The following is a 72,089-nucleotide window of genomic DNA, read 5'->3' as shown; positions in this document are numbered from 1 at the left end:
AGAAAAATGTCTATTCATGGCTTCTGCCCATTTTAATTGGATTATTAATTTTTTGGGTGTTGATGTTATGAACATGTTTCAAATGAGCAAGGGATTCGTAAAGTTGATTTTCCTAGTATGTGAATGTAGAGTCACTAATAAAATGTTTTCATAGGTTCAGCATAATATGAACTAACATATTAAGACCAAAATAAAGCAAATTAGGGCAGTATTATACAAGTGTTGTTTAATAACGATAATGATACTACTACACATTGTTTGACTTTTATTGAGTGGTTTCATACTCTGTGTTTTACACAGCTTTTTAAATTCAGTATTAATAACAATCATACATTGTAGTCATTCTTATCGACATTTTATAAATGAAGAAAATAAGGCCTAGTTAACTAATTTGAGCAAGATAACCTAGTTAATAAATAATAAGCCAATGTTTTATTCAGACTATCTGAATTTTAAGCTTTACTACTTTCCTTACTGGCTCCAAGTAAATGTCATGTTGCTTACTTATCCTGGTAATTCTGAGATGGTCTGGTAACATCTCCTTATATAGGATAACAATAAAAAACATTATTTCCTAATCAAAGAGATAATAAATACTCATTTTAGAAGCATTAAAATACAAAAATATAGAAATGAGAAAAATCATCCATATTAGCCAATCTAACTTTGAACACTTAAAATTTTGAGGGATAATCCTCAGATATTTGTCTCTGGTGGTATTTGTAATATTTATACATGTGACCACTGATCATATTTGTCTGTAGAGTTGCATTAGTTTGATAGGGCTGCCATACCAAAGTACCACAAACTGAATAGCTTAAAGAATAGATATTTATCATGTTGCAGTTCTGGAGGACAAGTCTGAGATTAAGGTGTTAGCAGGGCCATGCTCCCTCTGAAGGTACTAGGGAAAGATATGTTCAGATCCGCTAGCCTCTGGTAGTCTTTTGGTTTATTATTACATCATAACTCCAATATTCTCATGGTTTTTTTGTGTGCATGTCTATGTGTGTGTATGTGTGCCAAAATTTCTCTCTTTAAAAGGGCACTAGTCATATTACATTAGGGGCCCAACCTACTCCAGTATGACTTCATCTTAACTAATTGCAATGACCCTATTTCCAAATAAGGCCAAAGTCCACATTTAGTCTTTCTAGAATTAATTTCAATATTTTTTTCTCTTGGTGACTATTTTTTGTTTCTCAAGCCAGTTATGGATTTCATACTATGTATGTCATATATATATTTATATGTAGTGTATATATGTAATTGTAACATATAAAGAAGAGTTTTGTGTGTATATGCATATTCATGTGCATATGACATATATGTGCATGCCATTTTTAGGAATTTGAGATAGAAGAAAAATAAACCATGTCTGCTCCCATTGTCTTATTGATCTGTTCTCTCTTATCAGTATTCTGAATTCCCTCACATATGCCTCATTATATCTATTTAACAAATAAGATAACAGGTAAACAAAATGAAATCATTCATGTAGTTATACACCAATGCTAACTACAGAATACAGAAATTCAATAACTTTCAAATGGTTCTTAAATATTCAGAGTTTATCAAAATGATTGACAAACAGAGGACATTTGCAGGTGGTTTTTGAAACATATTCAATCACTTAATCAGGTAATTCTAAATTGGTCCACTATAGTTTAATAAGCATTGAATTGATCTCTACAGCGGAAATCTTAATTTCTTATAGTGAAGGGTCATGGCTTAATTCTCAAACACAGACTACTATAGTCCTATCTAATGTGCATCCAGCAAATCTCAATGTTGATATGGGACAGTTCCATTGACATTAACTGATCAATTAAAGCATTTGAGGAAACAATAGCTTACTCCAAATATACTTTAAAACAATTAGGCACATTTTGCATCTTATAAACTGTAATTTCCTTGTTAAATTATGAATATTGCATATAGTAAGCTTATTTTAATAAACATAAAAACAGTGTTAAGGTGTTACTCCTGTATAATTATTCAATATTAGATTCAGAATATTTTAGCTTTTGCTTGATCCACATATTTAAGGCTGTTTAGAAAAAAGGTAAGGCATCAATTAGCAGAAAGCTACAGAGCCTGTAAAATATTTTTTTTTAAAGATTTTATTTATTTATTTGACAGAGAGAGACACAGTGAGAAAGGGAACATGAACAGGGGTAGTGGGAGTGGGAGAAGCAGGCTTCCCGCCAAGCAGGGAGCCCGATGCGGGACTCGATCCCAGGACCCTGGGATCATGACCTGAGCCGAAGGCAGACGCTTAACCGACTGAGCCACCCAGGCATCCCGCCTGTAAAATATTTTTAAAAGATACTGGGAGCTCCAACCTCCATAAAGAAAGCCAATTCAATGTAAATGGAGCCATTCCTAAGAAAGGCCTAGGGAATGTAAGAGAAAAAAAGCATAGAAAGAAAGAACAAGAATCGCCAAATTAGAGACTTAATCACTTGAGTAGGCAACTAACCCCTCATTGGACCAGAAATACCATGGGGTGGGACAAACCTCAGGTAGAAATAACTTTCTGCAATCTTTTTACTTTCTCCTTAGATGAAAGACAACCAAAGTAAAAGCTTAATAGGAATTCATCTAAGATACTTTATCATCCTTCATGCTGCATTTAATAGCAAATGCTGTCTGTAAAAGCTCTAGGCTGTATCATTAGGGTATACATCTATGTCAAGTCTTGATGCCCAAAGGAAACAACTGAGGCAAATTCAGAGGCTTTTTAGCAAACACAGCTAACCCAGAATAATGCCATGGATCTGAGTCCAAAGAGATGATGCCAGAAATCATCTTAACCAGTTTAAATTTTATATATGATTTTGGAAGGAGTGCAGTGCCTGTTTTCAGACCACAGAGGAAAGAGACAGATTAAAATGATAAAAAAGATTGGCAATAATTATGTCCATTATAGTAACAGATTTGAAACACTGATATCAGTTCATGCTTAATATTTCTTCTGTCTTGCTTTGAAAAGATAACTTGCTGTCTGCTTTCTCATGGTAGTGGTTTTCTATCTGTGCTCCTTTAAGCACTGTTGGGCCACCTACACAAGAAGTAAGATGCTAATGCAGTATCAGTCCCCCACTCCCAATCCACCCCTATTCTACAAGAATTACTTTAAGATTTTAGTTTTACCTATCAAGTGTTTAGGCACTTCAGCTGAAGATACAGAGTTGAGGCTTAAAGAAGTTTGGAAGTTAGCGAGTATATACTCTTATTAATAACTATGATTTATTGAGCAAACACTATGTTTTAGGCCATGGGTTAAGTATTTTCTATGCATTATATATTCTAGTCTTTTGAGTAAAATAGCTTCCAAATTGGGTACATAAAGACAAGAGGAAACTGTGGAAAGTGGAGATATTGAAAATAGGGAAGGAAAATCAAAAATATATTCACAAAACATATACATTATTTTTCTCAATATTTAACATATAAAAACTTTTGCAAATAAAAGTTATTTCCTACAATAACATGATTAAAGCTAGATTCTCAACTTACAAGTATATTTTACTTTTAACTTATAAAATAACATATACTACATTATATATAGAATTATACAGGCATAGGGGTACATGGGTGGCTCAATTGGTTGAGGGTCTGACTCTTGGTTTTGGCTCAGGTCATGATCCCAGGATTGTGAGAATGAGCCCCAGTCAGGCTCCATGCTCCATGGAGTCTGCTTGAGATTCTTTTTCTCCCTCTTCCTCTGCCCCTCCCCCTGTTCATGCTCTCTCACTCTTTCTCTAAATATATTTTTTTAAAAAGAATACATATGTATAGATATATAGATTTATAATAGGTCTCTGTTCTTTCCTTGAGACAAAATAAATTTTATATATTTAATACTTTTCTATTTTCACGATAGGATTTAAATACTAAATTTATGTCAAATTTAGCAAAATAAAATCTGTTTAAATAGATACAAAATCAGTCTAAAAGTTATTTATTAGCTGGAATCCCACCACTGAATGCTTCATTTCCCACTTTTCCCCTTTTCTTTTTATTTAACTTGTTTTGTTTTCCACTTCAGTTGTTTATATTAATTTTAGCATCATTCTTACTTCAGATATTTTATAATTCCATAGTTCATCAACAATGCACAAATTCTGGAGGATACCAATAAAATACTTCAGAAGAAAAGGACACACTACTATGACATGCATCTGAGCACATGATTCAGCTCTTAGATTTCAGCTTGAATATAAAATTATGCTCAATTTATTTTTTCCTACATAACCTGAAAAAGTAATTTTCCATTGCTAATGGTCATGCATAGCCATGCATCAGTGATTGCCTCTTTATCCTAGAGTAAAGGTAGGCTTCTCACTTCTCTTATTTTTTATGGCACAATACTCATAGCTAACACCTTAAACTTAGAATTCCAGAATCATTTTTCATATTGTTGTCAGAATAGGTCTCCCTTCTTTTGTGCCCAAATCTCCAATTTATTCTAAAATAAGCTTGTCCCACCAATTATATGGGTTATATCATGGAAATAACACTTATAGAGAACTATACAGTATGTGGTTGATAATTTCATCAGCTAGCACAGTTTTTGAACTGTTCTAAAGAAATTTTTGTTACTTATTCTAAATCCATTTGTAGTCAAATACATTAAAGATCAAAAACTGGAATGGGGATCATAAGTTTTCCTAAAATTGTACAAGGAAGTAGGAAATCAGAAAAGCCACCTTTGTTGGTTTCTGTGTAAGCTAAAAATCTAGGTGGCACTAATTCATTTATCCTATAATGAAACTGCAAAGTGATGGGATTTACAGATAGATACTAAAGCAAAGACTACAGATAATTCAATATATATATATTTTTAAAATTCCTCTGTGGTAGTTTTGAACAGATCAAATTGAAGTCCCACATTTTTAAAGGGTCTCATTTACTCAAATTCCTGGAAGTCTATCCAGTGATGATAGAACTCACAGGTGCATTCGTTTGGGTTTAAGAATTGCCTTTTAGAGCCCCCTGTTAAGTTTTAACCAACTCCTGGAGAGTTATTATTAGATCATATTTCAGAGTTCTGAGGGATGACATGCAGGAGACCCCAGATGATGGGCTAGATCCAAACTACCCCACCAGCTGAGGATAGGGTATCCCAGAGGAATCAGGCAGGCCACCAGGAGACAGGGACATATGGTTTCTATTGCTTGGCATATACCTGAACACACGAGTCACCTGTAGATTTCAGCTTAAATATAAACTTAAGCTTGATATTTTGAGGACAAACATGTGGCCAAGTGCCAAAAAAGTATATGTGCCTAATAATTCTACTTAAAGGTGGCTCAGCAAGATGCATTCCCACAACTGAGGATGGATGGTAAACAGATTAGAAGCTTTAAAAAAAAAAAAACTGTGGTTTTAAACATGTACATATCTTTCTAATGTTATCACATTTGAGGCAGTATAATATAAGGCTATGTTATACGGGAGAATTTTGTGTAATACAGACCTATATGTTAACACTCTAGTATGAATCATATTATATATGTAATCTTTGCTAAATTACCTTTACTTCTTCCATACACAGTTTCTTAATTGGTAAAAATGAGAATAACAACAACATTGGTTTGTCAAATAAAAATAAACCTGGACTAAATATTTTTGCATGCCAAACAATAAAAATAAAAAAAATAAACCTGGACTTTAGTAAGAAGAAACTTTTTTGAAAAGAGTATCATAAGAGGGAGATGCTCTGACACAAGATCAGAAAAAGCCTTTTTTTTTTTTTTAAATAGGGAGAGGTAAGCAGGTTTAGGAGAAACTTTGTTCTGGAGGGAGCAACTAGTGGGGATGAACAGAAAGGATGATTAGATGTTTAAGAAAATGTTTCTGTGGTCAGCGAATTCTTGGAAAAAGTTGTTAAGGACAGGATGCTATATATCTTACTGCTTATTTAAGCTTAGGAAACAAACCGAAGTTCAAGGCTCTGTGGGGAGGAGATAAGCCTGACTAATATCTGGTAAGGTAAGTAAGTGGGTAAGTAATGGGCAATTGTTAAGTACTTGGTCAAGTAGTTAGGAAGACTAAATGAGGTACTTTGCTACATAACACTGTTTGGCTATTGTTAACTGATACTTACGGATATCATGGGAGTATAGAACTATCATTGACCCATTTTTAAAAAGTAAAAACTTTAAAATAGGATTGAAACTCTATAATTTTTATTATTTATGCCTTTTCTGATATTGATGTGCACAGAATCAAAGTTCCTCTTTTTTTCTTATGGCACAACTTATGAGATTCAGTTGAGCTAATTATAGGATTGGATTTGATAACTTTTTTCCTTTAGGTTATAGTTGAGCTAACATAATCCAAAGGAAAAAAGTTATCAAAATTATTTTAAGTACTTGGTTTAACTGTAGCACAAACTCTGCTTAAGAATGAATTCTACTAGTCTTTTGAAAGCTACTCCATGTTAATTAGTCCATGACAATATCATCCCTTGCTAGTGCAACATCTGAGACATGATTTTAAGTGTGTCCTCTTCAAAATATGTTTTTCTTAACTTTCAGTTATAAACTCTCCATATTTAAAATGAAGCTATTACAACAATTTCCTAATTTGGAGGAAAGTTTGACATTTCCTCTTTTGTATAAATGCTATCCTTCTATACATGCATTCTGCCTCCCTGGTACCTTAAAGAGAAAGCAATTATTGTCTTCTAAATAGAAAATCCTCTGACTACTGTGTTTATGTAATTATAGCCTTCTAAATGAAACATAACAGATGATAGAAGACATCATTTATTTGAAATTTCAAGAACAATAATGAAGGAGAACACAAATATATATGCCAAATATAGTAGAAGAAATGTAGTAGTAAAAAATAAAACAACTTGAAAAATTTTATAGAACCACAACATATGGTTCTAAAATAATACATAAGCATAATATGGCACATCCAATATTTTGACAAAAAGTTCATCTCAAAATGAGTGCCATCATTTCAGCACTACTACTGTTCAAAATATATTCACTATGAACTTATGAGATTATTGAGATTTTATGAATTATGAGATTTATGAAAAGCTTATGAACTCTCCTGGTATCAGAACAAGTCCCTACTGTGTGAAGAGACACCTTTGAGAAGTTATATCTATAGAAGTGTTAAGATGGGATTGTAGAATGTTGAAACTCCAGCTGCTAAGGTAGAGGAGCTCATTTAACTTGCTACTTGTAGTTTCATGGATTCCATAGTTCTATCAGATACAAGAGCAATTTTTAGCAAAAGGCATTCTAGAGGTCACCATTTTATCCAAAATTAGTGAAGGAAAAAATAATCTGCATATTGTTGTAGAATCATCAGGAAAACATCAAGGAGGAAAAACTAAAAAAGACACACCATACAAGATTCTACTAATAGGAAAAGACGTCATTAAAGTAGATAATTTGTGGAAAACAATTTGCTTTGAAGTGGGAGAAGGCAAATATTCCCTGGAGATATTTTGATGAAGACACTGTTACTTAAAATCTAATTTTTGGGCTATTACAGATTGATACCGCAAGTATCTCCTTTTAGTAGTAGTTTGTTCCCTTAAAATTTTAAACAATTATCTGGTTAATTTAGTCAGGCATAGAAGACTGAAATCACAAATGGAGTGAAAAGTAGGAAAGGAAATGTAACACTATTATATAAAAATACAAAATCATTACAGATCACAAAATTAATATTGTTATTCTTGTAAGCTTATATTAAAGTAAAGGTTGAGATGCCAAGATGTTTAATACTATGCTACTAAATAATTCTAAAGCATCTAAACAACTTAATATCCAACCTAGCTGATTGGTTAAGTAAAATATCTCTGGCATAGTTTACAACTTTTAAATTCTTCTCATAGACTTTGAGAGGTATAATTATAACCAATTACTATGATATCTGTAATTTACTTTTAAATAAACAGTGTCAAATTAGATATGTCTTATTTTAGGTTACTTTATGGGGCACTTATACTAATTATTCATATGGATTTTACTAATCCATATGAATAATTAATGCATATTCCAAGAATGGTCATTTAGCATTAATTTGGAAAAGTAATACTCCAAAAGGGCTCATTACAAATTGATTCAGGATCCTTCACCTTCCAAAAATACACAATTACAGTTAAAATAGAAACTGTGTCACTTTGGTGAAAGTTAGACACAAAAGGTATATTAGAAACACATTCTCATTGGTGAAATCACTTATATTCAAGATACGTGCCATGGTTAAAATCTTTAAGATATACTCCTTTTTCTTGATAAACAGGGTGTAAAACTGGTGAGTCTTCCACTATTCCCTTTTTAGAATGTGCCTGAGGCATGATATTATGTCTAGATAAAATTTCAAAAGATTTGTTTTTCCCGATGTGGAACATAAAGTTGATTAAATGCTTTATATCAGTGGTTCTTAACCTTGGGTAATTTTGCCTCCCAGGAGATATTTGGCAATAACAGGAGATTTGTGGTTGTCAAGCTTGGAGGCAAGGAGAAGGCAAGTATTACTGGCATCTAGTAGTAGAGGTCAAGGATGCTGCTAAACACCCTACAATGCCCAGTTCAGCCCCCCACAATGAATAATTATCTATTATAAACTTTATAATAAAAGGTATTACCAGAGTATATACAAGGACAATGATTTGGAACTTATTTTCTGCCTTTAACCATGGATTTTGTCTTTCTTTAAGAGTGTTAATAAATACTTTTCAGTACCATTTTACAACCAACAGAATGCCTATAATTAAATGATTCACAATAACTAATATTAGAATGTTTAGGAACTAGAATTCATATACTAATGTGGGAATATGAACATGTGCTCAGAAGACTTTAAGAAGTTCAAAGAATAACTGATTAGCCACACATCAGAAACACCCATATATCCATTAATAGAACACCCAAATAAATTATGATATATTCATGTAAAGAACACCATACAGCAATGAAAAGGAATGAACTTTTGCTATATGCACGTGAATGGCAGAATCCTGTGGACAAAATATTTAACAAAACTAGATAAAAGAAGATATGATATTTTATCACTGCATAATATCAAACCTAGATGATTGGTTAAGTAAAATACCCCTGGTATAGTTTACAACTTTTAAATTCATCTCATAAACTTTGAAAGGTATAATTTTTTTTTTAAAGATTTTATTTATTTATTTGAGAAGAGAATGAGATAGAGCATGAGAGGGTCAGAGGGAGAAGCAGACTCCCTGCCGAGCAGGGAGCCCGATGCGGGACTCGATCCAGGGACTCCAGGATCATGACCTGAGCCGAAGGCAGTCGCTTAACCAACTGAGCCACCCAGGCGCCCCTGAAAGGTATAATTATGAGCAATTACTATGATATCTATAATTTCCTTCAAGTAAACATACATATATATACCTGTGCTTGTATATATACACAAACAGGTAATAGAAGTCAGACAGACTGTCACTCTTTGGGGGTAATGACTGAGAAGGAACATAAAGGTAGATTCTGCATGTTCATAATAATGTGTATCTTGATCTCAAATGTAGTTATGAAAGTGCGGTCATTTTTCTACCTTTACGTGTTTTGAACTTCATATTGATGTTATGTACCAATGAAATACAGTTTGAAAACACACCTAATTCTTCTTAGTTGCAAAGCTGTCCTAAGAACTCAACTCCATTGACTTTGTTATGTTATAAAAGTTTTTTGTTGATGTTTTATTTTTACAGTGTTTTATCACCTATATTCATGATGAACTCAATGATACTGTGTGGGAAAACACAGGTATCAATTACTGATTTAAAAAGTGATCAGAAGAGTTATACTCTAAACACAAAAACAATTTTAGAAATAAATCAACTAGGGGCACCTGGGTGGCTCAGTCATTAAGCGTCTGCCTTCGGCTCAGGTCATGATCCCAGGGTGCTGGGATCGAGCCCCGCATCCGGCACCCTGCTCAGCAGCGAGCCTGCTTCTCCTTCTCCCTCTGTCTACCACTCTGCCTACTTGTGCTCTCTCTCTGTCAAATAAATAAATAAAATCTTTAAAAAAAAAAAAGAAAGAAATCAACTAATTTGTTTTCTTTATATTTTTATTTTTTGTATGACAAGTATAATATATGTTAAATATTTTCATTAATGTAATAAATATTAAAAAGGAATACAATAAATAGGGATTAAATCATTGTTGGCAAATTTTTTTTCTTAATAGTACACACAGTATCTGTTCACTAGGCAGCTATTTAGGTCAGTATGCCTCTAGAGGCCAAATCTGTAAAATGTCCTCATTGAATATCTAGAAAAGATGGAATGTTAGATATGATAAAATTCTACCTTTAGGAAAGGGAGAGAGCTATGAATGTACCTTTCCTCTATGGCAAGTTAGCTTACATAGAGTTGGAAAACTTGTACATGGATGAACTTATGTCCCAGTTTACTTAGAACAGCATTGGTTCACACTTACTGTCTTCATCTAATTATCAAAAGCACTCTTAAGTCTCAACAGTGGCTCAGCTTAGACAAAAATTATGTAGTCACCCTATCAGGTATGACTTTGAACTAGATGTTCAGGGCATCTTTCTTTGAGTAAGCATAGGAATAACTAAATTCATTGTGAATAGGGAATAGTGCAATAAAATCTCCTCTGAGAAGGAGAAAGGGAAAGAAGACAAGAATTCTACAAGCAAAACTTTAATGTATAGACAGAAACCTAAATGTATAAACCTAAATGTATATATGAAAGATTGTAATCTTAAAGATATGATATTCATTATATCTAGATTTAAATGCATGTTACTGTGTTATACAATCTTTGGAAGAAAATAAAAACCTCCAGGTAAAGAATATCATGCTAAATTTAATGGTAATTTACTATGTTTAAAAACTGAATCACAAACATTTTAATAAAATATTGTACTTACATTTTATAGAGCAAGTTTTAAATTCTCTCATTGTTATTACCTAAAAGGAAGTACTACTATAGTACTTCTAGACTACACTTTAGTAGCATCCAGGCAAAAGGTATTCTTTTTTATTTTTAATTTTTTAAAGTATTCTTTTTTAATTCAAGAAGAATATTATGCTTAAATAGTATTACTGCATTTTACAGCCCAGCAGGGTCCTCTCTGAATAAAATATATTTGTCTCTATAGAGGAAAATCCTCAGAAGATACTCATAATTAGTCTTAGAAATATGCTATTATACGCACACACACACACAAATCAACACTTCAGTTAAAAACAGAAAAGGTGAAAAAACAGCACAAAAAGATTTGAACATACTCAAGTATGTATATATATAGATTTCTAGCTCCGCATTGTGAAACCCTGGAGAAGAGGTATTGTATTTGTATTTTTCATATAAATGTATTTATACAGTCATTGATTTTAATAAATGTAAGCATTTTTTCCACAAATCATTTAAAAGAGACAGTGTTACCTGACTACAATGTGCTAGTAGATATTTCATAATATTGTGGTTAAGAGCATGGACTTTAAATCCAGATACTGGAATTGAAGTCAGGTTTTATAAGAGATACCACCTCATGTGATAGTTATGAGTGTTGTTCATGCTTGTAAAATGCTTCAACAAATGCATGCAACATAGCGTTTATAAGTACTGTTATTATTATTGTTTTTGTTATTATTATTGGCATGAAAGACCTAGGTTTTAATTTGTTCTTTGGATAGTGGAGGCAATAGACAAACAGATAAATCTATTAGGATGAATTAGAAGAATTTCAGAGCTATAAATATGTCTATGTAGAATTTAGCAATAAATGCAGTGACAGTTGCTCAGTAGATGCTACACTGCTAACAATATAAATGACTTAAATCCATGAGTGTGTTTTTCTATTGTTTTCCACATCCAAGTAATTCTATTAAGTAAAACATTTCTTATTAGAACCTCAAGATTTGGAGTTTCATTGGCACTTTGACTTTTTTTTTAACCTCCTGCTAATAAAAAGAGGTCCTTTTAGCTCATTATTTTTATGACCATAGTTTGATGGAAATTTCTAAAGTAGTGGACATCGTGAATTACTCAATTCTTAATAGCATCAAGGAGGCCTGGAGACTTTGCCTACTAATATATTTTGTGACATACATTTAAGAAGAATTACCTTTAAGAAGTTGGTAGATACCACTCTTCTTTTTAAGGGACAATTCTGAATTGGCTCTCAGGTATACAAACTTACTAGTAAATAGCTCTTCTCAACAAATGGCAGCCCCTAATTTTTTACCTATTTCTAAATGTACACTCTCAAATCTTGTAACTTTCTGTCTTCTAATGGAACAAATATAAATATTATTTTTTAATAGAGTGGCAAAACTTCACACAAAGCTTTCTGAAGAAGAAGAAGAAAAAAAAGAAGGAGGAGGAGGAGAGGGAGGAGGAGATGGAGGAGATGGAGGAGGGGAAAGCAATTCATGAAGATGCTTTGCTTAGTATGAATCTTCAGCACCTAGGACAAGTCCTGGCACATATAAGTAAGCAATTGCCACTAGCTGTAATTTTTTTTCCTTTTTCCTTTTAACTTAGAAACTAATTTCATAGGACATTGTCTCACTATTCAGGGATGACAAACTTCTAATTCAGACTGGGTGATAGTAGTCAATCTCATTTATTCATTTACTCAAATTGAAAAATACTTACTGAGCAATAATAGTGTACTTATTATGTACCATGCATAGTATTAGGCAGTGAAAATACAGGAAGAGAATTACTGGAGACTTGGTTACTACATTCATTGGCCTTTGAGTGTAGCATGGATGAGATCACCATGAGTCTTGATCATAAAAGTGGTTTCTACATCAAGTTCTCTAAGATCCAAGCAATACTGCATTACTGCAAAGTTTGAGGAGAGGGGAGAGAGGGAAAGTCTATTTACATTTTTTATATTTTTAGAAAACAACTATTTTGATTAGGGTCTCTTCTCTTTGTCCATAGTACATCAAAAAGTCAGAAGTCTACTTAAATATTATGAAAGTTATATAGTGTTTAAAACTTGTTTCTTTAACTTCTGTCTTCTGAGACATTCATTTTGGTAACACATTTCTGTTTGTGATTCTATAGAATGTTATATAGCCAAAACACTGATAACATTTGCTAACCTCAAACCCAAGGATGTTCTGTGAATTCTATTACTTGGGTTATTTAGCCTCAGTAAGTTGCATTTTAGTGCTTAAAATAATGCTGATCTCACTACTACAAAGTGCTTCCCATTCCTATAAGTACTTGTCCTGATAGAATTATACCACAGGGAGACTCATAATTGTTTGTCTCTTTCATGTAATTGCCATAAGAACTGCCGTGCCTGGAACAATGAGAGAATAGCTTCAGAACATGTTGGCCTCAATGGGTAAAGGGTCTGGATAGTTAGTTATTTAGATACTCTTCACCATCTATATTTTCACTCAGGATTGAAAATATGGAGAGGCTAGTAGAAGATGGGTAAAAAATGCTGGGCAAGAGTTAGGGGAAAAAAAACTAGTTCAAGATACTAACATCAAGTAAGTGTGTATATAAGATAAATTTAGTAAATGATACTAAGAGAGGGTACTATAAAATGACACAAGATGAAATCCACAGTGAGGATTAGAAATGCTATAATCCTTAAAAACTCACCTACTAATATAAAATATAGGAAATACAAAAACAAAGCCTGCAGAAAAACAACAGAAATAAAAAATTAACTTGCCCTGAAAAAACAAACTCCCTATCAAATCCTTATAAACATTTTAAAATGTTGGTTGTTTTATTATTCTGCAGAGAAAATCTCAATAAAATTTCAAAAAGTACCAAATAATATAGGTCATGTACTTTGACCAATACAAATAAATGTAGCAACAATAATGAAAGAAAAAGAAGAAACAAAAATACAAAAAACTAGAAAATCTATTAAAATAATGTTGGTGTCAACTATAGAAGATATAACTAAAATTGCTAAATATCTAAAAAAATGTTTTAATATAATGAATATGTATTTAAGCTTATGGTTATTTAAATTTGTCTTTAGGGAAAAATAATCAGTTTTACTCTATTTCAGTGCTACATGAGAGAATAAAATTGAATTAATCATCTATTTAGATGTAAAAGAAAAAAGTGGGTTAGGAAATGGAAAATGAGTAAAATAATAAATATATATAAGAAATAATCCCATTTAAAAAGAAGAGAGGCAGAAGCCACACATGTACTGAAATAAGAATGATAAAAGTCATAATAAATGCAGAGTAAGTCGAAAGAGTCAGAGACTACTTTGGAAAACTCATGAAAATAATTTGAAGCATCAGAAAAAATATAAAGTATAAATTTTAAAAATATCACTGTGTGATGACAAACCTAAACGGTTAAATACCTCAAAACAATTGGTAAAAAGTCAAAGTCCTATCAATAAAACTAACATTTATAGAATGCCAAACAATGCTAAACTCTGACTAAAGAGATTTATAAAGCTTATGGAATTAGCTTCTGAAAGAGTTTCTATGAGGAATTTGCATGAATTTTTCAAGTTGTAATGAAGGAAATAATATACAATATAATTTTTAAGATGAGAAAAAAAGAAAACTTCTCCATTCATCTTGTTTTTAGCCAATCTAGCATTGATAACAAATCTGAGATAGAACAAAGTGTGAAAATTGCCAATTAATTAATTTAGCTGAAAAGTGCCAATACAAAAAACTGAAAGTATTAGCTCCTTAAATTTAGTGTACTAATATATCTGTATATTTGATTATATATGAGGTTTCTCTCTAGATTGCAGTCTTATCTCAAAAGTTGACTGGGGAAGGATCTTACTGAAAATCACTCGGTGTTGGCAGAATTCAGTTCTTTTGAGGCTGATGGACTAAGTGTTCGGTTTCTTGCTGTCTGTCAGTCAGAGGTTACATTCAGTTCCTTCCATATGGGACTCTACATAGAGTATTGCACGTAACAATGTGTTTTATCAAAACCAACAAGAACGAGGGTCTTCCAACAAGATGGAAATTACAATCTTAAGAAGCATAATCATGAAAGTGACATTCCATCACTTATGAAACTTTCTACTGGTCAGAAGCAAGTGGTAGGTCCTACCCATGCTAAAGAAGAGGGAATTGGAGAAGAATATAAATATGAGAAGATGGAGATCATGGGAGGGACATCTTAATGCCTCCAATTAAATACTGGGTTAAAATACGAATATATGTGCATCAATTCTCCACAAATTACAAATATTTTAGACTTAATCCCAATTAAAATAACCTTTTCTTTTTTTCCTGGAAATTGACAAAAATAAACTAAATTTTGTCTGGAAATTAAGCATGTAAGAAGAATCAGGATATAATCAAGATAAAGAAAAATAGAGTAATAAAGGACCTGCTAGTTACTAAATCATTATTGCTGATAAAAAGTTTGTCACTAGAGAGAAAATAGAGAGTTTATAATCAATCCCAAATATATTGTAGATTTTACTACCTAATTAAGATAACATTTAAATTAAATTCCAGTAACCAAAAGATTTATGTTGGAAATATGACAGAGAAATGAATTGTTAGAAGAAAGTCTGGTTAAATAAGATTATAAATTTGAAGTATAGAAACACTTTTAAGTTGACCTAAAACAAGAAGACCTAAAGTAAAAGACTGAAAAAATAGATTCTATTAATTGTATAAAAATAAATATTTTTTTAAAAATTCCATTAACAAAGCAAAATACTTAACAAACTGGGGCAAATGTTGGTAAGGCAGATGATAAATGAAGCACTCATTTCTTTAAGTATCAATAGTTTCATTAAGAAAAACATGGAACGAACATAACAAGAGAGAACAAAAATTTAAAATGACTCTTTGAAAGATTCTAAAACTCAAACCTAATTCAAGACATGCAAACTAACCAACCCCCCCAAAAACAGCTGTATTTGAATAAGCCATTAAAATAAGCTGACATCCACCATATGCAAAGCAAAGCAAAAGTAAAAACCTTACATTATTCAAAATATACAGTTTGCTATTCCTAACTTATAATTGGATGATTTTTCCGCTGTTCCATACTTATCTCTGTGTAGGGTCCAGAAAGTACCCAGGGAGCTACAAATAGACGTGAAAGCCTATGCTTGGAGCCAGATGGAATCAATAAAAGGCAGGTTCATGGAATCCTTAAACTTGTATAATCTCATAGGAAGAAGTCAACAAAGTTTCTGAAAGGAAAAGCATGCCTCAAGTACTTGAACTGATATGGAATGATGTGTAAAAATTTACAGATTTTTTTTTAAGATTTTATTTATTTATTTGACAGAGAAAGAGAGAGAGAGTTCAAAAGCAGGGGGAGAGGCAGAGGAAGAGGGAGAAGCAGGATCCCGGCTGAGCAGGGAGCCGGATGCGGGGCTCGATCCCAGGACCCTGGGATCATGACCTGAGCCGAAGGCAGCTGCTTAACTGACTGAGCCACCCAGGCGCCCCCAAAAATTTACAGATTTTTAAAAAAATATAAAAGGGTGTATTAAGGATATCATTTTATTTTTGGCAATTTAGATGCTTTGACATTTGAGGTCTTGCTGACACTGGAGGAACTACTTCTCCCAGGGTTAGCTAATTCTTAAGAGTAGAAGACTGCCTGTGAATGTGACTTTCAGATGCCAACCAACCAATCCAGAACCTACACCCCAACTACCTGTTCTACAGGACTCTCACACTCAGGGTCACAATCCCTCTGCCTTAATCACCCCACTTATTCAAACTAGCCAATCCTCAATCTGCTTACTTTACCCTACCCATTCCTTCCTATGGAAACTGTAACAAAGGTTGTTGTCCAAATTTTCCCCTTGACCCCCACTACTTCCTAACTGACCTTAGTGTTTCCCCCGTGTGGCTCCCTATTATGTGGGGTACCCCATTCTCTTGGAATCTGTGAGCATAGCTATTCTCTTCTCAATGGCAGTTGTCTTCTTATGTGATGGCCATGCCATACCTGAATAGCTATAAAACCTACAGTATATATTTTTTCAACTTTTTATTTAAATTCCAGTTAGTTAATATACAGTATAATATTAGTTTCAGGTGTAAGATTTAGTGATTCATCACTTACATACAACACCCAGTGCTTATCACAACTATTTATTTTTAATTGAGTATAGTTAACACACAATGTTAATTAGTTTCAGGTATACAACTAGTGATTCAGCTTCGCTATACATTATGCTATGCTCACCACAAGTGTAACTACCATCTGTCACCACACAATGCTGTTAAAATCTATACTTTATTTATTTATTTTTATTTTTTTATTGAAATATGATGAACATACAGTATATTAGTTTCAGGTGTACAACATAAAGATTCAACAATTCCACACATTACTCCATGCTCATAAGAAGAGTACTCTTAATCCTCCTTATTTCACCCATCCCCCTCTTTACCTCCCCTCTGGCAACCACCATTTTGTTCTCTGTATTTAAGAGTCAAAATCCTACATTTTAAAACAAAGTACTTCAGCAAAAACTACCTAGAGTAGAAAGCAAATCTCTGGGATTGGCATAAAAATTAAATAGATAAGAAATTGAGTTGGAGTCAAGTAAAAAAACTTAGGAAGGTGTGAAAGTGTGAATATAAAGAGGTCTCTTCAGGGATAAGTATGATATTTCTCTTTAAAGATTTGAAAACAAATCACAGGGAGGAAGAATATTTAGTACATGCTTTCAGGAAGAAATGCCAACCCAATTGTATGAATACTAAGAAGACATTGAGGTGAATGAGCAGAAAATTGAAAGAAGAGGTCAGAAATATAATGTGTTTAAGAAATAATATGGTATATTTTAAGCATAACTGTTATTAGAGTTTACATTAACAATGGACAAGAGTAATATTTTAAATAAGATTTTACCAGTGCAGGTTTGAAATATAAGAGTTATGAAGCAATACTTGTAATTGTTAATTGATTTAATCTCTAAATATATATTGAGTGCCCATTTCCTACATTACACCATTCCAAAACTAGGGATTCAAAATTTAAAAATTAAAATATATCTTTAAGGTCCCAGATTCTAATGATAGTGACAAGCAAATAATATAAACATAAAAAATGCATGATAAAGAGGCTATAAAGTCCAGAAATGGGAGATATTGATTTAATTGAAATTGTATCCAAAGACAGATATATATATTTTTTAAATATCTATTTATTTGAGAGAGAGAGAAAGTTCATGCAATAAGGGGGAGGGGGAGAGGGAGAGAATCTTCAAGCAGACTCCCCACTGAGCACAAAGCCCAACGCAAGGCTTGATCTCACCATCCATGAGATCATGACCTAAGCCAAAACCAAGAGTCAGATGCTTAACTGACTGAACCACCCAGGTGCCCCAAAGACAGATATATTTTATGAAGCTATAGGCATACTTATAATAAATTTGATCTCAAGCTTATGTCATTGTTTTCAATGAAAACAAATACATATGTCTAAGTCATGTATTTAAATATTATGTTGGTATTTTAAGCATTTCTATATTTGAATTGGGATCTTTTAGTTTCATATCAACTATTTTTTTACTTATTATTTGTTCATCTTAATACAAAGGCAAATTCACTATTATATTAATTTCACCCATTTGTTCTTTCATTAATTTCACCCAATTTATTCTTTCATCCAAACAAAATTTATATACTGTCTACTTTGTGGTGCTAGGCATTTACAATTAAAAATTATTTAAATAAGCATAGTTATTGGAAAGTGATCTGAAATATTACTAAGCCATACATATCATCATTCTAATCAGGTAAAAATCAGTTTTCTAACAAAGACATCAAAACTACAGTATAAAAAGAATGGAAGGACTACTGATGGAAAAAGAAATAATACACAACAAAGCAGGAAAGAATATCCAGTGGTAAAAGCTGTAAGTATTGCCACAGTTTCTTCAACAAATGATGTTGAGAGAACTGGACAGCAACATGCAAAAGAATGAAACTGGACCACTTTCTTACTACACACACAAAAATAAATTCCAAATGATGAAAGACCTAGATGTGAGAGAGGAAACCATCAAAATCCTATAGGAGAACACAGATAGTAATAGGAACTTCTTACAGATGTCTCCTGAGGCAAAGGAAACAAAAGCAAAAATGAACTTTTGGGACTTCATCAAGATAAAAAGTTTCTGCACATTGAAGGAAACAGTCAATGAAACTAAAAGGCAACCTCTGGAATGGGAGAAGACATTTGCAAATAACAAAACTGATAAAGGGTTAGTATCCAAAAGCTATAAAGAACTTAATCAAACTCAACACCCAAAAAATAAATAGTCCAGTTAAGAAATGGGCAGAAGACATGAGTAGACATTTTCCAAAGAAGACATACAGATGACTAACAGACACATGAAAGTTAACACCACTGATCATCAGGGAGATATAAATCAAAACTACAATGAGATATCACTTCACACCTGTCAGAATACCTAAAATCAACAACACATGAAACAACAGACTTTGACCAGGATATGGAGAAAGGGGAACCCTCTTACACTGTTGATGGGAATGCAAACTGGTGCAGCCACTATGGAAATCAGTATGGAGGTTCTTCAAAAAGTTAAAAATATAACTAGGCTATAATCAGCAATTACACTACTAGGTATTTAGCCAAAGGATACAAAAATACTGATTTGAAGGGATACATCCCCCTAATGTTCAAAGCAGCATTATCAACAATAGCCAAATTATGGAAAGAGCCCAAATGTCCATCAACTGATGAATGGATAAAGAAGTGGTATATATATACACAATGGAATAGTACTCAGCCATTAAAAAAAAGAATAAAATCTCACCATTTGCAACAACATGGATGGAGCCAGAGAGAAAGAGGCAAACCATCAAGTCGACTCTTAACTATAGAGAACAAACTGAGGGTTGCTGGAGGGGAGGTGGGCAGGGGGATGGGTTAAATAGGTGATGGGTATTAAAGAGGGCACTTGCTGTGATGAGCACTGGGTGTTGTATGTAAGTGATGAATCACTAAATCCTACACATAAAACTAATATTACACTGTATGTTAACTAACTGAAATTTAAATAAAAACTTGAAAAAGAAAATAAAAGGTAATAATATATTAGAACTGCCTTTATAAAATGTGTCACTTTAAAATTTATAGGTGAAATTTTTAAATGTGGGTGTGGAAATGGAATATTTGACCAGAAACCATTGTTATAAACAAAAATTCTGATCTGTGCCTTATGGCAAGGGGTCCAGACCAAACTTTGTAAATATATAAAATCAACTGAGTTTCAGAAATGTGATATAATTTTAATTTGAAAAGGAACACTAAAATGCAAGTTAATGCCAAAATTTATTTTGTGAATAGTAAAAAATTATTTTCAAAAGGACAATCACTGAATCAGAGAAACCATAATGTAATGTAAACAATAGGAAAATTATAAATCCCAAGGCAGCACGTTTTCTAAGCAATATTTTTAAATATTTTTTATTTCAGTATAGTTGACACACAATGTTACATGAGTTTCAGGTGTACAAAATAGTGATTCAACTTCCCTATACCTTATGCTCTGCCCACTGCAAGTGTAGCTACCATCTATAATCATACAATAAACACTATCACAATATTATTGACTATATTCTCTATGCTCTGCCTTTAATCCCATGACTCATTCATTCCATAACTGGAAACCTGTGTTTCCCAAACCCCTTCACCCATTTTTCCCATCACCCACCCCCTTTGGCAACCATCAGTTTGTCCTCTATATTTATAAATTCTCTGTATTTATAATCTGATTTTGTTTAATCACTTGTTTGGTTTTTTTGTTTTATTTTGTTTTGTTTTACATTCCACAAATGAGTAAAATAATATGGTATTTGTCTTTCAGGAATATTTTATTTATTTACTTTATTTATTGGAGAGAGGAGGGGAGGGGCAGAGGAAGAGTGAGAGAGAATCTCAAGCAGACTCCATGCTGAGTGCAGAGCCCAACATGGGGTTCAATCTCACTACCCTGAGATCATGTGCCCAGAGGAAACCAAGAGTTGGATGCTTAACCAACTGAGCCACCTAGGCACCCCTCTCAGGAATATTTTAGATTTAAATGTATCATACTGTCTCAGATTTTTTTTTTAGATTTATTTATTTGAGAGAAAGAGTACACAAGTACAAGTGGGGGCAGAGGGAGAGAATCTTCAAACAGACTCCTGGCTGATCGTGGAACCTGATGCAGGGCTCAACCTCACCATCCATGGGATTCATGACTTGGGCAGAAACCAAGAGTCTGATGCTTAACCAACTGAGCCACCCAGATGCCCCATCCTATCTCAGTTTTGGAATGAAAACAAAAAATCAGTAGTGGTCAGGTATATGATATTGAAGGGATTATAGTTTTGTGGTTTTAATCAACAAAATACAATCCTGGCTAGCTCAGTGAGTAGAGCATGCAGCTCTTGATCTTGGGGTCATGAGTTTGAGCCCCACAACTGAGGATAAAGATTACTTAAAAATAATAAATAAAAATTCAAAATTAGGTTTGAAATAAATATTTTTTAAAAATACAATTAAGAAAATATGATATTTATTATAAGAATATGAAGAATACAAGGTAGTCCCACTATAGAAGGATATAAGTAATAGGAACAAAATAATAATTTCTAAGGGACAACAGAGTATTAACTCCATGATGAGTCACTTTCTGTAAATTCATATTTAAATTCTAGGAGGAGAAAATCACATTTGTCTAACTTGGGCCAAACATTCACCTCACACTCAAAAGATTGATATGGTAGTTCTGATCAAAACCGGTAAACCTGAAGGAGTGTTAAGAAATAGAATGTGGTTAACTCGCCTATCTCTTTGATCTCTTAGATAACGGTTGTACTGCATTTTTGCTGGTCCAGTAGTAAACCAAATTGACGGCAATTTTAAACCAATTCTATTTGTCATTCTTTCTAGTCTTTGAAACTGGGACTACATATATGGTCTTTTGCAGACGGACATCAGGTTTAACAAACAAAACGAAACTATTTTTTAAGAGGAAATGAATAATTTCCCAACAAAAATTAACTTGCTATTACTAAAAGGGGGTGCTGAGTGAAAACTGGGAAAAAATGATAGAAATTCAGGAGAGATAACTGGTTTGATGAGAAACAAGTAGGGCATTCATGTCAATTCAGAAAGGATTTGCAGCATGCCTCTTCCACATGAAATAAACTAAATGGTACAATGTCTAGCATTCACAGACTGAATCATTCTCTATGAATCTCTCTAATCATTTGGAAGATTTTCTGTGTTCACCACCTGTCCAAACTTAATTCTGAATTCAACTGATATATGGAATCTCTCCAAGGCATCTTCTCTATAATAATGATTAAATTCTTTTATAGAAATATCAAGCCCAATTGCTAACTAGGCCAATCCCAAAATATCTGAGTATCAATGTATTAATCTGCAAATCAGAATATATATATTACATAAATCACAATCCTAGTTTCCAAGGATTCCCTCCTTCAATACGTATTCCAACCAGATTGGCAGTACTCTTTCCTGACTGGGTCCTAGAGTCAAGTTTAACACATTTCTTGAGAACTTAAAATGTAACTGTTAGATAATCTGTTTTCTAAGGACCCATTCCCTGTGACTGTGCATTACATAAATGGTAAAATAATCATGTTATGGCTTTAATTGTTTCTAATATAAATAGGTTACCTTACTGGGTATCTTGTTACATTTTAACCTTAGGAGAACTGTATGTGAGAAACAGTTCAAACAATTTAGTTCTTAATTAGTATTTTAGAAACCACTGAAGAAGGTAGATTCTTTGACAAAGTAGGACATGATGTAACCTTTCAAATCCCACCATGTTTATTTATGAATAAATGTGATAATAGTGATGAATCATAATAAAAAGATAGACATGGAGTCAATTTTTCCCAAAGAAGCTTTTATTTTCCAAAATGAGATAAAATGAGCAGGGGCTTTATATGGGCCAGTAATTTAAATTCCATGGTCTTCTAAGTCCAATTGTCCTGATAGTTGTATCTTAAGCTTGATTAGAAGGTAGGCAGTGTTTTTTCTGTTTTGTTTTGTTTTTTTAGCTAGAGAGGAATTTCTTAAATTTATTAGACAATATGAGTTATGATCACTACCTTGGGCGTTCTGTAGAACTATGAAAATCCTACTCCAGAAACTACAATTTTCTTAGAAAGAAAAAGCACTTTAATCATCTACCTGCTGGTCAACTCAAAGAGGTCAATAAAGAGTCTAGCATGCAGTACTGCAAGTAAAATGCTGAGTGTTTTCTTAAGAATTGAGAAAGAAAAAAATATACTTCACCAACAACGTTTTCTTTGACTCTCTAAGAACCAAAATCAAGATTGTGAATACTAATCTTAATTGATTATCAAATTTCTCAAAATTTTATACACTTTGATGAAGTATTGGTAGGCACAGAGGTACCAATCAGTCAGACCTGGAATTAAATCTTCAACACTTTACTAGATTGAAAATAATCTTGTTTCATTATACATAACAGTGGTCAAAGAGCTACTGAGGGAAATCAATGAAACAATATAAGTATCTATCACAGCTCCCAAAATGTAGTAAGTCTTTAAAAACATAGCCATTAACAATAAGATATTCATGACCATCATAGCAAGAACACAAGAATCTATACGAATTTCTAGTAATGCCAAACTAAAGCAAAACCAGTTTTAGATGATGCTCTTTTTCTACTTTTGAAGACACTAAGGCTTGAGAATGAAAAGACTAGCAAGTATTAGAGGTAAAATCAACACCAAAGTATTAAAATTCACTTGAAAATAAGGCTTATAAATATGCATATCATCTTTTGGGGTATGGTAAAGGGAAATGTCATATAATCCACCGGTAACTAACCTTGTTTCTACAACCACACAAGATATTGTGTGTATAAAAATTCTAGAACAAAAAGTTTATGTGATTCCAACAGGCCCTATGTCTCCATCTCGTAAATGAAGCTGGCCTTGAATGTGCTTCTGTCTTATCTCTTCTAATGGCATTGTTGTCAGACTTTCCTTAATTGTTTTTATTGTTATGTAGATATTGTATAAATTATACTAGAAGATCCTATGTGATTTATATCACATGAGATTTAATACATTATATACTAAATTTCCATCGTGCAGGATACAGAACTTTAATGTATAGGCTTCCAAGTAATATGATACTCTGAAAAACCTGGGTTTACTTACAGATTCCCAATGAAGTGATTGAGAGAATTAAAATAGTGGGTGAATTTGGGATCCATCTCTAAAATACTGTGAATTAAATTCTATGTGACTTCTTTATTTTAGAAATTCTGCTACCTATAGTACACATACGAGCATACTGAAAGGAAGCTTAACTTGGCTCACATCTCTGTTTAGACTACATAAGAAATTAGTGGAAATGGTTTCATTAAATCACTAATAATAATACTCCCTAACTTACAGCAAGAGAGAATAAAGCAAATTTTAGGATGAGTCTTAGAGGCTACCTATTCTGACCTCTGACAACCACACCCTATCTAAATTTATCCTTCTGTTATTTATATTTCTTTCAGTATTTAACTTTAAAATATGTTATCATCATCATCTTCAAAATATGTTATCATCATTATCTTCTCCATCCTTTCAACATCACCACCACCTACATCAGCCATTTGGTAATTATTTTGTTGGAGCATATTTTTTAGGCAAGAAATCCTTATTCACTTTCGTACATCTGAAGACCAAAAACTACAGGCACTGAATAAACATTTGATATTATGTCCCTTATACCTGCCACCCCAAAAAGAGGAAGTTCTTGACAGCCTGAAAATTCATATTCAACTTAAACTTGTCAATACAAAACCACAAGACAACTTCATGGATCCCCTTGGAGAATCTCAAGTCCATTTTAACCAACTTTCCACTGGTCCATTTTATTTTAAATGCCAGCAAAGGGTAGGTGATCACATTTTAAATGTCTGGAGTGATTCTTCTACTAGCATTAAATTATTGGCTATGGCTAACCCACAGAGTTCACAACACACACACAGTCCACTTGGTGGGTAGACTAATAAGGATGTCCCCAGGGTTTGTATTACCAACAGCTCCTACTGAGTTCAGCTCTGTGGGATCCTCAAAGTAATGTGTTGTTTAAATGGATTTGTCTCTATGTGTTTCTGTCCAGGATCTTTCTTATAAGTAACTTCACTTTAAGTTTTAAGTTAAAATGACAATTGTAATCTTCACAATTAGCTAATCAAAATGGGAATGAAGCTCATGCAAAATCAATTACTTAAATGATGATACTGCAGAAGCTATTGTGGAAGATTCAGGAAAATGATAGAAGTTTGAAATTTTAGTCTAATATTTCCAAACATAGAATTTTAACCTAATGAGTATTTTGCTGATAAATCCCCAAATAATTTTTTAAATCAATGATTAAATTCTATATACCACAGTTATAGAATATTCTCATTAAATGCCATGAAACTTCAATAGCTCAATACTAATAGCAGTATCACTATAGAGTCATCTATAAAATTCAGCATGTGACTCAGTGAGCTAAATTTTGTGCATATTTTTGTAGGCACTGGTGGCATTTCAATAACAACCTAACAGTCAAATAAGAATGTGGCACTGGAGGGGCGCCTGGGTGGCTCAGTCGTTAAGCATCTGCCTTCAGCTCAGGTCATGATCCCAGGGTCCTGGGATCGAGCCCCACATCAGGCTCCCTGCTTGGCGGGAAGCCTGCTTCTCCCTCTCCCACTCCCCCTGCTTGTGTTCCCTCTCTTGCTGTGTCTTTCTCTGTCAAATAAATAAAATCTTAAAAAAAAAAAAAAAAGAATGTGGCACTGGAAATTGCAGCCAAGTCAAAGAACAAAGTCAATGAGAATATCCAGTAAATCCTGATAGTTTTATTTCATAATTTAGCATCAGGAAATATGATTTTAACTATGGCTTAAAGAATGACAAGGCCAATTTTGGATGTCAGGGGGAAATATCATTATTGTATATATTCATAATTATTATTTGTTCTCTATTAACAGTGTTTTTAAAAATATATATATTATCTTATTATGGGTTTTTTCTAATGTCCCCAAAGAAGCAGAAAGAGCATTATAAATCTACATGGATAATCTGAAGCAATCAATTTAAAGAACATACTTAGGATAGGAAAAAAAACGTAAAAAATATTCTAAACGGTTTTACTAATTCTAATGGTTTTACTAATTCTAATTCTAAAAAAAAAAAAGACAACCTACTGCCTTCTTAAAAATAAATCTTGGCTTTCTCATCTCTTTTGCAGAGAATAACTAATTGAATAACCACAAAATTAAGTGGATGAATTTCTGGATTATTTTTAGAGGAATCAAAAATACGGGTATATGAGACTTTTTAAAAAATGAGTTTCATATTTTATGATGCCTAACAATAGACTTCAAGTTCAATGCATTACCAGATCAATTGTACTTTGAGTAAAAATATCCCCAAAAGATTTGGAAGAACAGAGTATTGAAAAGATCATTGAACTTGGAATCAAGAGAGCTAGATCCCACTCCAAATTTTGGCATGGGAGATATTTAAAGCTATTCACAGTTTTGATAATTGTTAATAAGATATTTCAATCCCAAGACAATTAGAGATTTTTTAAAAGATTTTTTGAACTAACTTTAGACCTAGAGAATAGTTGATGAATTCTACAGTTCTACAGAGATTTTATGTATCTCGCCTCCAGCTTTCTCTAATATTTCTACTTTACCTAACCATAGCATAATTGTCAGAACCAGAAAATTAACACTGGTACAACACTATGAACTAACTTAAAGACTTTATACCAGTGCTACCAGTTTTTCCACTAAAGTTATTTTTATTCTAGGATCCCCTATCTATACATTTATATACATGCTATATCATGGAGGAAAGGTCTACCATCAATGAATTTCCTCAGTTTTTGTTTAACTGGTAAAGTCTTTTGTCTTTCATCTTTGGAAGATTATTTCACTGGATATAGAATTTGATGTTGGTGAATTTATTTTCTTTCAACATTTAAATTTTTCTCTATATTCTCTCCTTCCTTGTATGGTTTCCAATGAGAATCTGCTTTAATTCTTATCATTGTTGGTTTATAGGTGCTCCTCCACCCCTTGCTTATTTTGAGATTTTTCTTTGTCTTTGCTTTTATGTAATTTGAACACAATACACATCAGGGTGTGTGTCTGTACGTGATGCATTCTCTGAGCTTCTTGGATCTGTGGTTTGCTGTCTTAGTTTTGAAATTCACATGAATTACTACTTCAAATATTTCTTCTGCTAAATTCTTTCTTTGCCTTCTGATATTCCAATTACACATATATTGCACCTTTTAAAATTGTACCAGTGTTCCTAGATGTTATCTTCTATATTTTTTTTTCTCTGCTTCAGTTTTGGAAGTTTCTGTTAACCTACTGTTGAGTCCATTAAAGGCAATGTTTACTTTGTTAGGCCTTAACATGTCAATAAGCATAGTTATTTTAAATTCCCTGTCTGATAATTCCAACAGCTGTAACATCAGAGACTGGTGCTGACATTTGATTTGTCTTTTCAGACTATGTTTTCTCTTGCCTTTTGACATGCCAAATAATTGTTGAAAGCCAGGTACGTATCAGGTAATAGTGACTAAGGTAAGTAGGCCTCAGGGTTAGGATTTATGTTAATTTGGATAGGAGTTGGACTATGCTTAATGCTTGATGCAGTTTTAAGTGCCATCAGATCAGATTCCTCTACTGTCATTGTTTTTGTTACCACTCTTGACTTTGGGTTTCTATAAGAATTTCTCATGAGAAAGAATCTGCCTCTTGTAGCTCTTTCTGTTGTAATCCACTATTTTCATAGTAGAGCCCTGCTGATGTAATAGTGTGGAGTAGAAGAAGAGAGTGTTCTATAATCTAATGTTTAAATCTCAGTCTTTGAGTCTTTGGGCTGTGACCCTCAGAAGTATCTCTCCAACAACATAGCTACTCCCCGCCACACTGGCCCTCTACTCCCACTCCCTTTCCTGAATACAGTGTTCACAATCTTTTTTTTTTTTTTTTTTTTTTTACTACATTCTTTCTCCAAACTTTGTGTTTAGACAGGAAAGCCAGAAGAGGCTAGATTGGGGGAAATTCCTTTCACCAAGCTGAAGTAAGTCTTTGGCAAAGACTTTTCTCTTGGGTGTTGGGTCTTTGTTATGGAGAATGTTCGGGGTTTATTTCTCAAGGAGTAATATTCCCCTCTTCCTGCTGAGATATGAGAGCATCTTTCTCAGACTTCACCCTGAGAATCCAGGAGTGTTCCTCGAGGTAAGCCTAAAAAAGTGTGGGACCTCCCAAAGACTGTGGCCTCGGGAATTTCTCAATCTCATACTAGTTCAGCAGTTCTTCAAAATTACCATTTAAGTAGTCCCACTAATTATGATTTCAGCACACATTACTCTAGGTAATCGGATCTCAGATATAATTCTCTGGGTAGATCTGTCTCTTGACATATTGGGTTGGCAGTTTGCCCTGAAATCTTAGTTCTCTGATGGGTTGAAGAAAAGCCACTGATTTTCAGGTTATCTAGCTTTTTTTTCCTAGAAGAACAGGTATAAAAACTTCTAAGCTCTTTACTTCATGGAACTGAACTCTAACCTATATATTTTTAATTAATGAGATTGTAAAAAAAGCATAAAAGTTTTTATGCAATTATTGACTTGCATAATTCCATGTATTATACATGTTTGATATGAAAGCTCAGAAACATCATAATTGATATCATTCCATATGTGTTTTCAATAAATGTTGGTTTATATTATTTTTTATTGTCATAGCTGTTATACTTTCCAGGCTTTTAAATTCATCAACAAACCTATATCTGTCACATTCTTTTGCCCTGAGGACCTATGTACTATTCCATTACCTGTAACTTCCTTTCATTATCATATTCATGAGTTGCCACAAAATTAATATAATTTGATAGATAATGCCAAATTGGCAGAGGGTGTTCACCAAAGCTATTCATCTACTTTTCAAATTAGTTTGCACATCAATTTAATAAGTCTTTAAACTTCTGGCATCTGCAGTCTAACACTTTCTCTGCTTTTGGATGATGAGGTATATATTCTTATTTTATTACATTTTCACCTCTGGGCCCACTTCCACTACAGAAAGAAGAGAATATAACTTTTGATCTAGATCCAGTTTGGCAAAAGCAGAAACTACATGGAACCATGGAAAAATAAAAATACACCTTGTGATATTATGTTTATTGACCTTTTTGGGGCCTTTAGAAAGATTTTTTCCCCATCAAGCTTTATTTGAATATAAACAGAACAAGAAGGAGAGAGACTCAAAATAAACATTAGCAAAGCAATAAAAAAGTCCTTTTATAGGAAATGGCTTGCCCTAAAAGAAAGAACCACATCAAAACCAGCAAAAGGCCAAACTCCACCTTTCTCTTTGCTCCAGTGATTCCATCTGCAAGAGGCAGATAATTGGGGATTCTGAGATGATGGTGAGGAAAACAGATTAATGAGGCTAGGTCTTCTCTATAAATTGACCAAATGCTGTATTCTGATATGAAAAATTATATTAAATTCTTACTAGAAAAAAATACATTATACTTAATAAAGAGAAAATTGAGACAGTCAAATAAGATTCTAAATATATATTTAATTGTACTAATAGTAACAACCATAATTATTAAGTGGAAAATATTATGGATTAAGCCAAAAGGTACAGCCAAAAATGATTGTAGGTATGAATAGCCCAGCTGTCTGGGTTTAAAATTCTCAAGTGCCCCATGACTTCAGCACATTCATTTTATGTGAAAATAAGTTCTTCTGAATCTTTTATATATCTTTCAGAAGGACAAAGGAAAAGTTTAATTTTAATTACATACTTCTTTTTTTTAAGAAATAGCACTTTTTTACTTTTATGTTCTATATTATCCTTCAGCATTATGGAAATCTCATCATTCATTTCCATCTATTATAATTCATATGATTGAAAAGAGGAAAAGGATAACTGATCTACAAAGATTAGGATTTTTTTTTTAGTTTCTAAGAGTTTATTTCATAAATATAAAATTAATAGGTCATTAAGCTAAAGGATTTTAACTTAGCATTTACAAAGAAAAATGAAAGAAAAATAGATATTTCTCAGCATTAAATAATTGATTTTCTGGGTAGGATTTAGTGGAGATAAGGGTTCCAAAATCCTTAATTCACAGTTGAAGCCTCCACAACCTAAAGAGGGAAGATAATTTGCTTTGCTGTCACATTCAGTAAGACTCTCAAGTCTACATCTGTTGATTTTCAATCCAATGTTCCTGTTATCACACAACTGTGGTATGTTTTTCACCCATATTGGCAATCCTTTTTTCCTTTTTGCCTTTGATTATCTGTTCTTCAACTGAAGGACAGGACATTGAACAATACGTTGATCACTATTTTCCCTGCTTATTTTACATTGGTGTATCTGACATCAGTTCACTTGAAAATTGTGAATTGTAACGTTTTGTTCACATTATAAAATGGAAATTGCTGAAGTTTTCCAATTTTCCCCCAAAACTTTACACACCCCAATACAAGAACATGATTGAGAACTTGAAGTAGCAACTTTTCAGATTAAGTTACTCCTCTGTTCTCCACACTCTGCTGAGACTTCTCAGTGTTCCCTAAATCTGTGTATCAGAACACTCTCCTTGGAGTAAAGTATGCTTAGGTAGGGTAGCTGGGATGGAGATCTTGGGAGGCAATGAAATGTTCCGAAATTAAATTAGCCAATCTCTTTGAAATACAGTGCATGATACATTAAAGGAATATGCATTTGAAATGTCACTGCTCTGCACTACATACGGACTATGCCAAATTCTAGCTAGGTGATGATTTTTTTTTTTTTTTGACAGAGAGAATGACAGCCAGAGAGGGAACACAAGCAGGGGGAGTGGAGAGGGAGAGGCAGGCCTCCCGCGGAGCAGGCAGCCCGATGCGGGGCTCGATCCCAGGACCCTGGGATCAGGACCTGAGCCGAAGGCAGACGCTTAACGACTGAGCCACCCAGGCGCCCCTAGGTGATGATTTTTACAGCCAAGTCATAAACCTTTTGAAAATAGAGTTTGCATTTAAAATGCCAACATTTAATTATTTTAAAAAAAAAAACCTCTCAGGTGTATGAATAGTAAAGAAGATATATATTTGCACAAATTATTCTTGTGGATTTTTTCAGGAGTAAGGATCTTTAGTGATTGTTTTCATATGATACAGTAGACTTGGTTTATTTTCTTAAAAGAAGTTATCATAAAAAACTACTAAAATAAATGTAATAGCATCACAATTTGTGTATTACATTTTAACAAGAACAGTTGTTGGAAATCGATATCTTTTAGCTAGTTTCTGGGCTTTTCACGTCTTTCTTTTTCTCATGCTTTTTTTTTTTTCTTCTCATGCCTCCTAAAAAGAAATGGGACTAACTAGATTGTGTATACCATCCAAAATGCTACCTATATCTAATTGGTTTGCACATACAAAGTGGCAGAACTTTTAAACAGCAGAATTGCCACATAGATTCAAGACAATACCTTGGATTATTTTTAGCTCTCCTCCTCTATTCTCTATAACAGCATATTCTACCCACAATAGCAAAGTTTTACAAAGTGAAATGTCCATTACAGTGAATTTCAAATTACACACCACTAGAGTCTCTGTATCTGTGTAACCTATCACAGGCAATCATTTCTATTTTCCCAGTTCTTTTGCTTTTCAATCCAGCCTGTTACCAAGCAAGAGAGCAAAACACAAGTGAGGAATGAATATCTATTTTACTGATCAAGAGATTGTAAGCTGCAATTTCCCTGTAGCATCTGGCTATAAATTAGTGGCTTAAAAAGTCTGGCATGTAAACAACAGACCACTGTCCAATGGAATGGAGACTGTTACTGCAGAGGAGTAAAAAAGTCCAGAGGATGGGGAAAACCATTTCATTTAGCAAAGAAATTAAACCTGAAAAGAGCAAAGGGATCCTAGTGGCTTGCTGATTCTTGAACACTATATGAAGTGTACTGGAAGAACAAATGCAGTGGGCAAGAACTATTCCTCTTTATCATTCATTGGTGGAAATTCAGTTTGGGCTGACAAGGCCAATAAAACAGACACAAGAAATCTATCATTTAGCAGTATTGAGATATGAAATCAAAAGAATAGGGACTTGTAATAAATAGCTAACATAGGAAAATTTTTAGCTATAAACAAATTATTAACCCTTGTATTTTTATATGTTTTGTAACTTTGCATAATTTATAGTAATATTCATTCAAAACTTGCAATCCTGGTATGATTACAAGGTAACATTATAATAATTGAGGAAATAAAATATAGTAGTTTGAATAGTTCAGAAAATTATATAGCAAACAAGAAACAAAGACTTAGAAATAAAAACTGAATTTCATTATTTCCTATTCACGTTTCCAGTCAGTTTTAAAGAAATCCAACTTCCTTAATTTCTTTTTGCTTGTCAATTTGAACAGGACTCCATGTGTATGTGTGTGTGTCATTTTCACATGCATGCTTGCTGAAGCCCTGCAAATGTGCACAAGGATGCAACAGGACTGACTGACAGGAGGATGAAGAACTAAACATAAAGAAATAAAAGATTGGAGAATTACAGGCTGAAGAGCTAATGTTAAAGGTAAAGAGATAAAAGATTGGGAGAGTATAGGACACTTTAATTGACGAGATTTGGGCAGTAAAGGAAAACAGAATTCATGGAAGACATGTTTTATACTAACATTTAACATTTAAGCACAGACTTACAAATCTCAAAAACACTAGTAGACTAGCTGTGTGTCATTGAGGATCAGGGCAAGATCCAAACATGCTGAATATTTTTCATTGAACAATCCTGTTCAATAAAAGTATTGCTTAACCAAAAATTATTGCTCCCAACCCTGAGACAGTGATGGTTTAGAGATCATGTAGCTCCTGTTGCACACCCAAGACCTTTGCTAGTAATCACCTTCAGTTCCTGACATTGTAGTAAAATGTTCCAATTTTGACCAAATGCTCTAATAGCTATCATTGTTTCTATGCCTTGGCACAAATTGTCTATAATTTCTAGTAGCAGGTGCTCCCCAAATGGTGTAGTGCTTTTCTGATTGCCAATCCCCAAAAGTATAATCTCCAAGGAGTTCTGTCTTGGCATAAGGAGTATATGGGTTCCTCTTTCTTTTTCCAGTAAATATATTACATATATTGAAATATATGAAATATAAAAAATATGAAATATAAAAACAAATATGTATTTTAATTTACTTTAAGTATAAACGTCCAATTCTTTCCTCACCACCCAATTTCCTGGAGAATTCCTTGGTTATAATCCCTAATGAACTGGCATTGCATTATGTACACTTGTTCTCCACAGGAAACATCCAGTTTTGAAAGATACATCATACCAGTATTGTTAAGACTAAACTAATAATAGTTTTTACAACATGCCCTGATGTTGAAGTTATAGACATGCCAGGCAAATTTCTACTCTCTTGTAATATTAATATTATAGAAATGCTATTGAGGATATTTTCTATTATCGCATTTGTCCTAATTTAGGCTATTCATCGGAATCACCATAGTACACTTAAAAATACAGATTCTTAACCTAGTCATTCTCTGAACACAACAGTATTATATGATGCTCTATGTATTTAGAGATAAGAAAAGTTTTGTTTATTGCTTTGTTATTTTTTCTAAATATAATTTTGTTCACTAGATTTCTATATATTTTTCCCTAACATTTTAGAAATTATAAAACATATGGAATCTAAAATTTACCATTTTAACCATTTTTAAGCATATACTTCAGTAGCATTAAGTGCATTCACATTATTGTACCACCATCAGTCTCCAGAACATTTTTGTTTTGCAAAATTGAAACTCTGTGCTTGTTAAACAGCAATTCCCCATTCCCTTTCTCCCCTCATACCTACCATTCTTTTTCATGTCTAAATGAATTTGACTATTCTAGGCACCGCATATATGTAAGTGAAATCATACAGTATTTGTCCTTTATGACCAGCTTATTTCACTTAGTATAATGTCTTCAACATCCATTTGTGTTCTAGCAAGTGTCAGAATTTCCTTCCTTTTTCGGGTTGAATAACATTCCATTGTAGGTACATACCACATTTTATTTATTCTATATGTCCCCTTTTAATGACAAAAATCTTGGTATTATTCCTCTATATCAATCATGCAAATGTTTCTATATTAAAGATTTTTTTTCATCTAGACATTTATTTGTATTTTCCCATTAATGACTGGTAAATGTTCTTTTTGCAAGTTATAGTATATCCCTTTTGAAAGAAATTCAGTTATAAAAATAAGATCTTAAATAAACTAATAGGTACATGTGTTAGAATATTTTTCTACATACCTAAAGATAGGAATAAATAAGTTTGATTAAAAAAGAAGAGGAAGCAAAGTTATACTTATTGTGTGTGCTAAGCACTTTTGCATATGCTATTCTACCTAATGATGATCTTAACCTTGAGATATCAACATTTTTGCTTTATTTTTACACAGGAGGATAATGAGACTCAGAAAGCTCAGAGCTAGGAACTGCCTAACCTAGTTGATAAACTAAGCTCTGTATTACTCAAGATTCCATAAAGTTTTATGCTACACCAGACAAACACAAATTATTTGACAGAAAATGCCTCATTTTTGATAGAATTAAACAACTAAGGTTTATATAACTTTGAGTGCACACTACCAACTAATAGAATTATAGCCAGTTTGAATAACAAAGGGTCTTAAAGACCTGTTTATATTTACTTCTATACGTACAAAACAAGCATCATAAGAACATGGTAAAAAAAAAATCGGTCCTAAAAAGGATATTTTAATATAATAGGCTAACCCCCCATTTCATGTTTGACTTGTAAAATCTTGATAATGTCTGCGGAGTGACTTTCTATCTTTTGATTGAACTCCTTTCTCAAAGCAATCCTTCCTTAAAACTGACTTGAAATCATTCTCCTTGGAATTCAAAATCATTAGTTAGTGTAAGTCTAAAATTCAATCATATTCATTCATTCATTAGGTAGTCAGCAGACAGTACACAGTTGTGAACAGAAAATATGCACAGCAGTGAATGAGACAGATAATGGTTCTTTGTCTCTAAGAGAAAGAAAAAAGGAAATATTTTGAGTAAGAAATGAAGCAAAGAAATGAAGGGCTGAAACAAAGAGTAGTATAAGATAAGGAATCATTATAGGAAGATGATAGAGAGATCTTTGCAAAAGGAGAGGAGACACTCTGAAAAGATGGCTTTAAAATAGACAACCCAAATATGAAAAAAGGAAGAGCCAGAGAAAAATGTTTCAGCACTTCTCCATAGGGTTTGGAGAAGGGGAAAAGCTTGGGATTACAAGATATTGAAATAAGGTAAGTGTAGGAATACGGTGACAAGAGATGAGTTTGTTGTGTACCTCTTATGACATTTGTTTAAAATTTGATGTTATATACAATCCAGCAATTCCAATTTTGAATATATGCTCTAAAGAATCAACAGTAAGGCCTTGGAGAGATATTTGCACACCCAAATTCATAACAGCATTATTCACAGTGGCTGAGAAGTGAAAGCAATCTGTCAATTGGCTGATGAATGGATAAACAAACTGTGGTATACATACAGGGGAATAGTATTCTGGCTTAAAAAGGAAGAGTATTCTAACACATGCTAAAACATGGATGAACTTTAAAGACAATATCTAGGTGAAGTAACCATATCACAAAAAGACCAATATTGTATGATTCCACTGTTATTAGATATCTAGAGTAGTCAAATTCACAGAAACAGAAAGGAAAATGAGGTTTATCAGAGCTGGTGGTAGATGGAAAGGGAAAACCATTGTTTAATGGATAGAGTTTCAGTTTTGCAATATGAAAGTTTTTTAGAAATTGTGCAACATTGCAAATATATGTAACTCTGCTAAACTATACACTCAGAAATGGTCAAGATGGCAAGTTTTATGTTATGTGTCTTTATCTCAATTAAAAAAATTTAAAAATAGATGTTAGGCACACTACAATGCTTGGGAAGAAATGCCAAATTAATCGTAATGAGACATTTGATTCCTTCATAGAAGTTAATGGTCAAGTTCAATATTTAGCCAAGAAACTTGCTCCAACACTCCAGCCTTGCAGCATTTGAGCAAGAACAAATTTGTAAATTTTGCAAAATAATTCCTTATTTCATATATTCTGTATTTATACTTGAAACGTAATTTAAATTATTAAAATGACCTATAGCGATTAAGCATTATTTTAATACCAATTTCTGTTCTGCTATATGTTTTGCAAAAGAACACAGAGATGATTCTATGCTACAGTGTTAATATATATGCCATGACCAAATATACTGTATGCTTTAAAAGGACCAAAGAGAGGAGGAGCAAGATGGAAGAGAAGTAGGAGACCTAAATTTTGTCTGGTCCCAAGCATTCAGCTAGATAGGTATCAAACCATTCTGAACACCTAAAAACTAAACAGGAGATCGAAGAAAAGAATAGCAACAAATCTCTGAACAGAAAAGCGACCACTTTCTGGAAGGTAGGACATGTGGAGAAGTGAATCCGAGGTGATATTTGGGAAGATAGAAGGCGGGAGGAGGGAGCCTCCATCAGCTGCTACTGGCAAGTGGTAGAGCAGCGGAGCACAAAATTGAACTTTGAGAAGTCTGCTCTGCTGAGGGACATCGCTCCAGTTGCTAAGCGGGGGTGGAACCCTCGGGGTCACAGAAAGACTGGGGGTGCCTAGTGCAGCAGAGCTCCCAGGTATCGGAGCAGGGAAGCCGGCTGCAAAGACGGAGCGGAGGAGTGGACTTTTAGCTCGGAGTTGCCATAAACCATGATACGCGGCACAGTTGGGCCACTGCTCTGCCGGCAAGGAACCAACAAGCCGCAGATCCGGGGAGACTTCCCTTCCTCCCCCGGGAGGAGCAGCGCGGGAGCACACTGCAGGGATATGCTGGGTTTGGAGACTCCATACAGGGTCGTGTACCAGAGATAGAAATACTCGGTCACAAGCCGGGTGAGCATGCAGTGTGGCTGGAGACCAGGGAAAGAGGAGTGATTGACTGCTTTTCTCTGGGGGCTCACTGAGGAGTGGGGCCCCAAGTTCTTGTCTCCCCTGGGGCGGAGACTGGGAGTCTGCCATTTTCACTCTCCTCCTCCAAAGCTATACGGAAAGCCTGCAGGGAACAAAAGCTACAGAGAGCACCCTGAGCAGATTACTTGGCCCAGCCTCTGGCAAAGACATTTGAGAATCTCTGCAACAGGCCCCTCCCCCAGAAAATCAGAAGGAACAGCCAGCCAAGACCAAGTTTACTAATCAATGAGAATGGCAGAACTCTAGCACTACAGGAATACAGCACATAGAATTCATGGATTTTTTCCCCCTGATTATTTAGTATTTCAAAGTTAATAGTTTTAATTTTCTTTCTTTTATTTTTCTATGTATATATTTTTTGAATTTTCTTTTTCCCCTTTTCAAACAACATCTTATCAATCCCTTTTTTAAAAATCTTTTTTATTTTTCATTTTAGAGTCATATTCTCTCCCTTCATAGTACTTGACCATATTCTTGGTATATATATATAAGATGCTCCCTCCTAAAATTTTGGGATACAGTTTCTTCCAACAGACCAAAATATATCCTAAATCTCTAGTGTATGGCTTTGTTCTAGTTTCCAGCCTGATCACATTTTCTCCCATTTTTTAAATTTCTCTTCTTTCTTTTTTCAACCAACATCTTATCAGTTCCTTTTATAAAATCTTTTATACTTTTCATCTTACAGTCATTATACATACCTTCATCATATTTACCCTTATTTTTGTAATATATAAGTTTTTTTTTCTTTAAAATTTTGGCAGGCAGTTTCTTCTAACAGGCCAAAATATGCCAAAAATTTAGTGGGTGGCACTGATCTATTCAACAGCCTGATCATATTTGATCATATTCTTTATTTTATCTCTTTTCTATTTTTTTAATCTTTTTCTTTTTTCTTTTTTTCCCTTTCTTTTCCCCGGGTTCAGGTCTCTTCTGATAGTTTAGTGTATATTTCTCTGGGGTCATTGTTACCCTGTTAGCATTTTGTTCTCTCATTCAACTATTCTCCTCTGGACAAAATGACAAGACAGAAAAAATCAACTCAAAAAAAAAAGAACAAGAGGCAGTACCAACTGCCAGGGACCTAATCTATATGGACATTAGTAAGATGTCAGAACTGAGTTCAGAATGACGATTATAAAGATACTAGCTGGGCTTGAAAAAAGCAAGGAAGATACTAGAGAAACCCTTTCCAGAGAAATAAAAGAACTAAAATCTAACAAAGTTGAAATCAAAAAGGCTATTAATGAGGTGCAATCAAAAATGGAGGCTCTAACTGCTAGGATAAATGAGGCAGAAGAGAGAATTAGGGATATAGAAGACCAAATGATGGAGAATAAAGAAGCTGAGAAAGAGAGAGATAAACAACTACTGGATCATAAGGGCAGAATTCAAGACATAAGTGATACCATAAGATGAAACAACATTAGAATAATTGGGATCCCAGAAGAAGAAGAAAGAGAGAGAGGGGCAGAAGGTATATTGGAACAAATAATAGCAGAGAACTTCCCTAATTTGGGGAAGGAAACAGGCATCACAATCCAGGAGGCACAGAGAACCCCCCTAAAAATCAATAAAAATAGGTCAACACCCCAACATCTAATAGTAAAACTTATGAGTCTCAGAGACAAAGAGAAAATCCTGAAAGCAGCTCAGGACAAGAGACTGTAACCTACAATGGTAGAAACATTAGATTGACAACAGACCTATCCACAGAAGGTGGATAGGTCAGAAAAGACAGGCATGATATATTCAGAGCACTAAATGAGAAAAATATGCAGCCAAGAATATTATATCCAGCTAGGCTGTCTTTGAAAATAGAAGGAGAGATAAAAAGCTTCCAGGACAAACAAAAACTAAAGGAATTTGCAAACATGAAACCAGCCCTACAAGGAATATTGAAAGGGGTCCTCTAAGCAAGAGTGAGCCTAAAAGTAACATAGACAAAAAAGGAACACAGACAATATACAGTAACAGTCACCTTACAGGCAATACAATGGCACTAAATTCATATCTTTCAATAGTTACTCGGAACGTAGAGGAGCAAGATGGCGGAGCAGTAGGTGACCTGGATTTTGTCTGGTCCCAGGAATTCAGCTGGATAGGGATCAAACCATTCTGAACACTTACAAACTCAACAGGAGATCGAAGAAAGGAATAGCAACAACTCTCTGAACAGAAAAGCGACCTCTTTCTGGAATGTAGGACATATGGAGAAGTGAATCTGAGGTGATATTCAGGAAGGTAGACGGCCTCCATCAGCCGCAACTGGCAAGTAATAGAGCAGTGGAGAACAAAATCAGTACTTCTAGAAGTCTGCTCCGCTGAGGGATGTTGCTCCAGTGGCTAAGCGGGGGGTGGAGCCCTCGCTGGGACAGTGTGGTCTGAGGAACCTCGGGGTCACAGAGAGACCAGGGGTGCCTCAGTGTGGCAGAGCTCCCAGGTATCGGAGCGGGGAAGCTGCATGCAGAGAAGGAGCCGAGGAGAGGGCTCTCAGCTCAGGGTTGCCATAAACTGTGATCCCTGGCACAGTCAGGCCACTGCTCCTCCAGCAGTGACATAACAAGTGGCAGATCTGAGGAGACTCCCCTTCCTCCCCCAGGAGGAGCAGCGCAGGAGCACACCGCAGGAATCTGCTGGGTTTGGAGACCCCAAACAGGGTCATATGCCAGAGATAGAAACGCTTGGTCACAGGCCAGGTGAGCACGGAGTGTGACAGAGACCAGGGAGACAGGAGTGATTGACTGCTTTAATCTGGGGGCTCAGTGAGGAGTGGGGCCCCGAGTTCTCAGCTCCTCCAAAGCAGAGATTGGGAGGTGGCCATTTTCACTCTCGTCCTCCAAAGCTGAACGGAAAGCTTGCAGGGAACAAAAGCTCCTGGGAGCAAGCCCGAGCAGATTACTTAGCCTGGACCCAGCAAGGGCAGGGCAATTCCGCCTCCAGCAAAGACATTTGGGAACCACGGCAACAGGCCCCTCACCCAGAACATCAGCAAGAACAGTCAGCCAAGACAAGCATTAGGGGAATACTGCACATAGAATTCGTGGCTTTTTTACCATGATTCTTTAGTCTTTCAAAGTGAATTTTTAAAATTTTTTTTAACAATCTTTTTTTTTTGAATTTTACTTTTTCCCTTTTTCAAGTAACATCTTATCAATCCCTTTTTTAAAAAATCTTTTTTATTTTTCATTTTAAAAGAGTCATATTCCAAACCAGGGTGGTAGGTGGGATAGACATTTTTATCTATATTTCATGAATGAATAAAATGGCATGCCCCCCACCCAGATGATACAGGTTGCCTTCTGTCACTCAGTTCCCTCATGCTGAACCAAGGGCTCTGCACTGGAATGGGTTATCCTGGAAGCTGAGGGCTAGCCTAGGAGTCTGACTCTCCTTCCCAGCATCTACCATACCTGTTCACCACACAAGCACATACCTGGGCTGGGGCAATATGACTAGGTATCCAATTAGGCAGATATCAAATTCAAGAAAGTCCCATTTCCTCCATTGTGATCTTGTAGCACTGATAAGGAAATGCAGGAGCCTGTGGGTTGAATCATAAATTTAATAAACATTTCCACCATTGAAAAAAAAAAGTCATATTCTATCCCTTCATAACAGTCACCCTTATTTTTGGTATATATATATATATATAAGTTGTTCTCTCTTTAAAATTTTGAGATACAGTTTCTTCTAACAGCTCAAAATATACCCTAAATCTCTAGTGTATGGGTTTGTTCTAGTCTCCTACCTGATCACATTCTCTCCCTTTTTTTTAAATCTTCTTTCTTTTTTCAACCAACTTCTTATCAATTCCTTTTATAAAATCTTTTATAATTTTCATCTTTACAGTCATATTCCATTCCTTCATCGTATTAACCCTTATTTTTGTACATATATAAGTTTTTCTTTCTTTAAAATTTTGGGAGGCACTTTCTTCTAACAGACCAAAATACACCCAAAATCTAGTGTGTGGGACTGATCTATGCACCAGCCTGATCATATTTGATCATATTCTGTTTTTTGTTTGTTTGTTTTTATCTTTTTCTTTTCCTTTTTTTTTCTTTTTTCTTTCTTTCCATTTCTTTTGCCCCAGATTCAGGTCTCTTCTGATTTGTTTAGTGTATATTTTTCTGGGGTCATTGTTACCCTGTTAGGATTTTGTTCTCCCATTCATCTATTCTCCTCTGGACAAAATGACAAGACAAAAAAAAATCACCTCAAAAAAAAGAACAAGAGGCAGTACTGACTGCCAGGGACCTACTCAATACGGACATTAGTAAGATATTGGAACTAGAGTTCAGAATGATGATTTTAAAGATGCAAGCTGGGCTTGAAAAAAGCATGGAAGATATTAGAGAAACCCTCGCTGGAGAAATAAAAGAACTAAAATCTAACCAATTTGAAATCAAAAAGGTATTGGTGAGATGCAATCAAAAATGGAGGCTCAAACTGCTAGGATAAATGAGGCAGAAGAGAGAATTAGGGATATAGAAGACCAAATGATGGAAAATAAAGAAGCTGAGAAAAAGAGAGATAAACAACTGCTGGATCACGAGGTCAGAATTTGAGAGATAAGTGATACCATAAGATGAAACAATATTAGAATAATTGGGATCCCAAAAGAAGAAAGGGGGGGGAAGATGGTATACTGTACAAATAATAGCAGAGAACTTCCATAATAATAATAAAGAAACTGAGAAAAAGAGAGATAAACAACTACTGGATCACGAGGGCAGAATTCGAGAGATAAGCGAAACCATAAGACGAAACAACATTAGAATAATTGGGATCCCAGAAGAAGAAGAAAGAGAGAGAGGAGCAGAAGGTATATTGGAGCAAATTATAGCAGAGAACTTCCCTAATTTGGGGAAGGAAACAAGCATCAAAATCCAGGAACACAGAGAACCCCTCTCAAAATCAATAAAAATAGGTCTCAACTGGTACGAACTGGGATCACTCCCTGTATATTTTCAGACCACAATGCTTTGAAACTAGAACTCAGTCACAAGAGGAATGTCAGAAAGAACTCCAATATATGGAGGCTAAAGAGCATCCTACTAAAGAATGAACGGGTCAACCAGGAAATTAAAGAATTTAAAAAATTCATGGAAACAAATGAAAATGAAAACACAACTGTTCAAAATCCTTACGGTGCAACAAAGGCATGCCTAAGAGGAAAGTATATAGTTTCTCAAGAAACAAGAAAGGTCTCAAATACACAACCTAATACTACACCTGAAGGAGCTGGAGAAAGAACAGTTCTTTGAAAGAATTAAAAAGATTGATAAACCCCTGGACAGATTTATCAAAAAGAAAAGAGAAATGACACAAATAAATAAAATCATGAATGAAAGAGGAGAGATCACAACCAGCACCAAAGAAATACAAACAATTATAAGAACATATTATGAGCAACTCTATGCCAGCAAATTAGATAACCTAGAAGAAATGGATGCATTCCTAGAGATGTATCAACTACCAAAACTGAACCAGGAAGAAATAGAAAACCTGAACAGACCTATAACCACTAAGGAAATTGAAGAAGTCATCAAAACCTCCCAAAAAACAAAAGCCCAGGGCCAGATGGCTTCCCAGGGGAATTCTACCAAACATTTCAAGAAAAATTAATACCTATTCTTCTGAAACTGTTCCAAAAAATAGAAATGGAAGGGAAACTTCCAAACTCGTTTTATGAGGCCAGCATTACCTTGACCCCCAAACCAGACAAAGACGCCATCAAAAAGGAGAATTACAGACCAACATCCCTGATGAATATGGATGCAAAAATTCTCACCAAAATACTAGCCAATAGGACTAAACAGTACTTTAAAAGGATTATTCACCACGACCAATTGGGATTTATCCCTGGGCTGCAAGGTGGGTTCAACATCCGCCAATCAATCAATGTGATACAATACATTAAGAAAAGAAAGAACAAGAACCGTATGAGCCTCTCAATAGATGCAGAAAAAGCATGTGACAAAGTACAGCATCCTTTCTTGATCAAAACTGTCCAGAGCATAGGGATAGAGGGTACATACGTCAATATCATAAAAGCCATCTGTGAAAATCCCACAGCGAATATCATTCTCAATGGGGAAAAACTGAGAGCTTTCCCCCTAACATCAGGAACATGGCAGGGATGTCCACTATCACCACTGCTATTCAACATAGTATTAGAAGTCCTAGCCACAGCAATCAGACAACAAAATGAAATAAAAGGCATCCGAATCAGCAAAGTCAAACTCTCACTCTTTGCAGATGATATGATACTTTATGTGGAAAACCCAAAAGATTCCACCCCAAAACTGCTAGAACTCTAACAGGAATTCACTAAAGCGGCAGGATATAAAATCAATGCACAGAAATCCATGGCATTCCTATACACCATCAACAAGACAGAAGAAAGCGAAATTAAAGAGCCGATCCCATTTACAGTTGCACCCAAACTACAAGATACCTAGGGATAAATCTAACCAAAGAGACAAAGGATCTGTACTCAGAAAACTATAAAATACTCATGAAAGAAATTGAGGAAGACACAAAGAAATGGAAAAACATTCCATTCTCATGGATTGGAAGAACAAATATTGTGAAGACGTCAATGTTACCTAGAGCAATCTACACATTCAATGCAATCCCCATCAAAATACCATCCACTTATTTCAAAGAAATGGAACAAATCATCCTAAAATTTGTATGGAACCAGAAAAGACCCCGCATAGCCAGAGGAATGTTGAAAAAGAAAACCAAAGCCGGTGGCATCACAATGCCGGACTTCAAGCTCTGTTACAAAGCTGTCATCATCGAGACAGTATGGTACTGGCACAAAAACAGACACATAGATCAATGGAACAGAATAGAGAGCCCAGAAATGGACCCTCAACTCTATGGTCAACTCATCTTCAACAAAGCAGGAAAGAATGTCCAATGGAAAAAGGACAGTCTCTTCAACAAATGGTGTTGGGAAAATTGGATAGCCACATGCAGAAGAATGAAACTGGACCCTTTCCTTACACCACACACTAAAATAGACTCCAAATGGTTGAAAGACCTCAATGTGAGACAGGAGTCCATCAAAATCCTAGAGGAGAACAGAGGCAGCAACCTCTTTGACCTCAGCCGCAGGAACTTCTTCCTAGAAACATCGCCAAAGGCAAGGGCAGCAAGGGCAAAAACGAACTATTGGGACTTCATCAAGATAAAAAGCTTTTGCACAGCAAAGGAAACAGTCAACAAAACCAAAAGACAACCCACAGAATGGAAGAAGATATTTGGAAATGACATATCAGATAAAGGGCTAGTATCCAAAATCTATAAAGAACTTATCAAACTCAACACCCAAAGAACAAATGATCCAATCAAGAAATGGGCAGAAGACATGAACAGACATTTTTCCAAAGAAGACATCCAAATGGCCAACAGACAACATGAAAAAGTTCTCAGCATCGCTAGGCATCAGGGAAATCCAAATCAAAACCTCAATGAGATACCACCTCACACCAGTCAGAATGGCTAAAATTAAGTCAGGAAACAACAGATGTTGGCGAGGATGCGGAAAAAGGGGAACCCTCCTACACTGTTGGTGGGAATGCAACCTGGTGCAGCCACTCTGGAAAACAGTATGGAGGTTCCTCAAAAAGGTGAATATAGAGCTTCCCTACAACCCAGCAATTGCACTACTGGGTATTTACCCCAAAGATACAAATGTAGTGATCCGAAGGGGTATGTGCACCCCAGCGTTTATATCAGCAATGTCCACAATACCCAAACTATGGAAAGAGCCAAGATGTCCATCGACAGATGAATGGATAAAGAAGAAGTGGTATATATATACAATGGAATATTATGCAGCCATCAAAAAAAAAAAAAAAAAAAACCACAACGAAATCTTGCCATTTGCAATGACATGGATGGAACTAGAGGGTATTATGCTAAGTGAAATAAGTCAATCAGAGAAAGACATATATCATATGATCTCACTGATATGAGGAATTCGTAATCTCAGGAAACAAACTGAGCGCTGCTGGAGTAGGGGGGTGGGAGGGCTGGGGTGGCTGTCTTATAGACATTGGGGAGGGTGTGTACTATGGAGAGTGCTGTGAATTGTGTAAGACTATTGAATCACAGACCTGTACCTCTGAAACAAATAATACATTATATATTAAAAAAAAAAAAAAGATAGTAGGAAGGGAAAAATGAAGGGGGGAAACTGGAGGGGGAGACAAACCATGAGAGACTATGGACTCTGAGAAACAAACTGAGGGTTCTAGAGGGGAGGGGGGTGGGGGATGGATTAGCCTGGTGGTGGGTATTAACGAGGGCATGTATTGAATGGAGCACTGGGTGTTATACGCAAACAATCATTCATGGAACACTACATCAAAAACTAGTGATGTAATGTATGGTGATTAACATAACATAAAAAAATTAAAAATAAATAAATAAATAAAAGGACCAAAGAGGTCTCTACCTTAGGCAGTTAGTCTGTAAGGATAATGTGGATAGAGACTCTTTTTTTTCTGATGAACTTTACATCCATTTTCCTTACATTTCCTGACAATAGTTAAGAGTTCATAAATGTATTCTGAAAAAGCCAATTTCAACCCCTATTCAGACCAGTGGTAGAGATCCTGCATATATTTTTATCTCATTATGTAGTCAGCTACTTCTCATAGCTAGAAATAGTAACTATGTATGTTTCATGTTGTCAAGTCGGTACTCTGGAGTCTTGATGCTCTGGACAAATTACTTATTTTATACTTAGTTTTTTTTAGCTAGTAAAAGTGTTAAAAATACAACACGGTTTATTTTGTATATGTTCTTTCTTTTCACTTATAGGACATTTACAGCAAGTAACTTCCTAAAAGTTTTTATGAAAAATCCATGAATGACAAGTATTTAATATTCAAAGTACATGGTAATAGCTTACTATGTTTTATATAAATGTGAGAGAATAATATAATCACTATTGTATAATAATTGATTTAAGCAAATAAGCTATTCAATATTTTTCAACAAAAATTGTACTTAATGTACATGAAGCTATAGAGAACCCAAAAGGGAAATCTTGTTAGACAATCTCTTAATTGTCTATAATCTACAACTTTAAAGTTATTCATCTTTCACATTTCCCTCCAACCTATGATTATTAAATGGGTTATCATCAACAAAACCTTTTAGAACCTGAATTGCAAGTCATATCATTTAAGGACTGTTTTCTCTATATAAGCAATCTTTCATGTTTGAGTTTTTAGCAATAAAATTTTTCATCATCTATACAGGGCTTTCCTCCATCCCTTTATTTTTCTCTTAGTACAGAAATCTTTGTGTATAAATCTGTCATGAAACTAGACAGGTATTTAGTACTTTTAAAAGCTTCATTTTAAATTCTCTGCTATGTGACAGTTATACCACTTAGGTGAATATATAAGCAGAAACATCTTTGATATTCAATTAAAAATTAAAAAGAAAAAAACATATTGTATCCTGGAAAGTTTCCAGACCACAGAACTGAAATATCTGTGAAGATATTGTTGGAAATGCTGCCAAGCTGTGGAAAATAAATCAGAGGAGTTGTTCAAACCAACAGAAGAAATACTTTCAGGAATAACACAGAGAAAAAGGAAGATTCACTGCCATGGGAAAAAAGACACCACTTAAATGACTTCAATAATCACATTACAAAATGTGATTTCAGACAACATTTAGGAATTCAAAACCTCTTTTAAAATCTTCGCTACACAAGTAACTATGGAGCTATGAAGTTTTATTTTACATTTTAGACATATTTTAAAACTGAATATGCCATGAAAATTCTTTGTATGTCTCCATAATCATAAGTCTTTTATCTACTTCCACTTCTTTGCTATGATTTTTTTAAATTTATGTTTTCAATTATTGGAATGGAATCCTAGGAAATATGGCCAGATTTGTAATTTATCAATTAGTATGTAATAAATAGTCTTTATATGAGAAAATGAGAAATGCTGGTATAACAATATATAAATGGTAATTCCATAATCATAATTTTCTAACTAAGAAGGATGATTCTGAATAATTTCAATATTTAAAGCTATCTCTATTTAGAAACTGTAGTTTTATCACATGAAAGGATGAGGTTCACAGAAAGTGTATTTTTTTAAAACAACTCTTTTAAATATACAGTGAGGCAATTATTATTTTGGTAGATGTAATTCTTTCTCACAAAGCAATGTACAGTAATTTTTAGGTCACAATACATTTTATATATCTTATCATGAAGCAATTAATGTTTATATTTATCCTAGAATGGAAGATAAAATATGAAAAATATTTCAATAATAGAAAAATTTTGAACTCTGAACATTTGCCATTTTCAAAGTTCTCTTTTAAGTTTGTAAGCTGGGTTTCACATTTACTTCTGTCATAAAAATGTGTTTTTCCTTTTGAAATAAAGCATATTTTGTTCTTTTTAGTATTAATATCATATATTAAAAATTTTGATTAATACCTGTCCAAAGTTTCATAAATTAGGTATTTTTTTCCTGGAAAATGTACCCTGATTTTTCTACTGTTTTGGACTTTTTAGAATAAAAATGACATTTTGCAAGGTCAAGACTCATGGTTCTGACTGTAATAAATGTTGTATATGATTTCATTGCTATAAAACAGGAAAGAATGAAGGTTTGAGCTAATATCTAAATTCAGCCTTTATTATTTCTTTGAACACTTCATTTCCAAAAAAGTTGAATAAAATCTTTGTAGAATATTTTTAGATTTATACTTCAGTGGACACTTCTCTGAAACATTTCAAACACAAGCAAAGGATTTTTTATTAGATTTTTATTATATTTTCTAATAAAATAATCACCTAAAAATTTTTAAATGGATAGAAGATAATATGAAATAAATATTAATTCCTCATTTTAAAACTGTATGTCAATTAAATCAAATTAATATCTTCCATAAAACCAAAATTATTTACATTAAAATACAGACCAAAGCAGATTTATGTGTATTCATTGTATTTAATTCCATTTTTGTAAAACCCCAATGTATATACCTTCAGGAACAGTTCTATTATTATTTAAGTTATCCCTGTTCTTATTACATCTTCATACACTATTTCTAAAGTAACTGTTCCAATTGTCATCTTTCCTATCAGCATTTATTTTAAAATCATATTTATTCCAGTAAACAGTGATTTTATTAGATAACACAGATTCTATAGACCAGAGTCAATGAAAATATTTTTAGTTACAAAAATTTCTGTTTCAATTTTTTCAAGAGTACCACATGATGATAAAACTTGTTTCCACTACTTCAAAATATCAGCCTAAATATACAGCTAGTTTTCCAGCATTTGAAAATGTGGCTAAATATATATCAATATTTATAGCATTGCTATGTACACACACACACACACAGCATTTATCCAAATCACTATTGCTCTTTAGCCTATAAAATAAACAGAATAATATTCAATAATACTGATGCACTATATTAAAAATGATAAATTGTAGCCTTCATTGATGATTCTTATAACATTTAAACATCACTCTGTTACTAGAGACATGAATACTGAAGTGACAAATGCTGTAAATTGGCTCCCAAAACACTTTACTCTTTCCCTTTCCCCTAAGAAAGAAACTTGAAAGTGAAATATATACTCAAGTTATGAGTCTCCCTGCAGATAGTTTTGTCCTTGTCATATATTTCTCTCATATGAGATATAATCACAAGTCTGGTATACTATTCCATACTGACCACATGTAAATACTGATTTTCATTGGGAATTTTCAGAGTTTCTAATGTTTTAACATACTTACCTACCCAGCCTAATGAAAAACTAACAAAAGTTAGAAAGATTAAGTACCTCTGTCATTTTAGGCAGTAATATATTGGTGACTTGGTTGGGAAGAAATAGCAAGTGTTATCTCAACTATCTAGGCTTTTAAAAGCTTATTTTCACCAAGTTTTGTTCCTTCCATTCTATATTGCCCTTCAAAAGAAGAGTTGACATCACTATTGCAAGAATAACTATAAATATATGTTCTTCATTCCCTACTCTGCTGCCATTGGAGTTCTTAATTGGTTAGTTATTCATCAGATTTTCTATCTCATGTTTTTCTTCATGGGTGGCATTATCCTTCTTTCTTCTCATGTTTTCTTATTCATTAACTTCATTGAACATTTTGTTGTTTATATGCCTGTCCTATCTGTAGCTTGTTACATACTACCAAACTTCTTTAGAAAATGGGTATTTCCAGTGGCTCTCCCATTTTGATTTATAGGACTCACCTACTGCTCCACCAACTTATTCACCATCAATTCCAATTTAGCCTCTCTGGGGAGAAGCCAGGAATCTCCATTACTAATCCAAGTAGGCTCTAACTGAACTTCAGAAAATACTCTCTCCCTAGAATATATCATCCTTTGCCTTGACCTCCACGTTGACATTATTCAATGAATATCAATGGTTCTCTTATCAATAAATTAATAATTCTTGTCCTGGACTTTCTGAAGAATTTGACACCTTTTTCCTTTACCTCATTTATATACTTTCACCATCATTGTAGGATTCTGTGTTAGCTCTTATTCTCCCAACTTCTTGGACTCCTTTGTGATTTCCATTAATATTTCTTCCCCTTGCTTCATCTTTACCTTTGCTATTTTTTCCATATTCTTCTCTAATCCTTGTATGATTTTTTCTTTCTATACTAGCTATCTTATTTAACCTCCTATAGTTTCAACTATAATCTTGAAGTAAGTTCATACCAAATATTCTTTTTCTCTTTCATTTTTCTCCTTAAAAATTTTATCCCGCCTCTCTTATGAACTGCAGTTATACATATTAATATTCTGTTGTAATTATGACAAATAAATCCCTCTGGAATCTCAAAATTAGAAACCTCTCTAATAGGCAATCTCTGCTTAGGCCATTTGCCTAGATCAGATTTCCTCAGAATTGCACTATATTATGAATCTCTTGCTAGCCAATCCTCCTTCCCTCCCCCTCTCCTCTCACAAGGATCAGGCATGATCTTGTGATCTCCAAAAGCTCTCTCTGTCTGCTCCTATTTTCTCCCACTTGTCAATATCTTACTGTTAAAAGTCATGAGGAACACACCAGTAGTTGAAAATGTGGGTTATTATCCATTCCAGTGAGAGAAAAATCATACCATAGGAAACTGTATAGTGTCTCAATTATAGGGTATTAGAAAGAACTTGTTATAGGATCTAGACTTCTGTTAGGTGACTTTTTTTTTAAGATTTTATTTATTTATTTGACAGACAGAGAGAGACAGTGGGAGAGGGAACACAAACAAGGGGAGTGAGAGAAGCAGGCTTCCCGCTGAGCAGAGAGGGGCACGATCCCAGGACACTGGGGCATGATGACGGGCACGATCCCAGTGTCCTGGGATCATGACCTGAGCTGAAAGCAGACTCTTAATGACTGAGCCACCCAGGCGCCCCCTTTAGGTGATTTTTAAGAGAAGATGTAAGTATGGTTTAACTCTTTATTGGATGTTGTCAGAAGTAAGGGCAATTTTACTATTGTATATTTTAGTAAATATAAATAAAATAAATAATATAAATAATAAAATAATAAATATAATTTAATAAATAATATAAATTTATAATAAATAAATATAAATAATAATATAAATAAAATAAATAGGAAGGACAGACTAGTGAAAACATAAAGCTATAACTGGTAAAGAAGTAACAGTCACTCAGATTAGCTGAAAGATGGGATTAAAAGGAGAAAAAAAACTGGAAATAGAAAATCTAAAAAGACTGATAACAAGTAATGAAATTGAAGCAGTAATTTAAAAACTCCCAAACACAAGCGCTCAAGACCAGACAGTTTCACATGTAAATTATACCAAACATTTAAATGAGTTACCACCTATTTTTCGGAAATTATTATTTTTTTTAAAAACTGAAGAGGAGGGGCGCCTGGGTGGCTCAGTCGTTAAGCGTCTGCCTTCGGCTCAGGTCATGATCCCAGCGTCCTGGGATAGAGCCCTGCATCGGGCTCACTGTTTGGTGGGAAGCCTGCTTCTCCCTTTCCCACTCCCCCTGCTTGTGTTCCCTCTCTCGCTGTCAAATAAATAAGTAAAATCTTAAAAAAAAAAAAAAAAACTCTCAACAAAATAGGTAGAGAAGAATATATCTCAACATAATAAAGTCCATTTATGACAAAACCCCAGCCAACATCACACTCAATGGTGAAGACCTGAAATCTTTTTCTCTAATGTCAGGGACAAGATAAGGATGTCCATTCTTAGCACTTTTATTTAACATATTATTGGAAGTCGTAGTGATAGCAGTTAGAAAAAGAAAAAAAGATAAAAGATATCCAAATTGGAGGGACGCCTGGGTGGCTCAGTTGGTTGGGCAACTGCCTTCGGCTCAGGTCATGATCCTGGAGTCCCGGAATCGAGTCCCACATCGGGCTCCCTGCTCGGCGGGGAGTCTGCTTCTCCCTCTGACCCTCCTCCCTCTCATGCTCTCTCTCTCTCATTCTCTCTCTCAAATAAATAAATAAAAATATTTAAAAAAAAAAGATATCCAAATTGGAAAGGAAGAAGTAAAATCATCACTATTTGCAGATGACATGATACTATATATATAGAAAACCCTAAAAACTACATCAAAACACTATTAGAATAAATGAATTCAGTAAATTCACAGAATAAAAAACTAATATACAGAAATCAGTTGTGCTTCCTACTGGGTATTTACCCCAAAGATACAAATGTAGTGATCCGAAGGGGTATGTGCACCCCAATGTTTATAGCAACAATGTCCACAATAGCCAAACTATGGAAAGAGCCAAGATGTCCACTGACAGATGAATGGATAAAGAAGAAGTGGTATATATATACAATGGAATATTATGCAGCCATCAAAAAACCGAAATCTTGCCATTTGCAATGATGTGGATGGAACTAGAGGGTATTCTGTTAAGTGAAATAAGTCAATCAGAGAAAGACATGCATCATATGATCTCACTGATATGATGAATTGTTAATCTCAGGAAAAAACTGAGGGTTGCTGGGGTGGTGGGGGGTGGGAGGGATGGGGTGACTGGGTGATAGACACTGGGGAGGGTATGTGCTATGGTAAGCGCTGTGAATTGTGTAAGACTGTTGAATCACAGACCTATACCTCTGAAACAAATAATACATTATATATTAAAAAAAAAAAGTAGGAAGGGAAAAATGAAGGGGGGAAATCGGAGGGGGAGACGAACCATGAGAGACTATGGACTCTGAGAAACAAACTGAGGGTTCTAGAGGGGAGGGGGGTGGGGGATGGGTTAGCCTGGTGATGGGTATTAAAGAGGGCATGTGCTGCATGGAGCACTGGGTGTTATACTCAAACAGTGAATCATGGAACACTACATCAAAAACTAACAATGTAAGGGGGCGCCTGGGTGGCTCAGTCGGTTAAGCGACTGCCTTCGGCTCAGGTCATGATCCTGGAGTCCCGGGATCGAGTCCCGCATCGGGCTCCCTGCTCGGCGAAGAGTCTGCTTCTCCCTCTGACCCTCCTCCCTCTCGTGCTCTCTGTCTCTCCTTCTCTCTCGCAAATAAATAAATAAAATCTTTAAAAAAAAAAAAAAAACTAACAATGTAAGGTATGGTGATTAACATAACATAATAAAATAAAATTTAAAAAAAATCAGTTGTGCTTCTGTATGATAATAAAGAGTTATCAGAAAGAGAAATTAAGAAATCAATTCCATTTACAATAGCATCAAAAAGAATAAATACCTAGGAATAAACTTAACCAGAAGGTGAAAGACCTATACTTTGACAACTATAAGAAATTGATGAAAAAAACTGAAAATGACCCAAACAAATGGAAAGATATTTTGTGCACATAGGTTCAAAGAATTTGTGTTAAAATGTCCATACTAAGCAATCTACAGGTTAAATGGCGTCCCTATCAAAATACCAACGGCATTTTTTCACAGAACTAGAACAAAGAATCTTAAAATTTGTATGGTACCACAAAAGACCCCGAAGTGCCAAAGCAATCTTGAGAAAGAAGAACAAAGCTGGAGGTATCCTAGTCCCTGGTTTCAAACTATACTGAAAAGCTATAGCAATCAAAACAGTATGCTACTAGGATGAAAATGGACACATAGATCAATGAAATATCCCAGAAATAAACCCATGACTATATGGTCAATTAAACTATGGAAAATGAGGCAAGAATACAAATTGGGGAAAAGACAGTGTCTTCAAATAAATGGTGTTGGGAAAACTGGGCAGCAACATGCAAAAGAATGAAACTCAAGCACTACCTTATACTATATACAACATTAAATTCAAAATGGATTAATTTTAAAATTCTTGGGAGAAAACATGAGGAAAATGCCCTTTGTTATTGGACTTAGCAATATTTTTTGGACCAGTCTCCTCAAGCAAGGGCAAAAAAAGCTAAAATAAACAAATAGGATTAGATCAAACTAAAAAGCTTTTGCACAGCAAAGGAAACCATTAATAAAACAAAAAGCAGGCTGTGGAACAGAAGATATTTGCAAATGATACAACCAATAAGGGGTTAATACAAAATATATAATTTACACAACTTAATATCAATAATCAAACAAACCTGATTAATAATGGGCAGAAGACTTGAATAGACATTTTTCCAAAGAACACATACAGATGGTCAACAGGCATATGAAAAGATGCTCAACATGACTAATCATCAGGGAAATGCAAATCAAAACCATAATATCACCTCACACCTGTCAAATTGGCTATTATAAAATAATAAGTGTCTCCCCCATGCAGAAAGACACTTAAGGCCTTTTCTCTACAAAGTAACAGGTGACTCTCTCAGGAGCTAATTTCCTAACTACAAGGCCTAAAACAAGGTTTATATAATCTTAAACTGGCTAGGGACATGTTGAACCTGATAAGGGTATAAAGTAATTACACCCCAAAGGAACTATAAAATCTAGCCAGCATACACCATTATAAGCCAGGGTTATCCCTGAGATTCTAATTGAGGGTTCAATGGGACTGGAACATAAAATTGAATAAGAATTAATTGGCATGAGTTGTTTTTTTAGAATAGAAAATGACAGCTTGGCAAGGACCCCAAGGAATGGGGCAAACTTTCTGCTAGGGTGGCTCTTAAAAACCTGGAGAAAGTAATGGCCAAAGTTAAGCAAAGTATAAAAAAGTGTCTGAGCTTCCCTGACAGATAGTAAAGATGCTATCAAAAAGCTCAGGTAGGTGGGCCTGCTGACTGGATAGGTTATGTGAGGCCATAAGATCCCCACAGAATGATATTCCTTGGAAAGGCCAAGATGAACGCATCATTTATCAAGACCATTAGGAATAAACTGGTGAGAGTGACATAGACCTCAATAAAATATCTGGTGGTAGCTCTCCATTTACAGCTTCCAAAAAAAAAAAAAAAAATGTAGAACTGCAGTTAAGTTTGAATTTCAGATAAACAATGAATTTTTTCCAGTATAAATATGTCCTTAATATTACATGGCACATAGTCCATAGAGATTCTACTGTATAACAGGGCTGATGGTGGCAGAGGTAGTCATAAAGCTGGTTCATTATTAGTCATGTGCTGATGTGTCCCAAAGCAATTGATGCATTAAAATCAACAGAGGCACTTAATTGTCAGAAACCAGTTTGCAAAAAATACCAAAATATCAAGCCAGGTTAGAAAAGCAAGCAAGAGGGCTTGATCTGCAGGAAGTTGTAAAGATGGTGAATAGAATATGGCATCCTAATAGATAAGTAACCAGAAAGAGTTCCACTATATAAGAATGTAAATCAGAAGAAGGTAAGAATGGAGAATGAAAAAGCTAAGAGCAGTCATCCAAAGAAAAAGTCATGATGCCTTGTTCAGTACCCAGACTTGAGCCTGTTTTCTGATCTGGAATCCATTAATAGAGGAGGTGACCAGGCGTTTAACATAAGAAGCATGCAACTTTATGAAAAGTATATGCCATAATGATTTTACCAGTCCTTTATTAATGAAATCTTTGCCATTTACTCAGGTAACAGTACATTGAGGAAAGGAGAATATCCAGTCATTTTGAAGGCTATTGGACACAGAGTTTGGCTTGACATTGATATTTGCTGAATCCCCTGTTAGAATAAAGCATTACAGTGGCCAGGTAATATATGCACACTTGGCCAAAATTTAGCATATAGTGGGCCCATTGAGCCATGGATCTCCATCCAGTGGTCATTTCCCCAGTCCCTGAGGGTATAATGAGATTGACCTATTTGACAACTGGAATGATTCCCACATTTGGATCTTGGCTTATGGAATAAGAGCTGTAGTAGTGTGGAAAGCCATACCAAAGTCTGTGAAACCGTCCTTATTCCCTGGTCAAAACGGTAAATCAAAAATAATATTGCCTGTGAGTTAGGGGATGGGTGAAATAGGTGAAGGGGAATAAGACTGCACTTATCATGATGAACACTGAGTAATATTAGAATTACTGAATTGTTATATTGTACACCTGAAACTAATATAATTACATATTATAGTAATTATTCTTAAATCAAAAAATGAAAAAAAAATAATATTGCCTAACAGAGAAGTAAGTGTCAGGTATTAATGATCCCACTACAAACCTAAAGGATCAAAAGGTGGTAATCCCAATCGTAAATCTTGAAGAACTACTATGGAATGAGACTAGGTCAACAAAGCATTGTTCTTATTGTAGCTTCTGTGCCAGATACGGTTTCAATGCTAAATGAGCTAAATTCCAGAATGTAGCAAGTCCTTCCTAGTAGAGAAGAGACCGATTTGCTCTCAACTTTGGTCAGTTGGCACAAGGAGGGGGCGCCTGGATGGCTCAGTTAGTTAAGAGTCTGCTTTAGGTTCAGGTCATGATCCTGGTGTCCTGGGATAAGAGCCCAAGCTGGGCTCCCTGCTCAGTGGGGGAGTCTGCTTCTCCCTCTCCTCACCTTCTGCTCCTCTCTCTACTCCCCCACCCCCTGCTTGTGCTGTCTCTCACTATCACACTCTTTCTCTCTCTCAAATAAATAAATCATTTTTTTTTAATTGGCACAAGGAAGAGGAGTATGCCAAAAAGAATGGGAAGGAATAACCTACCAAATTTCTAAATATTGTTTATCACTCATGTTTCAGCTGGCATGGCTTACTAAAACCTTAAATTTAAATTTTGAGGACCCTAAGACACACAGCAAGTCTTCAACAGCCCAACTATTCATAAGCCTGTATCGAATGCATGGAGGTAACACACAGAAGGCTGAGAGAGCAAAAGAGCTGAGTTTCACACTGAGTTTCAAAGAATGTCTGCATAACAAACTACCACAAATTTAGGGGTTTAAAACAACACATATTTATTATCTCATGGTTTCTGTGGTTCTAGAATCTAGGAATAGCTTATGTCAGCCCTTTACAGGTAGCCACACAGAGCTGCAGTTAAAGCTTACCCCAGTTCTGGGATCTCATCAGAGGCTTGACTAAGAACCTACTTCCAAGTCAATCTAGTCATTGGCATATGTCATTCCCCTATGCCTGTAGGATTAATAGCAGATTATTTATTAAAAGCCTACTAGTGGTGAGTGGAAGGGACAGAGGAAGGAATGGAAGGGAGGAAGAGAGAGGAACTGAGTCCAGAGATAGGTGCTATATTTGTATGTAATCATGTGCATATAATCATGTACATCTTGTCACATTTGCCACATCCATTGGTGAGAAGAAATTACTGGTCCTGTCCATACTGAATCAGAGGAAATTACACAAAGGCATGAACAGCAGGAGGTGGAGAGTATGGAGACCACCTTAAAATCTGTATACCAAGTAAAGGGGAGAAGCCTAATAAAGTATAATGTACAGGAGAGCTAAGAAAAATTCATTCAAGTCATGATAAGTCAAAAATTTGACATTGAACAGCGAGTGGAGAGAGAGAATGGATAGCAAAAAGGCTAGGATGCTAAGTTGGGACTTATGATCAAAGAAAATTTCCAAAGGTGCTTAGAAGTAGGCATCCTAACTCTAAAGTAGGAGGAACCGTAAGATGCTTTAGGAAGGTGAACACTTCTATTATTATAGAAATTGCAAAAAGATCACCAAAGCTTTTCTGGTGCGCAGATCCCAACCCCTGCTGAAGAGCAAGCCCAGATCATGCCACTGAAACATTTGAAGCCAGTGTTGAACTGCTTCTAAATGAATTTGCAACAAAGTCCAGGCCCAACTGAATGACGGATTCCATATAGCAGCCACCCTAGAGCAGTCTGAAGGGATGTTTCCTTCTCTGAGAATAAATATTTACTCTAGTATCGACTTAGCTGTTACACACTATGTTGGGAATAAAAAATTTTTGAACTTTATAATGAATTAACTCTTTATTGGTAATTTTTAAAAAAAAATTAATTCTAGCATAGTTAAGAATAAAATTTTTAAAACCTATGAGACTTACAAAAAAGAAAAATATAACCTAAGTCAAGAGAAACAGACCAAGATATGATCCTAGTAGTGTAATGATCACATAAGAACACTGAAATAACAACAATAAATATATTAAATGACTTAGTGGGAAAGACTCAGAATACACATGAACAAATGGAAAATTTCTACAGGGAGAACAGGGAGAAATTATTTTAAAAATAGAAGAGGGTCACCTGGGTGGCTCAGATGGTGAAACGACTGCCTTTGGCTCAGGTCATTGATCCCAGGGTCCTGGGATCGAGCCCTACATCGGGCTCCCTGCTCAGCAGGGAGCCTGCTTCTCCCTCTCCTTCTGCTGCTCCCTGTTTATGCTCTCTCACTCTCTCTGTCAAGTAAATAAATAAAATCTTAAAAAGATAGAATAAAATGGAAATGCTAAAAATTAAAAGAAATGATCAGAAATAAAAAAATTATTTGATATACCTAGCAACATGATGGAATCAGCAAACAAAGGATAGCCACACTTGAAGATAAGTTTGAATAATTTCTACTGATCTCATTACAGAATTAAAAGTGAAAAAATGTGAAAACAAAATAGAAAAGGTCAGAGATGTGTGGCACAAAATCAAATTGTTTAATATATGTATTATTGGAGTCTCCAAAGAAGAGAAATAACGGATGAAAAGAAATGTTTGAAGATGTATGAGAATTTTCCAAAACTAGTGAAAGATTAACTGATCCGAGAAAACTTAAGGAAGATAAAAAAATGTACAGCTAGGCATATTGCAGATTAACACTAAAAACGTCACAGTTAAGGGAAAATTCTTAAAAGCAGCAGAAGGAAATGTCATATTCCACAAAGGGGAAAAGGATACAAAGGCAGCTGACTTCTCATGACAAATTAACAACCCAGGAGAAAGACATCTTTAAAATGCTGTATGAAAATAAAATTCAACCTAGAATTATATACCCAGTGAAAATATCCTTCAAAACTGAAAGTGAAATAAAACCATTTTCTGACAGACAAAATCAGAGAGATTGCATTTCTAACAGATATACACTTTAATAAATGCTAAATTCTTCAAGCTAATGGGAAGGGACAAAAGAAAGAAGCCTCCATCCACAAGGAATATGTCTTAGTTTGTTCATATAACTGCTGTAACAAAATACCACAGACTGGGTGGTCCATTAACAACAGAAATTCCTCACAGTTCTGGAGACCAGGAAGTCCATGATCAAGGTGCCATCATGGTCAATGGCTGGTAGGGCCCCTTCTTCCTTGTTTATAATTAGTAACTTCTTGCTGTGTTCTCACTTGGTGGAAGGTGCTGGGGGCTTTCTGGTGCCTTTTTTATAAGAGCACTAATCCCACTCATGAGGGTTCCACCCTCATGACCTAAGCACCTCCCAAAGACCCCACTCCCTAATACCACATCTTTGGGGTTAGGTTTCAACATCTGAATTTTGAGAAAACATATTCACATAGAGTAAAAGGAGTAAAAACCAACAGAAAAGGATATGTTAGTTATCATGTATCTATTATATATATGCACATATACTTAATTATATGCAATGCATATAATATACAAAATTAGTAATATACATAATTATAAGTAATACACATTAGCTTTCTGTCACTGTATAACACATTATCAGCCCCTTAAACAATATAAATTTATTATCTTCACAGCTGTGAAGGTCAGAAACTTGATATGTAGTATATAGATCTTTGACTCAGAGTCACACTTAGCTAAAATAAAGTTATCAGCCTGGCTACAGTTATCTTCTATGCTTGGGATCCGCTTTTAAGTGCACTGATTGATGCCAGAATTTTTTCCCTTCTCATACTTTCCACAATGCCCCTCCATCTTCAAGCCAGCAATGAATGGGAGGTCAAATTCTTCATGTGCTTTAACCTCTCTAACTTACCCTTCTTTAGTCATCTTCTAGTTTTATGGGCTCATATGACTACATTGAATCCACTTGAATAATCCAGAATAACCTTATTTTAAAGTCAAGTGATTAATAACCTTAGTAATATCTACAATGTCATTTTTTTTCTATTTAATGGAACTTATTCTTGGGCATAACACCAGGAGGCAAAGGCCATGGGGCCATCATTCTGCTATACATTCAGTGGATACATTATTGACTATTTTAAAGCAAATTTATACATTCTGTGTGATTTATAGTACATGTAGAAGTAAAATATATGACATCAAGAGAACAAAGTATGAGAGAAGAGTAAATGGAATTAAACAACTGTTAAGTTCCTTATATTGTTCATGAAATAGTATAATGTTATTTGAAGACAAAATCAGATTTTTTTTTATTTCTAGAATCACTATAAAGTAAGAGAAATAAATCTAAGAAGTCCTCATGGTGGGAGAGTCAGATGAAATAATTTGTTTTTACTTTGGAGAGGATTTCCCAGAATTCTAAGTGCATTAGCCCTTAGACATTTTACCAATGTAGCAAGTCTCTGAATATTTAGTTTCCACCCCCTTGACTGCATGTCTTACCAAGGCCTCTAATACACTAGCCACTTCTTGCTCATCCAATCTTATTTGTATGCTATTATCAATTCAGTGTACCAGTGATATTCCATGGAATGTCCAAAGAGTCTAGATCTCTTTGGATGATATGAAAGGGAGCAAGGGAATTAACACAGTCCTGAGCAAACTGTAACTATATACCATTATTTCTTCCAAGTAAATGTGAACTCATTCTGATTCTCTCTCCTAAAAGAGATGTAAATAAATTAATTTGATAAATCATACTTTGCTTCATGCCATGTTTCTGAGATCATGTTAATTCTCTCTAGTACAGATACTGCATCTGGTAAAATATGTGAATTGAAGTTACTACTTGCTTGAGAAAATAGTATGTAATTTTCATTCTGCATATTCTGTCTGATTTTTGCAAGGTCTTGTCTTGTGAATTAACTCCTACCACACAGGCCAAGGACCAAATGTAGTGGTTATGCCTAATGCTAAGTAAATTGATTCTGATTATAGATCTTGTGGTTAGAGAAATGACCTCTAAGTGGGTCTGTGGACTCACCAGTTCACTTAGTCTGAACTCAATTTAATATCTGCTCCTTTTATGTCCCAAATCTGTAGAGGGTAATTATCAAGAACTATGAAGTATCTGAAATTTTCTGTTTGCAAGCTTACAAGTCAACCTGTCACAAGTGCATGCATGCTAGCAGAAGACATGAAATTCAGGTCAAAGATAAAGGGTTTCATTACTCATGCCACAGAAAGAATCTTGTTTCATGTTTACATTAATTCTCCCTGCTAAGTACCATCAGGGTTCATGTGGAGTGATTCAGAGGAATAATGCACAAAGAGTAAATTTGCATCACAACTGAGGGACTTCAAGCTTTCAAAATCCAAATCTGCAATGAATGGGCTGTTAGAAAACTTTCTCAAATACCTTCCCAGAGGGAGATATTACCTTTATCATTATGGTAAGCAAGCAAAAAAAAAAATAATAATATATATATATTATCTGTGCCTGGAAGGGGACAATATCTCTATCTTCTAAGGCCTTCTGTTACACAAACATTATTTGGAAACATATTACAGAGCAAAAGTTGATTCAAGATATGCAAAAATTGAGAGGACCATGGAGAATTGTCTACAAACATCATGATGTCAATTCAGATCTCCAGAAATACACGTCAGACTGAACCTTGTGACCAGCAGACCTTAAAGTATTTAGATATTCCCCTAATTCTCCTTTCAGTGCAGAATTATTAGAGTAATTGTTTTCAGTTCCTTTTGGAAAGCCACCGATGAAGTGCCAAGATGCTGGTCTCTGTCCCACCCACTCCATCCCTCATTACCATGGTAAATGGGGTGACCTCCAAGCCTTCCTTCCCATGGAACATGACCATCTTGTGAGTTTGGGAGGATGGATAGTTCATTCACTTTAACATGCTCATTATAGACATTATCAACCTTATTATAGATGACTGCTTTTATTATGATTCCAGGAGCCATCATTGTAGTAGGTTTTCACTATCTCCAGGGATAGGAAGTAAATATAGTTGCTATTTTTTAACATTAATATAACTAATAAATCCCTTATAAGACAAATCAAGAGGACAGAAAATAATAATTAGCAATTTCAACAATGAAAGAGTAGACAACAGTACAGATATCACAGTAATTAAAAGGATGCTAAGGACATATAAGAACATTATGCCAATAAATTTGAAAACGTATCAAACACAAAATTTTTGTACAAAAAATAAAAATAAAACAAAATTCAACTTATCTAAACTAGCCCAAAACAAAATAAGAAATGTAAATATTTCTATGTCAATCAACATGGTTGAAAACAACTTAAAAAAACAATTAGGAGAACTCTAGGCCTAGATGGCTTCACTGGTAAATTTTATTATTACTTTTAAGAAAAAATTAAACATCTTACACAAACTCTTCCAGAAAATCCATCAGATTGGAACAATTGTCAATTCATATTATGAGGCCAATATAATCTGACATGAAAATATGGCAAAAGTAAAATCAAAGAATAATTTCTTACCACCATACATGCAAAACTCAAACAAAAAATTAGCAAATTGTATCCTATCATACAGAAAGCATGATCTAGTGAAAGTTATCTCAATAATGAAAAACTGATTTTACATATGAAAATCAATTTAATTAACTGTATTAACAATATAAACAAAAATATATGATCATCTCAGAAATGCAGAGATAATGTTTGATAATATTCTACGTGCATCTATAATAAAAACTCTCAGCAGCTGAGGAATAAGAGCATACTTCCTCAGTCTGCTGAAGGAAATCAAAAGAGAAAGAAATTTATAGTATCAGCACATAAAAAAGCATTAGATTGTACAAAATATATCAAACCAATCATATTTACTCAGACTGTTATTTTATTTGTATGAAATTCCAAAATAAGCAAAATAATTCATAATAATATAAATCAGAAAGTGGTTTCCTTAGTGGGTAGGGGTGCAGAGGACTAGGAACTGACGGGAAACATTTGGAAATTTTCCATGGTGATGGAACTTTTCTATATCTGATTTCAGATACTGGTAGATAGATATACACAACCTCAAAACTCATCAAAATAAAATAGCAGGAACTCTTCATTTTATTATATGTAAATTATATTCATGAATATTACAGAAAAATATTAAATTTGCTGGTAGTATTTAATTTTTATGGCTGGATTCTGAACCAAACCAACCAGATATATACTGGAGATTCCAAGGGCACTCTCCTCAGGCCTACAAGGCTGCTCCTCCCTGCCCCGACTTCAAACACCAGTCAAAGTCCAGGTTATCACCTGTGCTTCTGATCCACCAGCTACAGATTAAATGTTCCAATGACCCACTCCAGGGGTTCAGTTAATATACTAGAGCACCTCACAGAACTCAGGGACACCTTTTACTTATGAGATTACTTATTTATTATAAAAGGATATAAAAAGAACAGCAGATAGAAGAGATGCATATGGAAAGGTATGGGGAAAGGGCAGGAACCTCCATGCCATCTCCAGGAGGGCCATCCTCCCCATATCTTCATGTATTCACCAACCTGGAAGCTCTCTCAACTCAGTCCTTTTGGGACTTTATGGAAGCTTTATTACAAGGACATGATTAAATCATTGGCCTTTGGAGACTGATTCAACTTTGAGCCTGTCTCTCCCCCCTTCCCAGAAGTACAGGTGTGGGGGACATTAAATTCCAACCCTCTACTCACAAGGTTGGCTGTCCTGGAAACCAGCCCCTATCCTTAGATGGGATCCAAAAATCACCTTGTGAACATAACAAAGTGCACCTTTATAGCTCTTATCAGTTAGAGAATTCTAATGGATTTTAGGAAATTCTAGTGGTTTTATGAGCTATGTACTGGAAAAAGGGACAAAGACCAAATATATATTATTATAAATCACAATATCATAGCAGTTTTCAGAGACTAGAGATTTCTTTGTTCAAATCTTCCAATTGTTTTCCATCTCATTAAAAATCAAGTATTATTTTTTATTATGCCACATAAGGTTCTTCATCACTGACTGGTCCCTATCTATATCCAACAACATTATTTGTTTTTGTTTTAACACTGATTTTTTTCTTCCAAGTTTTTTTTAAATTCCAGGTAACATTCAATGTAATATTAGTTTCAGGTGCAGAATTTAGTGATTCATCACTTATATACAACACCCAGTGCCCACAAATGCTCTCCTTAATACCTATCACCCATTTAACCCTCCCCCCACCCGACCTCCCTTCCAGCAACCCTTAGTTTGTTTTCTATAGTTGAGTTGGCTTGATAGTTTGCCTCACTCTTTCTATGTTCATTTGTTCTGTTTCTTAAATTCCACATGAGTGAAATCACATGGCATTTGTCTATCTTTAACTTATTTCACTTAGCATAATATTCTCTAGCTCCATCCATGTCATTTGCAAATGGCAAGATTCCATTCCTTGTGGTGCCTAAGTAATATTCCATTGTATATATGTATATACCATTTATTCTTTATCCATTCATCAGTGGATGGACATTTGGGCTCTTTCCATTGTTTGGCTATTATAGATAATGTGCTATAAACATCGGGGTGCATGTATCCCTTCCAATCTGTATTTTTGTATCCTTTGGGTAAATACCCAATAGTGTAATTGCTGGATCATAGAGTAGTTCTATTTTTAACTTTTTGAGGAACCTCCATACTATTTTCCAGAGCAGCTGCACAAGTTCACATTCCCCTCAAAAATGCAAGAGCATTCCCCTTTCTCTGTATCCTTGACAACATCTGTTGTTTCCTCTGTTATTGATTTTAGCCATTCTGACAGGTGTGAGGTGATACCTCTCAAAAAATGGTGGTGTGAAAACTGGACAGCAACGTGCAAAAGAATGAAATGGGACCACTTTCTTACACTATGCACAAAAATAAATTCAAAATGGATTCAATACCTAAACATGAGACAGGAAACCATCAAAATCCTAGAAGAAAACACAGACAGTAACCTCTTTGACACTGGCTGTAGCAACTTCTTACTAGATACATCTACTGAGGCAAGGGAAACAAAAACAAAAACTATTGGGACTTCATCAAGATAAAAATCTTCACAGCAAAGGAAACAATCAACAAAACTGAAACGTAACCTTTAGATTGGCAGAAGATATTTACAAATGACATATCTGATGAAGGGTTAGTATCCAAAATCTATAAAGAACTTAAACTCACCACCAAAAACAAACAAACAAATAATCCAATTAAAAAATGGGCAGAAGACATGAATAGACTTTTTTTTTTCAAAGACATACAGATGGCTAACAGATACATGAAAAGATGCTCAACATCACTCATCACGAGGGAAATACAAATCAAAACTACAATAAGATATAACAACGTATTTGCCTTTTTTCCCCTGCTCTCTACTTCCATCCAATGTTCTTTTCAGTCTCAGATCATCATACCATTTCTTGCTTCTTATTCTCTATCACACTTCCTCTTTATGGAACACATTTCCACCCATATCCATCAGGTTAAAACCTATTGATCTCCATCATTCAGTATAATTGTCTCATTTTGTAAACAATCCCTTTCTCAGAAGATTAGTTACTGCCTTCATTTGTGACCAGTCTGATTATAGGGATCATTATTCTTCATATAACCTTGCTACTGTACTCATATTCACATGTCCAACTTTCCCTTTGAGTCACCAAGCTCTTCAGTAGCAACCATTTATTTAGTACCTATTGTGTGTCAGGAAGTGCACCTTTCACTCTAGATGCGTATGAAGTATATGCTATTCCTATTTCAGGTTTATGGGTTGGAATACTCCTCAGAGACTTACCGTTGTAAAACTGAAGAGGTCAAGGATGCCTGGGTGGCTCAGTCAGTTAAGCGTCTGCTTTTGGCTCAGGTCATGATCCCAGGGTCCTGGGCTCGAGTTCTGCATCGGGCTACCTGCTCAGCAGGGAGCCTGCTTCTCCCTCTGCCTGCACTGCCCCTGCTTGTGCTCTCTATCTCTGACAAATAAATAAAATCTTTAAAAAAAAGATGGAAGACGCGGGACTCTAACCAAAGTTTCCCAATCCCAAAGCTCTAGTTTGCCTCATTGTATAATTTTCATAACACCAATCAGAACCATAGCACATTATTCCCTTTATACTGTGCATGCCCACAGATAAGATTGGATTTAAAAAGTTCTAGGACATCACACACATTTCCTATTTAGTCAGAGATTTACAGATGAATGAATAGGTAAAGACTTCCATGACCACACAGGTTTATAGGGAAAGGAATAAAGAAGACAAACAAATGAAGCTTAGGTATTGAGATTTTAGGCTCAGTAGATGAGTAACAGAAGCAGGTTTATGGGTTAGAGGAACCTATTAGGTTCCATATGGTAGGTTTTCTTTTAATTATTTTAAGTCTGAGGTGATGATAATGCTTCTAGGAAAGATGTTAACTGAAAATTTGGAATAATTTTGATGAAAACTCTAAATCTATTTGCAGCAAATGGTTACTGGGCTAACCTAATTTATAGAAAGCTTGGTTAATTTCTCACAATAGAGGGGGTGGAGGGATGGGTTAGCCTGGTGATGGGTATTAAAGAGGGCATGTATTGAATGGAACACTGGGTGTTATGCACAAACAATGAATCATGGAACACTACATCAAAAACTAATGATGTAATGTATGGTGATTAACATAATAAAGAAAAAGAAAATTTCGCACATTCTCACCCACATCTGTCAATCACAGTAAGTACTCTTTAACACCAGACACTAAAAAGCGAGGCAAATTCTTACTTATTGGGTGTAGTGGGACGATTATGAGAGAGCAGTGGCACTATTGATTCATTAATTTAATAAGTACTTATTGATAATCTGTGATGTGCAGGCTGCTGTGACAGGCAAGTGTTATGCATTGAAAAGTGAAGTAAGCTTATGTTTTAGAGACAGGGGCATGCAATCAACAAGTACACAGGGAAATAAATTTATATATAACATGTGCAGTGTTGTGAAGGAAATAAACACAAGACTATGATATTTAAAAAAGTAATAATGCCTGTGCACATGGTGAGTAAGGGGAAGTCTCTTGATCAGGTAATCAAAAAATTCCTCTCTGAAGACATGACATTTGAGTTTAGAAGGTTAATTTTTTAAAAAATGAAAGAAATCAAGGAAGAGCATCCTCAGAAGACAAAATATGTGCAAAAACCTGAGGTAGGAGAGCTTAACATGTTCCACAACTGAGTGAAAACCAGAATGAAGGAGTGCTATTTTAAGCCTAATGTAGGTTACAAATTATGTTATTTTATAGATAAATCCTTAAGAAACTACTATCCCGGGGCGCCTGGGTGGCTCAGTTGTTAGGCATCTGCCTTCAGCTCAGGTCATGATCCCAGGGTCCTGGGCTCAAGCCCCACATCGGGCTCCCTGCTCAGCAGGAAGTCTGCTTCTCCCTCTCCCACTCCCCCTGCTTGTGTTCCCTCTCTCGCTGTATCTCTGTCAAATAAATAAAATCTTTAAAAAAAAAAAAAAAGAAACTACTATCCCAGTTATTTTTCTTGCCTTGTTTGAGTAGTAAAGGAAGAGACGGATTATTGAGTTGAGTCTCAAACCATTATTCTGCAAAATAACATGTGCCAACTGTTGGTCCACCTTGCAAATAACACTCAGAGATTCCAACCCTGCTGTTGTCCAAATACCAACCATCTAAACAAGGCTAGTCTATTGGATTCTCTCATATAAAGCTGTTGATCAAAACTACACGCAGAAGTATTTTTTTCCACTCACTTTTGTGTGGCTTCATGCTTATTAAAAAAATGGAGTAAGATAGAAGTAGGATCATGTTCAATTTGTACCTATTAGTGCTGTGTTACCACATTTCAGTTTCTTTATTGCTCAGTGTCTCCTATTTCCTTATAATGTAGAAAATGAATGATAATGAAATCAGCCTCACAAGATTTGTGTGAAGGTTTAAGAACTCACGCAAATCCCTCAGCAAAATACCTAGTGTGTAGTAGGCTTTAGCAAATGTTAACTATTATTATCTAGATAAAGAAAAATTGCTCTGCTTATAAACAAAACTTTTCTATAGCCATATTATGTCGACTTATACAAAATTATCTCTATTCCTTTTCATCATTAAAGCAAAATGTTAGTTACATCTGTTTTTTGAACAATAAGCTGTATTTCACTTTTATAAAGATGAAAATGGGAAATATTAACATTATACTGTCGAGAATAATCCCCAAATTCCAGGTTAATATTTGCTTTCCTTTTTTATTTCAACAATAATTATATATAAATACAAACATAATTTGAAGTCCTATGTTACTATGTATCTACTTGAGCTTTAATAGAATAAAAAACTTGTAAGAAATTATATTATCTATTTATGAACAAAAAGAAATTAGAGCTAATAACAGTTTAATATATGTGAAAATGTGTGTGGGGTGTGTGTGTGTTGCAGGGTGTGTGTGTGTGTGTGTGTGTTGGGTGTGTTTTAGGGTGGGGGTGTGCTGGTGGCGCGTGTTTAGAGTGGCGTTTTTGTGGTGTATGTATGTTAGCATGCATGTGTGTTGGGCTTGGAAAAGGGTAAGAGAAGAATGAAGGACAGATGTTTCATTCTTCTATTGGTAGAAAGATTATTTAGAAACAAAAACAAAAGGTAGACGTCAATACGGATTTATTTGGGTACAGAATTTTAGAAGATGATTATCTCAGATTCAGTCTTTTTTTTTTTAAAGATTTTATTTATTTATTTGACAGAGAGAGACACAGCGAGAGAGGGAACACAAGCAGGGGGAGAGGGAGAAGCAGGCTTCCCGCTGAGCAGGGAGCCCGACACGGGCCTCGATCCCAGGACCCTGGGATCATGACCTGAGCTGAAGGCAGACTCTCAACGACGGAGCCACCCAGGCGCCCTTCGATCCAGTCTTAATACCACGTACTTAGTAGTTGTATAAATTGCCATTAATAGCTATTGCACATTTAAACATTCAAGATTGTAGAGGACACTAAATGCCAGTGGTAAATAATAAACAGAATATGGGTAAGCCAAAGGAAATTCTCACAGTTGTGTCCACCTGAATGTCTAACAGGTATCTCAATATGCACGAAATATTTTGTTCAAATCTACCTTCAATGTGCTTCTGTTGCAATCTGATATTTCTCAGTAAATAGAAATCTATTCTTTCAGTTTCTCGGGCCCAAATTTTTCAGTCATTTCCACTCATCTCTTTCCTATTTCTCATCCATTCCACCAGCAAATCCTGTCAAATCTACCTTGAAAATAAATCCAGAATCCAGGTATTTCTCATAATCACAACAGTTTCACTGTTTAAGACACCGTCAGCCCTTATTTAGGTCATTGCAATAACTTCCAAACTGGTGTCCCTGCTTCCACCCTTAACCAGTGGTCTGTTCTCCATCCAGGAACCAGAAAAATCAGATACATTGCATTTATGTTAACAACAATCAAGTAGCTTCCCCTCTCACACACATTAAGCCAAAGTCTTTAAATGACCTACAAGACAATCAGCTATGTCACTGGCTTTTTTTTTTTTTTTTTTTTACCACTTTCTCCTCAACTCTGCTACTTGCAAAATGTTCTCTCATTATCTTTATCATTAAGCCCATTTCTGCTTTAGGGGCTATCAACTGCTACTCCCTTGACCTGAATATTTTCTCCCAGATGTCTATGGTGGTTGCCCTCACTTTATTCAGGTATCTGCTAAAATGTCACTTCCACGAAGAGTCGTCTCCTGATAACTCTATATAAAATAGCTAGCCTTTACATGACTTGTGATCCAACCAACTTTGTTTGACTTTTCCCTAAAATTCCTATTACGACCTGATATGTAGTTATTTATGTCTACAGCCTATCTTCTGTCCCTACTAGATAGTACACAATCAGGTAGTTTACTCAGGGAGAGGACCTTATTTATCTATAATCCCAGCAACTCAAGAACTATATATGGTATTTTGTAGGTACTCAGTATTTTTTTAATTTAAAAAAAAAAAGCAACGTGAATGATTTACATAAAAAATAGTGGCTATATGGACAAACACAAGTAAACTTAAGAAAAAAGAAGGTATAAATGAAGCATTCTAAATATAATTTGACATCTAGGAAAGATATGGAAGGTATTTAAATTATTCCTTAAAATTAATGTGCTTAATATTTTGTTTACAAAATAAAACTTAACATCAAAAGAGAATAGAAATATAAACATTTTTCTGACCATTGATAAAATTATGTTATTTCCTTACCAGGAAAACAGTTTATAATACCGAACTATGTGCTTCATTCTTCATAAAAGATACAAGTGAACTATAGCAAGTTCAGAAAAAGGACCAGTCACAGTGGTTTCCAAAGTCAGATGGGTGGAAAATCTGCATTAAAAGGTTCTAGATTGACCATCAAAAGTCCAAACTTCAGTCCTAATCCAGACCTACTGAAATGAATCTCTGAGAATTAAGTCCATGAACATTCACTTTTAAAAATTATCTCCCAGGGGCACCTGAGTGGCTCAACTGGTTGCGCGACCGACTCGATTTCAGCTCAGGTCATGATCCCAAGGTTGTGAGATCAAGTCCCACCTCATGCTCCGCACTCAGCGTGGAGTCTGCTTATTCCTCTCCCTCTGCTCCTCCCTGCTGCTCTCTCTCTCTGTCTTCTCTCTCTCTCTCTCAAATAAATAATCTTGAGAAATAATAATCTCCCAGATGTTATTTATGCACCTAAAACATGAGACATCTGTACTATATAAACATCTGTTAGTGGACTTGTGTTGACAATAGCCTACTTGATTAAATGAACCATGTGTCTGAGCCAAGTCTTATATTAAGGTGTCAGATGTAAATGAAGATAAATGGTTATGTTATTTTTAAACCTTTTGGTAACACTTATTAAATTTTGTATTGTGAACAATATTAAATTTCCCTTTGATTTAGTGAAAGTGCATTTTTTACATTTAGGTTTGCATTATTCTCTTCCCACTGAGAACATTAAAGCCACCAAGAGAAATTGTGGTTGCCTATGACAATGGGTATTTCCATCTAATTTGATAAGGAAGAAATGTAGATTTGGGGGAAACTTTATAAAATTATTCTTGGAATGCATTTCATTTATTTCTAATAAATATATCATCCCTAAAACTCGTTAGGGAAATCAGTTTACCTTGCTGCATCTAGCACCGTATAGCTAAAAAAAGCCAAGCTATATAATGCTTTCTTGGGTAGAAATTCTGGGTAAATAAGCATTGCAAGATGTTAATTTTAAATAAAATTTCTCTAAATTACATGCATATATGATGTTCCCTTAATGAAACTGACAAATCATATAAACAGAACAAATATTTTTTAAAACAAAAATGGAAAAGAAACAGTATTTTCTCTATATATGCTTGATACACAGAACAACATAGATATGATAGGTGAAATAATGAGTAAGCAAAAATGAAAAGTACATTATGGTATAACTTTTTTAAGTTAAAAAATGACTAGCACTAAATAATATAATTTGATGAAAACATGAAAAGAAGCAATGTAATAAAATAATGGTTATTTGGGTGTTGGGGAGAGGCAGGCAAGTGATAAAAATGTAGCATCTAAGTATAGAGAAGCTACTATAAATTAATAGTTCTTACACTGGGAAACAGATTCATAAGCTCTCACTAAAAATGTCCTGTCAAAATTTATCTCTGATGAGATTAAAAAGTAACTGATATGATTCAATTGTACCTTGAATGAAAAACTGATATTGGAATATATGAATTAGCATTCTCAAAATTATAAAATAGGAACTAATTAGGATGTTAAGATTTACCTTAGAGATGGTACAGTATTTATCTTAGACATTGAAAACCAACCACTGCCAAATATTTTATTCTCTGTAAGACATAGTGTCTTAAAAAGAACAATGGCAACAAGGACAGCAAGGAACTCTCAAACAACAAAACCCATCCACCTGTATTTGATGATATTTGGGGATTATTTGCTTTTTATCAAGAGCTATTTATTTGCTTTATGCTTATTCTGGAAGATTCCAAACTATAAATTTCTTTAAAATTACTCTTCATCATCAAAAAATTAAAGACAAGATATAAGGCAATAATGTCTAACAAAAAGTTCATGTTTTTCCCTTTTTAGTTCCATTTTGACACCTGAACTTATTAATTCTATCCACTTTTGAGACCACTATATATTCTTAGTGATCATGGTATAAGATAATTTAGAGCCTTATAAAAAATCTTTTCATTAATATGCTTCCACAGCCAAGGAAGAGGCAACATTCAACCAAAGTGGATTTATTCACATCAAAAGAAGACAGATTCGCCTTCTAACTTAAAATATCTGAAGGTAAAGGAAACTCAATACAAACAAAAGCATGCTTATGGATGGATGGATAGGAGTGTGTCCTTTTAAAAGGAAAAGATATCTTTTTCTTCTGTGATTTGGGGTAAAATTCCACAGTGACTTTAGCTGCTTTCTGCTGGTAGGAATTTTCCTTCAGATCTCATTTTCAATGTAGGTTACTTGTATGATGTAAAAA

Source organism: Neomonachus schauinslandi, chromosome 4, assembly GCF_002201575.2.
Source record: "Neomonachus schauinslandi chromosome 4, ASM220157v2, whole genome shotgun sequence".
Classification (NCBI taxonomy): Eukaryota; Metazoa; Chordata; class Mammalia; order Carnivora; family Phocidae; genus Neomonachus; species Neomonachus schauinslandi.
Note: the sequence above shows the minus strand (reverse complement) of the source record.